Raw genomic sequence first — 72,089 nt, forward strand, 5'->3', positions numbered from 1 at the left:
GATCAGACCCTGATCCACCACGAGGCCTGGTCTCAGACCGAACCGCGGGGGCGTTGACCCCGAAATCCTCTCCAGGTATGCATCCTGCGTGACGTATTAACAAGAACAACTATCCAGTCCAATGGGAATGTGAAACAAACAAAGTTAATTAACACTTGCTTTAAACTTAGAAAAATATCATACATCAAGCGGCAATACCAATGGAAATAAGTCATTTTATCTGACTTTTTGGGGGTTATCCTTAATTTACGCATTTGATGCTATGCATGATAATTTGTGTAAATATATTTATGTGTACCTGTATCTAAATAAATTTAACTTACTGACAAGAGCATATCACAATTTCTCCCTCATGGAAATATGAACATTTACGGATGACAGACAATGGTTTGCAATTAGTCACCTACTGATCCCAAGTGCACAGCATGCTGGTAGCTTTCATTTGTGCTTAATAATATTTTATTACATGTCAACTACATTTAAGGTGTCCCGTAACTCGATTGCTAGCGCGCTCAGCTCACACATTGGTCCGTGGTTCGATCCCCGGTACGGGTAGCAACATTAGGACGTGTTTCCTTAAGAGTTAAGAAACCTGTTGTCCTTGTTCACTTTGCAGTACAATAGGTACCTGGGTGTTAGTCGACTGGTGTGGGTCGCATCCTGGGAACAAGATTGACCTAATTTGCCCGAAATGCTCTGAATACCCTCCCCCCCACACACACAGGCTCATATTAGTGTATACAGCACCAGTTTGGAACCCACACCTGGTCAAGCACGTCAACAAATCAGAAAGTGCAAAGGGTCGCAACATCTGGGAAATCTGCCTGACGACACTAGAGGATAGGAAGATTAGGGGAGATATGATAATGACATACAAAATACTGCGAGGAATTGACAAGATAGACAGAGACAGGATGTTCCAGAGAGGGGACACAGAAACAAGGGGTCACAATTGGAAGCTGAAGACTCAGATGAGTCAAAAGATGTTAGGAAGTATTTCTTTAGTCACAGAGTTGTCAGAAAGTGGAATAGTCTGGCAAGTGACGTAGTGGAGGCAGGAACCATACATAGTTTTAAGAGGTATGTTAAAGCTCATGGAGCAGGGAGAGAGAGGACCTAGTAGCGATTAATGAAGAGGCGGGGCCAGGAGCTATGAATCGACCTCTGCAGCTACAAATAGGTGAGTACGCACACATACACACACCCTACACCCCTATCTGCTACTGCCCCTGTTCATCTAGCAGTAAGTTGGTACCTTGGTGTTAAGTCGACTGTTATGGGTTGCATTAGGTTGTACGTAATATATTAGGTTAGTCTGCCCGAAATGTCTCGGCATGATAGAGGCTTTCTTTGTACCAATCAAATTATGAAATGTAAACACACATTGTAACCTTTGCGAAGAAATAAACTTTTGTTTTGTTTTGTTTTATTTTTGGTATAACCAGGAGCTTTCTATATAGGAGTATGGTAACGGTGGCCCGTTGTTCGATCGCTAGCGCGCTCACCTCACACACTGAGGTCCGGAGTTCGAATGTCCTCTGGTACGGCTGGTAAACATTAGGGATGTGTTTCCACAAGCCACCTACTGTCCCTGTTCACCCATCAGTAAAATGGGTACCTGGGAGTTAGTCGACTGGTGTGGGTCGCATCCTGGGACAAAACTGACCTAAGTTGCCCGAAATGCTCTGCATAACAAGTGGCTTTCTATATAGTAGTATGTCATTGATGTCAGCTATGGTCTGTATATCTTGTACATATACTTGTAGTAAATAAAGATATTATTATTATTATTATTATTATTATTATTATTATTATTATTATTATTATTATTATTATTATTATTATTATTATTATTATCATCATTATTATTAATGCTACTGATGTAAGCTAGGCCTGTATATGTTGTACATGTAAAAATAAAGATTTATTATTATTACATTTTGTATACTGTACAAAGAAAGTTTGTTGGAAGACTACACGCCTTCCTGACATCCTTACACGCCTCCCTGACACCCTTACAAGCCTCCCTGACACCCTTACACGCCTTCCTGACACCCTTACACGCCTCCCTGACACCCTTACACGCCTTCCTGACATCCTTACACGCCTCCCTGACACCCTTACACGCCTCCCTGACACCCTTACACGCCTCCCTGACACCCTTACACGCCTTCCTGACACCCTTACAACGAAAGTCACACCATTGTGACGCCGTCACACCACTGGTGGGCTCAGTGTTGAGTCAGCCAGGCAGGGGAGCGGGTGTACTTTCTGCTTTTCTTTGTGCAAAGACACCGGTAAGAAACAATTGTGCTGGTAATTTCTTGATTTTTGTCTTTCTTAAAACTCTAACCCCAATGGAAATAAATAACTTTGACTTTGTTTTTGTGGGGGTTACACTATGTATGATAATTGTACTTATGCGTACCTGTACCTAAATAAACTTGAAAAAATGGCTCGAAAAGTGGTATGGTAATACCAACAAGATGTGGGAAAAAACACTTATGTACAGCTCAGGACATATATTAGAAGAAACGTTTCGCCACTCGTGGCTTCTTAAGAAACCACGAGTGGCGAAACGTTTCCTCAAATAAATGTCCTGAACTGTACATGTCTTTCCACTAAATAAACTTGCCAACCTTCGTCTTCCTCTTCCAGTATTATCCTTGAATAATAGGAAAAATAATACCTGTCATTTTATTATTTTTATTATCATTATTATTATTATTATTATTATTATTATTATTATTATTATTATTATTATTATTATTATTAAAAAGCACTAAACCTACTAGGGTCATACAGCACTGCAGGGCAGGAACTTATGCAGGATCAAAGGATAAGCAAGGTTTGAGATATTAATTTAGCTGCACTTGTTTTCCCTTTAGGAAAAAAAAATAAGCCGACTACTTTATTCGGATTAGCTGTATGGCCCATACGGGTTAAGTACTTTTTTAAGGTTATTCAGTGTCCCGTAGCTCGGTTGGCAGAGCACTCAGCTCACACTGAATGTCGGGCGTTCGATCCCCGATACGGGTGCAAATGTGAGGCATCTTTACGTAAACCTGTTGTTCCTGTTCACCTAGCATTAAGTAGGTACCTGGGTGTTAGTTGACTGGTGTGGGTGGCATCCTGGGGTGGCGGTTTGGGGCTGGGGCTTCCCAGTGAGCTGAGGTGGGATGACTACTCTCAGCCTGTACAACGATTCTTGCAAAAAAATAAGGCATGAACACTGGTGTGTTAATAACCCAGTATGTCCCAGGCAGTTAGTTTAACAACTTTGTTAAACCAGGAAAAATATCTGCTAACACCTATTTACTGCTAGTTGACCAAGGGCACTAAGTTTATTTAGGTACAGGTGGACATAAGTACAGTCATCATAGAATGAATCCAGAGACTATTTCACATGGAATAATGGCTCTGAATTGAAAGATGTCTGTAGTTAGTAAGTTTATTCATGTATAGACAAATACAGTTACATGGATTATCATACATTATCATATCATATCAGCATATGTGTAAAGAACCTATGATTACCCAAAAAAGAGCCTTGATATGTTTCACCCACTTTAAGCACTTTGACTAAACCCCATTGGGTGAAATATTGTATCACATAAATAAAGTAGGGGGTTCTTTGTGTATATACTGTACAGTTCCATTCAGTTTGCTGTATGCCTTTCTAATAACAGAATATTGTAACTAAAAACAGTATACTTACAGACTATTGTTATTACACAAGTATCTAAAGTTCTCTTAACATTTACAGTATTATGGTACTGTTACAATATTAGATTCTGTAGATTCTATAATAAAAAGAATTACTTATTTCTTTGGTCTTCTCATAGAAGTGCTGTTTACCAACAGAGCTCAGAAAATGGATGTGTGGATATGGGCTGTGCTGGTGGTGATGTTAGTGACTGGGACCCAGGCAGATACTCCTGCTAACTGTACTTTTGATGATATCCGAGGAGACTGGACAATCTACGAGACTGAACGCACTGGGGATGATAATATCGTCTGCGATGAGATGGGTAAGTAAACCTTGCTTCAAATTCAGATTCTTTATTTCAGCATGATAGTGTTTGTGCAGAGATGGGTGACATTTTGGTGCACATTCAGAAAGCCTTTAGCATGCAGAGCATTTTGGGCAAACTTAAGCCTATCTTAAGACTAAAAAGGAAATAATTGTAGTTGATTCATGTGTACTCGCCTATTTGTGGTTGCAGGGGTCGAGTCTTAGCTCCTGTATGTATATGGTCTCGAGTGGTTTTAACAATAAACACTTTTACTGAGTTTAATTGTTTTAAGGATTACAGGTTGGCATATGATTACAGATAATGATGATTCTTGCATATTAGTACTAGATTTAGGAATTACAATGAAAACTTTTATTGAGTTTAAATGTTTCAAGGATGACAGTTTGACTTTAGATTATAGGTAATGAGGTAATATAATGTGTTTTGAGAACATTCAATATATTTAATGGTTGTGAGGATTAGTCGCATTATGTTAAAAGATTTTGGCAAAAAAAATTGTTCAGGGAGGTACTAACGTAAGCTTGTTTTAACATTTCTCACTTTTAATAAGATTATTTTTCCTTTCCAACTCACAAACATTAAAGATAACAGGCAAATCATACTTAACGCTTTTACTTTGTGGGTTTTTAATTGGTTTCTATAATCTACAATTTGTCTGAACATTTCTGTGGGGAAAGTATATTAGAAGCATATCCTTGATGCAATGCTTGATTTATGACACTTTTTTAAGATGTTTCATCCCCTTGGGACTATCTGTTCTCATGAAACTCTGGTTGACAAAACAGCTCAGTAAATTGCCATAAATCACATATTGTCTTATTAATTAACATACCAGTTGGTATATTCTAACAGTGATATATATGACTTTCCTGGTAGTATTCCAAGGCATACCACCAAGGGTGATGAAAGAAAGACAGGTGCAGAGCAAGATTCTTTTGTAGGAATGTTTAGCTCTATGTAGAGCCAAAATAAATGCTTGCTCTGCACCTATCTCTTTTCTTAACCACCACCCTCTGGAGCCATGTGTGTTGTGGCCATTGAATGAAAACTGAAATTGAAGCACACATCAACACTTGGGTTGTCACTATTCAACCTGAGCAGTTTGTTATACTCCTTGTACTCAAATGCATCCATGTATCAACATATGACCCAAATTGCAAGCCATTGTCTGTCATTCATAAATACTTTTAACTCCATGAGGGAGAAATTGTGGCTAGCTTTTATAATAATAATAATAATAATAATAATAATAATAATAATACCTTTATTTGCTACAAGTACATGTACATGGTATACAGGCCAAGCTGACATCAATGACATACTACTATATAGAAAGCCCCTTGTTATGCTGAGCATTTCGGGCAATTTAGGTCAGTTTTGTCCCAAGATGCGACCCACACCAGTCGACTAGCACCCGGGTACCCATTTTAAACTGATGGGTGAACAGGGACAGCAGGTGTCTTATGGAAACATGTCCCTAATGTTTTCTAGCCATACTGGAGGAGATTCGAACTCCGGACCTCGGTGTGTGTTTTGTCAGAAGCCAGACACATGTATGGTAGAAATGTAGATAATGGAATCAGTTTGCCTTTTGTGGATTCCCTTTCACTTTGGTCTTCATATGCATGATAGACTGGAGAGGAGAGAGTAGATTATCATCCATCTTTGGGCCATCCATAAGCAGTTTGAGAGCTCTGGTGGCCTGGTGGCTAACGCTCTCGCTTCACACGGCGGGGGCCTGGGTTCGATTCCCAGCCAGAGTAGAAACATTGGGCGTGTTTCTTTCCACCTGTTGTCTGTTCCACATCAGTAAAATGGGTACCTGGGTGTCAGGTGACTGGTGTGGGTCGCATCCTGGGACACTGACCTAATTTGCCCGACATGCTGAGCATAACAAGGGGTTTTCTATATACAGTAGTAGTATGTCATTGTTGTCAGCTAGGCCTGTATACCATGTACATGTACTTGTAGTAAATAAAGATATTATTTATATTATTATTATTATTATTATTATTATTAATATAATAGTACAAAACAAACAGTGGCTTGAAACAGTGGTAGATTGACACCTGTTCATCTGTCACCATCCTGTCATGCAAGAAAGAGCACATTCAACAATGCTTGAACATAACTGCTGTCTGGCTTCAGCTAGGCTACAGGTGCTGTACCTCTGGGAGTTTGCACCACCAGCTGATTTTTTTTTTTTAATACCATTGAACTTATAGGTAAAGAACTGTTATCTTGCCTCAACTAATTTAAAGTCCCTAACACGCTCCTGGGATCTAACTAATAGTAGTCGACCAACATCCATTTACCTACTTATTGCCAGTGTTTTCACTTAACCCCACTTTGAACATGAGCCTTTCAGTTGAGTTAGAGGCACTACCTGAGCCACATTAGTTTCCCAGTTCCATAAATTTTTCACCATTCCATGGCTAAGTATTTTACATTTTATTTGTTTCTCATTAGTGTTTGATCTGTATTTAAATATCTTTAATTTCAATATTTAACATAGGTAAATCACAGATAATAAAAAGATTGCAAATACAGTGGACCCCCGGTATTCGATGGCATCGGTATCCGATAAATCCGATATTCGATGCATTTTAACGCAAAAATTTTGCCTCGGTATCCGATCGAAAACCCGGTATTCAATGAGATTCGTATGAGACATGTCCACATGTGGCCTGAACTGCCCCGTGTGTGCCAGTGTTTACAAGCCAGGCAGTGTGCGCGCATCTAAGGATACATTCGGTACATTCTATATTATCACTGTTTTTGGCGCTTATTTCTGAAAAATAAGTCACCATGGGCCCCAAGAAAGCTTCTAGTGCCAACCCTGTGGTAAAAAGGGTGAGAATTAGTATGGAAATTAAGAAAGATTTTGAAGGGTTTGTGGCTAACCCTGAGAAGCCTATGCCAGTTGTGGAATCCATTGTGCCTACTTCAAAAATTAAGGAAATGTGTGCAAAGTGGGTTGAACTGCAAACCTTTATGGATGAAAATCACCCTAACACAGCTATTGCAAGCCATGCTGGTGACTATTACAATGACAATGTTGTGGCCCATTTTAGACAATTCTTAAAGGAACGGGAGGTACAAAGCTCTTTGGACAGATTCGTTGTGCGACAGAGGTCCAGTGACTCTCAAGCTGGTCCTAGTGGCATTAAAAGAAGGGAAGTAACCCCGGAAAAGGACTTGCTACCTCAAGTCCTAATGGAAGGGGATTCCCCTTCTAAACAAGTCCTAATGGAAGGGGATTCCCCTTCTAAACAGTAACAACTTCGACACTCTCCCCTCCTCCCATCCCATCAATCATCACCAGATCTTCATTAAAGGTAAGTGTCAGTTATTCTATTGTTATTATTCTATTGTTATTTTTGTTATTGTTATTATTCTATTGCATTAAACTTAATATTTCACGTGCTAAAAAAATTTTTTTCATACTTTTGGGTGTCTTGCACGGATTAATTTGATTTCCATTATTTCTTATGGGGAAAATTGATTCGCTTTTCGATATTTTCGGCATTCGATGAGCTCTCAGGAATGAATTAATATCGAATACCAGGGGTCCACTGTAGTAGTTATAAAGTCATTTTGATCTAAATAGGTACAGGCATTTTGTTTCCAAAGTATAGTAATAATAGTTAAGGTCTTTGCACATATTTTTAACCAAAATTAAATACTGTACAACTGTTGTGGCTATTCTGAACTACTGTATATGTCTTGCAAGATTGGATGCCTACTGCATCCTTCAAGTGGAATCTTTTTGCCTTCCAAGTGTTTCTAAATTAATCAATATCTGTGTACTACAGTATATATATCCTGTTCCACCTATTGTACCACCATTCTTGTATCCATATCTTGCAGGTCCCATAGTACATAAGAAGACAATCAGCCTCATGTACCCCAATGTAGCAGTGGATGAGTTTGGTAATGAAGGCACCTGGACCATGGTCTACAACCAGGGCTTTGAGATCAAAGTCTCTGGCAGGTCATACTATGCCTTCTCCTTGTATGAAAAGGTTAGATGGAAATTATAATATGCAGTATTGTAAAGTAGGGTACCTAAGTACATATTGCAAATAAAACAGGCCACAATATTTCCTCACTTATTTAATATTCTGTCCCTCTTTATTTCCCACTTTCTTACTCTACCTCTTTGGCCATCTTCCATACAACCTCCCTCTCCATTCCTTCCTTTTATTCCTCCTTACCTTTTCTTTGCCTTGCTTTCCCCTTTCTTCTCTCCCTTTTTCTTCCTCCTTCCATCTTTCCCTTTCCTTTTCTTCATACACAAACAGTTGTTTAAACATTCAACATTGTTTCAGAGCGGGAAAACAGTGATATCTCTCTGCGACAAGACAATGGTTGGCTGGTCCAGAGACATCACAGTCAGAAATTGGGCCTGTTATCGGGCACAGAAAAAGACCCTAGTTACCCCGAAAAACCACACACTCAGCTACATGCTTCAGGTTAGTGCTCTCATGAAGTGAATTGACATTATTAATAGGTATACTAGCAGCTCCATCAGTTCCATCATGAGAAGGTTCTGGCAGAAAAAAGTACTAGTAGTTCGCACTATTATTCTAAATCTTCCTATATAAAGCAGATAATTTTTTTTTAAATAATTATTATGGTTATGGGGACCACACAAGAGGAATAGGGTATGCCATCGACCACTATTGGGCTAGTGCCTCCTAAGCTGCCACCATAGATGAGCTGCATTACTGTATTTTAAAAGGCTTGCTCATACTGAATTATCCAGACTGATATTAAGCTGTGAATGCTTGTTTGATTATTATGCATAGAGGAATACACTACCACAAAGAGCTTCTACTTGGTCATAATGTAGTGGTTAGCTTTTCACAAAACTTAAAGTAATTGTTGTTTATCCTTCACAAATGATTAGTCGTGAGGTCACGATTGCTTTGTAGATGCGTTAAGAGCACTACTATTAATATTAAAAATGGTTAAATGTTAGTTAGCATTTCATCAAACATTTGAACCTTATTTTGAAGTTTGTACAATGTATAGTATATAATAAGTCTCATTGGACGTGTCAGCAGATGGGTCTATGAAAGATGAGGTGAATCATAGAATTGATGAGGGGAAAAGGGTGAGTGGTGCACTTAGGTCTGTGGAGACAAAGAACTTTGTCATTGGAGGCAAAGAGGGGAATGTATGAGAGTATAGTTTTACCAACGCTCTTATATGGGTGTGAAGCATGGGTGATGAATGTTGCAGCGAGAAGGCTGGAGGCAGTGGAGATGTCATGTCTGAGGGCAATGTGTGGTGTGAATATAATGCAGAGAATTCATAGTTTGGAAGTTAGGAGGAGGTGCGGGATTACCAAAACTGTTGTCCAGAGGGCTGAGGAAGGGTTGTTGAGGTGGTTCGGACATGTAGAGAGAATGGAGCGAAACAGAGTGACTTCAAGAGTGTATCAGTCTGTAGTGGAAGGAAGGCGGGGTAGGGGTCGGCCTAGGAAAGGTTGGAGGGAGGGGGTAAAGGAGGTTTTGTGTGCGAGGGGCTTGGACTTCCAGCAGGCATGCATGAGTGTGTTTGATAGGAGTGAATGGAGACAAATGGTTTTTAATACTTGACATGCTGTTGGAGTGTGAGCAAAGTAACATTTATGAAGGGATTCAGGGAAACCAGCAGTCCGGACTTGATTCCTGGAGATGGGAAGTACAGTGCCTGCACTCTGAAGGAGGGGTGTTAATGTTGCAGTTTAAAAACTGTAGTGTAAAGCACCCTTCTGGCAAGACAGTGATGGAGTGAATGATGGTGAAAGTTTTTCTTTTTCGGGCCACCCTGCCTTGGTGGGAATCGGCCAGTGTGATAATAAATAATAAAAAAAAATAAGTCTCATTGTTGCATTTGTGATTGTTAATAACCAGTTTATACAGAAGTCACCTTAGATTTTTTTTTAGCAATATATATATATGTATATATGTATATATATGTATATATATGTATATATATGTATATATATATATATATAATATATACACATTATATATATATATATACATATATATACATATATACATATATACATATATATACATATATATACATATATATACATATATATACATATATATACATATATATACATATATATATATACATATACATATATATACATATATATATATACATATACATATATATACATATATATATATACATATATATATATATATATATATATATACATATATATATATATATATATATATACATATACATATACATATATATATATATATATATATATATATATATATATATATATATATATATATATATATATATATATATATATATATATATATATATATCACAGTATTCGTCAAAAGCCTTCTTTGGGGCAAAATAATCAGCGTGGTAAAAAGAAAACAATCTCATTGCTCAATCTAAATTTTTCTGCAAGATTTTAGTATTTTCTTTATTCTTCTTTGCAAAGGGTTTCTTGTATCCAAAAACTATATTGTAATTTCTTCTCTCAATGAAAGGGCTCTAGATCAAAGGAATTGGGCCTATTCTCTCCCTCCTTGGATTGAACGCAATTACCTCCCATTCCCTCAGGCACTATATGATGCCTAAGGCTTTAGCACTTTTCCTCTCCCTTGAATAATAATTCATGATAAGTCTGTTTATTTTTTTTTTTTTTTTTTTTTTTTTTTTTTTTAAAAAAACCGGCTGTATCCCACCAAGGCAGGGTGGCCCAAAAAGAAAAACGAAAGTTTCTCTTTTTAAATTTAGTAATTTATACGGGAGAAGGGGTTACTAGCCCCTTGCTCCTGGCATTTTAGTCGCCTCTTACAACACGCATGGCTTACGGAGGAAGAATTCTGTTCCACTTCCCCATGGAGATAAGAGGAAATAAACAACAACAAGAACTAGAAAGAAAATAGAAGAAAACCCAGAGGGATGTGTATATATACATACATATATATGCTTGTACATGTATGTGTAGTGTGACCTAAGTTTAAGTAGAAGTAGCAAGACATACCTGAAATCTTGCATGTTTATGAGACAGAAAAAAAGGACACCAGCAATCCTACCATCATGTAAAACAATTACAGGCTTTCGTTTTACACTCACTTGGCAGGACGGTAGTACCTCCCTGGGCGGTTGCTGTCTACCAACCTACTACCTAGAAGTCTGTTTATATAATTGAAAAATATTTTGGGGAGTATGCACAATTAACCAAAGAGAGAAAAGAGCTTTCTTTTACATGAGTGACAAGCAGTTGTAATGGTCTAGGAAAGGTGGTGGTGGGGCAAACCTTTATATAATAGTAGTGTAAATTTAGTTCCTTTGTATATTAGTGTACATTTAGTTAAGTCCAATAGTTAGTGATGCATCATACCAGTTGGTTGCTCGGAAATAGCCAGGACCCAGGCACTGGAAATCAGTCTCTAGAAAATTAAATACACTCTTCATTTTGTTTTTGGCAGGAGGATGGATTGTATAAGTACAATAAAGCCTTTATCCAGAGTATTAATGCCAAGCAAAGTAAATGGTGGGCTGGTGTTTATCCAGAATACGAGCTGATGACTATGATGGATCTCCTGAGGAGAGCTGGTGGCAGAGCGTATGTATAGTTTTCCAGTGTTCAGTTATTTTTAGTTCTGTGTAGGACAACAGGATTGATGTGGACACTCAAATAGATAAGAGTAAGCTAAAGTAAAATATGTTTTCTTAAGTGCATAAGTTAAATAACAACATTAGACATAAGAACAAAAGATGCATATCATTACCCTAGTAGGCACAGTGACCTGAAGGAAATATTTCCTCAGTAGTAGTCTAGAAGGGCACAGATTTTGTAGCTCATCGTTGACTCTTCTAACTACAACCTTCCCATTGCACATTGAGAGTATATGCACTTTACTGTCCAAGTTTTCAAAATGCTGTCCAGCTTGTTTTCCAGACTTCATACCTATTACCTTGTTTACACTCCAGTAGTATGTTAAATTCTATAGATGATCCATCTTTCTTATGATCTAACACATGTACTCACATTTGTGTTAAAAGTCCAAACCTTTACCAGTCTTCACATCATCTTTCATGCCTTCCAGCTCTTCCTCGTATGTGATCTACACTTTCCACCTCTTCCTCGGATGCTGCTTACAACTCCCATCCACCCAAAATATTTTCCTCATAGGGACTCTTAAGGGAGAGTTTGAGCAAGCATTTGTGAGCACGTTAAATCAAAGTGAGTAGGGACAAGTGTGAGTAGTGTAACAAATGAAGGAATCTGGAGTAACAGGTTAGTGAGACCCTAGTTATGGAAGTGGGAATGTGAGCAGGGTAGCATCAGTGGAGTTTACCTGGAGAGGGTTTTGGGGGTCAATGCCCCTGTGGCCCAGTCTGAGACCAGGGCTCATGGTAGATCAGGGTCTGATCAACCACGCTGTTACTGTTGGCCGCACTCAAGCTGATGTACGAACCACGGGCCGGTTGGTCAGGTACTGACTTTAGGTGCCTGTCCAGTGCCTTCTTGAAGACAGCCAGGGGTCTATTGGTAATACCCACTATGTATGTTGGGAGGCAATTGAACAATCTTGGGCCCCGGACACTTGTTGTGTTGTCTCGGTGTACTCGTGGCGCCTCTGCTTTTCATCAGGGGAATGTTGCATCTCCTGCTGAGTCTTTTGCTTTCATAGGGAGTGATTTTTGTGTGCAGGTTTGGTATCAATCTCTCCAGGACCTTCCAAGTGTATATTATCATGTATCTCTCTCACCTGCGTTCGAGGGAATACAATTAAGGACCTTCAACTGTTCCCAGTAGTTTAGGTGCCTTATCGTACTTGTGTGTGCCGTGAGAGTTCTTTGTACACTCTCCAGGTCTGCAATGTCACCAGCCTTGAAGGGGGGCCATTATTGCACAGCCGTATTCCAGCCTAGAGAGCACAAGCGATTTGAAGAGAATCATCATGGGCTTGGCGTCCCTAGTTTTGAGGGTCCTCATTATCCATCCTATTATTTTCCTAGCTGATGAGGTAGATACATTGTTGTGGTCTTTGAAGGTGAGATCCTCTGACATTATCACTCCCAGGTCCTTCACATTACTTTTCTGCTCTATTGTATGGTTAGAATTTGTCGTATACCCTGACACATTTTTAATTTCTTCAAGTTTCCCATATCTGAGTAGTTGAAATTTCTCCTCGTTGAACTTCATATTGTTTTGAGTGGCACATTCGAAAATTTGGTTGATATCTGCTTGGAGTCTCTCAGTGTCTTCGATGGAGGTCACTGCCATGGTAATCCGGGTGTCATCTGCAGAGGAAGACACGGAGCTATGGCTTACATCTCTCTGTCAGGAATGAGGATGAGGACTAGAATGGGAGCAAGTACTGTGCCTTGTGGAACAGAGCTTTTTACCGTGGCTGCCTGGGACTTTACTTTGTTTACTATTACTCTTTGTGTTCTGTTTGTCAGGAAGTTGTAGATCCATCTACCAACTTTTCCCATTATTCCTTTATTATGCATTTTGTGCACTATTACACCATGGTCACACTTATCAGAAGCTTTTGCAAAGTCTGTGTATACTACATCTGTATTTTGTTTATCCTCTACATCATCCAGGACCTTGTCATAGTGGTTCAGTAGCTGGGACAGGCAGGAGTGACCTGCTTTAAACCTGTGTTGCCCTGGGTTGTGGAATTGATGAGTATCTAGGTGGTTGGCTATCTTGCTTCTTAGAACCCTCTCAAAGATTTTTATGATATGGGATGTTAGTGCTATCGGTCTGTAGTTCTTTGCAATTGCTTTACTGCCACCTTTGTGGAGTGGGGCTATGTCTGTTGTTTTTAGTGTGTGTGGGATGACCCCTGTGTCCATGCTCCCTCTCTATAAAATGCTGAAGGCACGTGATAAGGGCTACTTGCAATTCTTCACGAACATGGAGTTCCACGAGTCTGGGCCTGGGGTAGAGTGCATGGGCATGTCATTAATTGCCTCTTCAAAGTCTTGTGGAGTCAGAATAATATCCGAGATTTTAAGGATGACCAAATTTTGGGTTTCGTTCATAAAGAATTCATTTGGATTGTCGACCCTTAGTCTGGGCAGTGGCTTGCTGAACACTGCATCATATTGGGACTTTAGTATCTCACTCATTTCTTGGCTATCATCTGTGTATGTCCCATCCCGCCTAAGCAGGGGCCCAATACTGGATGTTGTTTTTTCCTTAGATTTGGCATAAGAGAAGAAGTATTTTGGGTTTTTTCAATTTCCTTTATGGCTTAGTTCTTCCTGTGATTCTGGTCTCCTATAAGATTCCTTCAGCTTAAGTTCGATATTTGCAATTTCATTGGCTAGTGCCTCCCTTCGTATTTCAGATATATTGGCCCCACTCAGCAGCTCTGTGACTCTCTTTCAAGTTTATATCTTCTCTTTCTTTTTCTTAATGGAATGTGTCTTGAGCAGATCTCAAAAACCACAGAATTCATTTTTTCAAGGCAAATGTCCAGATCCGTGTTTAGGATATCTTCCCAGCTTGTTTCATTTAGGACATGGTTTACTTGGTCCCGTTGTATGTTTTTGTTATTGAAATTGAGTTTTGTGAAGAGACATTCATGACTGCTCACATTTTGCTGGTTCGGAGCCCTGTGCATACATGTCTGTACCTCTTATTATGTTGTGATCTGAGTGTATTATCTTTGATACAGTTATATTACGTATCAGATCGTCATTGTTAGTGAAGATGAGGTCCAGTGTATTTTGTAGTCTTGTAGGCTCTACTATTTGCTGGTTTAAGGTGAATTTAGCGAGATTTAATAGTTCATGTATGTGTGAATTTTCATCAGAGCTGCCTCCTGGGATGATCTCTGCTAAAATATTGTTTGCTATACTCCTTCGAGACCTGAGTTATGGAGGTGGGAATTATGGTGCCTGCACTCTGGAGGACATGTGTAAATGATGTGGTTCATTGGGTTATTTGAATTGTGATGCACCTCATAAAACACAACTTGGGAATGAGTGATGGTGAATGTACTTCCCTTTTAGGGAGACCCTACCTTGGTGAAAAACAGTTTAGAAAAAATAATGGAATAGGCTTTAATACTTTATATTTTTTCACTTAATTTAGTTTTTACACACTTCAATAAAGGATTTGGTGTTACCTTGATCCTGTCCATTATTCTATTCTCATAGCTTTTTTTTTATTTCCTTAACTTAATATAGTACATTATTATTATTAAAATCATGGGGGAGTTTACCTGGAGAGGGTTTCGGGGGTCAGCGCCCCCACGGCTCAGTCTGAGACCAGGCCTTGTGGTAGATCAGGGTCTGATCAACCAGGCTGTTACTGCTGGCCACACGCAAATTGACGTATGAACCACAGCCCAGTTGGTTAGGTACCGACTTTAGGTGCCTGCCCAGTGCCTTCTTGAAGACACTCAGGGGTCTATTGGTAATCCCTCTTATGTATGCTGGGAGGCAGTTGAACAGTCTTGGGCCCCAGACACTTAGCTTTATATACAGTGTTCATTTCTGGCATGTTTGAATCTAGCAAGTTTCTGGGTTATCTCATTTCTTATGTTGGTTCAAAGTACAGCTTTTTCTGTCTTTACATGGCTGTCCAACTTGTTAAATAATTCTTTAGTTTTAGGCCTTTTTTTTAGGGGGGGGGCGGAGTTGAATGGTTTAATACCATGTTACAGTGCAGAAATCTTCATACATCTTGCTTTTATCTCTCTTAATATTTTTATTATATGCTCCTCTAAATTACTGCTTTAGATTATCATGCTTTCCTTTTTCATAATTTAATTGTTCTTTTTGTGTGCTTTTCTTTTTATTTCACAAGTCATATTTAGCAGCGTGTGATAATAGTCATCAAATACCTCTTAGGTTTTGCCTGGCTGGAGAGTAAAAAATTATTTAAAATTCTTACCGTTGAAGACAGACTCCAGTAGCAATGTGGTCCAGTGAAGCAACTTTTTTGGGGCAAATGCAGTGAGGGGCATAGAGGGGTATAGATGGATTTCATGAGTCATTTATTAGGAATACTCCAGAATGAGGCAAATCAGACTTGGTTGCTACCCTATGAATTTAGATGTTTTTTTTTTTTTATTATCACACCGGCCGATTCCCACCAAGGCAGGGTGGCCCGAAAAAGAAAAACTTTCACCATCATTCACTCCATCACTGTCTTGCCAGAAGGGTGCTTTACACTACAGTTTTTAAACTGCAACATTAACACCCCTCCTTCAGAGTGCAGGCACTGTACTTCCCATCTCCAGGACTCAAGTCCGGCCTGCCGGTTTCCCTGAATCCCTTCATAAATGTTACTTTGCTCACACTCCAACAGCACGTCAAGTATTAAAAACCATTTGTCTCCATTCACTCCTATCAAACACGCTCACGCATGCCTGCTGGAAGTCCAAGCCCCTCGCACACAAAACCTCCTTTACCCCCTCCCTCCAACCCTTCCTAGGCCGACCCCTACCCCGCCTTCCTTCCACTACAGACTGATACACTCTTGAAGTCATTCTGTTTCGCTCCATTCTCTCTACATGTCCGAACCACCTCAACAACCCTTCCTCAGCCCTCTGGACAACAGTTTTGGTAATCCCGCACCTCCTCCTAACTTCCAAACTACGAATTCTCTGCATTATATTCACACCACACATTGCCCTCAGACATGACATCTCCACTGCCTCCAGCCTTCTCCTCGCTGCAACATTCATCACCCACGCTTCACACCCATATAAGAGCGTTGGTAAAACTATACTCTCATACATTCCCCTCTTTGCCTCCAAGGACAAAGTTCTTTGTCTCCACAGACTCCTAAGTGCACCACTCACTCTTTTTCCCTCATCAATTCTATGATTCACCTCATCTTTCATAGACCCATCCGCTGACACGTCCACTCCCAAATATCTGAATACGTTCACCTCCTCCATACTCTCTCCCTCCAATCTGATATTCAATCTTTCATCACCTAATCTTTTTGTTATCCTCATAACCTTACTCTTTCCTGTATTCACCTTTAATTTTCTTCTTTTGCACACCCTACCAAATTCATCCACCAATCTCTGCAACTTCTCTTCAGAATCTCCCAAGAGCACAGTGTCATCAGCAAAGAGCAGCTGTGACAACTCCCACTTTGTGTGTGATTCTTTATCTTTTAACTCCACGCCTCTTGCCAAGACCCTCGCATTTACTTCTCTTACAACCCCATCTATAAATATATTAAACAACCACGGTGACATCACACATCCTTGTCTAAGGCCTACTTTTACTGGGAAAAAATTTCCCTCTTTCCTACATACTCTAACTTGAGCCTCACTATCCTCGTAAAAACTCTTCACTGCTTTCAGTAACCTACCTCCTACACCATACACTTGCAACATCTGCCACATTGCCCCCCTATCCACCCTGTCATACGCCTTTTCCAAATCCATAAATGCCACAAAGACCTCTTTAGCCTTATCTAAATACTGTTCACTTATATGTTTCACTGTAAACACCTGGTCCACACACCCCCTACCTTTCCTAAAGCCTCCTTGTTCATCTGCTATCCTATTCTCCGTCTTACTCTTAATTCTTTCAATTATAACTCTACCATACACTTTACCAGGTACACTCAACAGACTTATCCCCCTATAATTTTTGCACTCTCTTTTATCCCCTTTGCCTTTATACAAAGGAACTATGCATGCTCTCTGCCAATCCCTAGGGACCTTACCCTCTTCCATACATTTATTAAATAATTGCACCAACCACTCCAAAACTATATCCCCACCTGCTTTTAACATTTCTATCTTTATCCCATCAATCCCGGCTGCCTTACCCCCTTTCATTTTACCTACTGCCTCACGAACTTCCCCCACACTCACAACTGGCTCTTCCTCACTCCTACAAGATGTTATTCCTCCTTGCCCTATACACGAAATCACAGCTTCCCTATCTTCATCAACATTTAACAATTCCTCAAAATATTCCTTCCATCTTCCCAATACCTCTAACTCTCCATTTAATAACTCTCCTCTCCTATTTTTAACTGACAAATCCATTTGTTCTCTAGGCTTTCTTAACTTGTTAATCTCACTCCAAAACTTTTTCTTATTTTCAACAAAATTTGTTGATAACATCTCACCCACTCTCTCATTTGCTCTCTTTTTACATTGCTTCACCACTCTCTTAACTTCTCTCTTTTTCTCCATATACTCTTCCCTCCTTGCATCACTTCTACTTTGTAAAAACTTCTCATATGCTAACTTTTTCTCCCTTACTACTCTCTTTACATCATCATTCCACCAATCGCTCCTCTTCCCTCCTGCACCCACTTTCCTGTAACCACAAACTTCTGCTGAACACTCTAACACTACATTTTTAAACCTACCCCATACCTCTTCGACCCCATTGCCTATGCTCTCATTAGCCCATCTATCCTCCAATAGCTGTTTATATCTTACCCTAACTGCCTCCTCTTTTAGTTTATAAACCTTCACCTCTCTCTTCCCTGATGCTTCTATTCTCCTTGTATCCCATCTACCTTTTACTCTCAGTGTAGCTACAACTAGAAAGTGATCTGATATATCTGTGGCCCCTCTATAAACATGTACATCCTGAAGTCTACTCAACAGTCTTTTATCTACCAATACATAATCCAACAAACTACTGTCATTTCGCCCTACATCATATCGTGTATACTTATTTATCCTCTTTTTCTTAAAATATGTATTACCTATAACTAAACCCCTTTCTATACAAAGTTCAATCAAAGGGCTCCCATTATCATTTACACCTGGCACCCCAAACTTACCTACCACACCCTCTCTAAAAGTTTCTCCTACTTTAGCATTCAAGTCCCCTACCACAATTACTCTCTCACTTGGTTCAAAGGCTCCTATACATTCACTTAACATCTCCCAAAATCTCTCTCTCTCCTCTGCATTCCTCTCTTCTCCAGGTGCATACACGCTTATTATGACCCACTTCTCGCATCCAACCTTTACTTTAATCCACATAATTCTTGAATTTACACATTCATATTCTCTTTTCTCCTTCCATAACTGATCATTTAACATTACTGCTACCCCTTCCTTTGCTCTAACTCTCTCAGATACTCCAGATTTAATCCCATTTATTTCCCCCCACTGAAACTCTCCTACCCCCTTCAGCTTTGTTTCGCTTAGGGCCAGGACATCCAACTTCTTTTCATTCATAACATCAGCAATCATCTGTTTCTTGTCATCCGCACTACATCCACGCACATTTAAGCAACCCAGTTTTATAAAGTTTTTCTTCTTCTCTTTTTTAGTAATTGTATACAGGAGAAGGGGTTTCTAGCCCATTGCTCCCGGCATTTTAGTCGCCTCATACGACACGCATGGCTTACGGAGGAAAGATTCTTTTCCACTTCCCCATGGACAATAGAAGAAATAAAAAAGAACAAGAGCTATTTAGAAAAAGGAGAAAAACCTAGATGTATGTATATATATATATGCATGTGCGTGTCTGTGAAGTGTGACCAAAGTGTAAGTAGGAGTAGCAAGATATCCCTGTTATCTTAGCGTGTTTATGAGACAGAAAAATTTAGATGTATTGAAAATAATTGAACTCTGGCACTGAGGGAGACTACCACCACTGCAGTTGTGGGCAGGATACTTTCTGCCCTAGAGGCTATCTAGAGCAAAGAGAACCAGGTAGCCCTGTGGTTAAAATGTTTGTCTATGCCCATGTGAAGACCCCCTTCCCCAACATTCCTCACCCGAGACACCCAGCCATCTAGCACAACAGTGCCTCAATGACCTTTAGTGAGTGGAGTCAACAATCCACACAGAGGTCCTACATTGGTGGCAGCTTTTGATCTCTGCTGCCAGTGTTAGAAGGCAGTCCTGTTTGCTTCTTTTCTAAGGGCATTCATGGTTACTGCCTCAAGGGGACTGTATGGTGTATGTGAAGAAAACCTTCAGTATACGCTCCTCCTCTTTCTCTTTTACACAGGGTTTGACAGGGTTGGGATAAGGATCCCTAACTTTATTGACAAGCTAAGAGCTGTTACCTACATTAGCTCATTTGAAGGCATTTTTATTGTTATGAAACATACAAGTAGGGAACAAGATGAAATTGGAGCCATCTGTGGGCCAGCATTTTCATTTGATCAGCTGACTTTCTCGTTGATATCATTATGTTGTACGAACATGTTCCAGACTCTAGTCATCCTGGGGATAAATGATCTCAGATGAAGTGATGTTCTGGAAAAGGTTACACTCTGCTGCTTTCTACCCATTTTGTGGTATAGAAGCTTGTTTCTTGTTGTCCTTGAAGTGGAGCCAAGTGTGGTATTTGACAGTGTTGGCCTTGTACATAACAGTAAGGCCATCCACATCCCTCCTGTGTTGAAGGCTCTGCTGAAATGACAGCTCTGTCCAGATCTATTTCTCTCTCCTCTCTTTATTCCTCTCTCCTCTCTTTCCTCTCTTTCTCTCTTTTTCATTCTTCTCTTTTTCTTTACTCAATTCTCCACCAAGACAAGATGACACTCACATCAGAGCTATTTTTTCAGGACATAGATATCATAATTGAGTTTTCCTCAAAATCATGTTGCTACCACAGCTTTATAGCCCCAAATATATCCAGGCCCTTCATATATAACACATAATTGTAAATTTCTTGTGACCATGCAGGTCGTCAATGACGAGTAGAGCTCGTACAGCCCCAGCTACCTTCTATACCCGCCTGCGTGATGCTGGAATGCCAGCTGCTTGGAACTGGCGTAATGTGTCTGGCATCAACTATGTTTCTCCAATTAGGTATCCCAGTGTTGCTTTATTGCACTCATCCTAAGATAACTCTTATTAAATATAATATTCAGTATCTGTATGATTGTGATAGTATGCATGTATTTGTGAACTTTGGAACAGTTGTCTGGAAACATGGATGTGCACATTTGCTTGTACTGTATACTATAGTAATTGCACCAGTTTTGAATTGCAAGAAAATTTTTTTTTTTTTTTTTTTTTTAATTTAGTTATTTATAAGATTTAACACTTAAGTACCTATATAGAGCATAATTTTTGTTGATATTATAAGAAATCTAGGCACTAAAACAATTTTATTATATGCAATTAAAATATCCTTTAACCCTTTCAGGGTCACCAGGCCCTCTCCCAGACTTGTTCTCAGGGTTGCCAAAATTAAAAAAAAAAAAATTTCTTATGAAAAGACAAAGAATCTTTTCCTGGTCACAATGACACAAAAAGTATGAAATTTGATGGAAAACTTACGGAATTATGCTCTCGCGAAGTTAGCGGTCTCGAAGATGTTTATGCATCGGAGATTTTGCCCACTTTGAGCCCTATTTTTGGCCAATTCCAGTGTACTAGTCGACAGAAATCATAACTTTCGCTAGAACTACATTTTTTTCTATTGAATGAGTACAAGAAACCACCCATTTACCGATTTCAACTATTCAATAAAGTGGTCAGACTTTAGCAATTTTGTCAATTTCACACAAATTTCAAAAGATGCCAATTTCCAAATAGGGTCCAGAATAAACAAGAAAAACATTCCTTGCACTAAAATAACATTTCCTCTGTTCATTAATCACATCCCCAGGCCCCTCTTACATTTCTTTTGCTTTCCACTTTGAATTTTTGTTCTCACAAAAAATAGAAGATTTACTGTTATGGTATAAATAATATCAGTGCACTTGTGAAAGAATATCAGATTCACCAGTTGATGTGTATTGGACGCGTGGCATGATTTGTTTACTTTTAAACTTTGGCAAAAATCAAACGTTTCTGCTACTTTGAGCTCAATTTCTAGGTACTTTTCATTGTGAAACCAATCAAAATCATCTCAATTTCTGTAATGTGTCTTCCATTCTATAAAATAAGACCAGGAAAACTAGAATACAACCATAAATACCATACGAAAATAGTGCAAAGTCGCCGTTTTAAACCAAAAACACGGTCAAAGTTTTTTTTCTCATTATGCACTGTGTGCTGCAGGATTTTTTTTATACTGCGCACACTGGCCACATAGACCCATTCTTTCATATGTAGGCCTACCAGGGCACTATAATTTATGCGTACTAGTACGTCAAAAACCCTGGCGTGTAAGCCGTACTAGTACATCGGATACCCTGAAAGGGTTAAGGGACATTATTAAGGCAACTAACTGTGATGAGTTATAGCATAAACCATACCTAATTGTTTTTTCAGTATCCCTTATACTATATATACAGTAGGGCCCCACTTATACAGCAGGTTAGGTTCTGGGCTACCGCCACAAAGCAGACATCGCTGGAAAGCAGAATGCCATTTTCCACTTTTAAATGTATATAAATGCCATATAACAAGTTTATACTAACATAAAATAAGTTAGCAATAGAACTAGGCATTAAAAAACAATAAAAAGTAAAATACACACACTACACTCCTTATTTACCTCAAAATATTTGTAGTGTTAATGTAGGGCAAATGGTGAGTAGCATTTATTGTAAGAAGTCAGGTGTAGTAGGTATGGTATCCCTCCTGGCCACCCCACCCACACATAATATACTATGATGCTTAAATTGCCCTAGAGTGATAAAATATATATTCAGTACACTCATTACTTACCTTAAAATATTTGTAGTCTTAATGTAGGATGAGAGGTGAATAAGTGAGATAAAAACAAACGAGAGAGAGAGAGAACCAGTAAGAGGACAGAGCCGCAGACTACTGTGTAAACAAACGCGTCTGGTTATGGTTGATACACGTTCATACAAGTTGTCTCCACAGTGGTACAGTAGAATAAATGAAGACCAACACTTACATTCCCATGTAACAATTTTTAGAAGGAACGATGCTCTGGCAACATTCCCATTCTCATACAACACACCATTTTTAGTGAATATTATGATTATTATTATCATCATATTAAAAAAGAAGCACTAAACCCACAAGGGGTGTGAATAGTGAATTAGTGTGCACTACCTAGCAGAGTTTACTGCCAGAGGGGAATCATAGGCCTGTGTGCCGTGTGCAAAATAATAATAATAGAACTTTTCTTTGTCAGAGGAAAGAAAGTCTCCCTGATAACATTGTGTATACACAGTGTATAGTGTATACTACAGTGGCTCCCTAGTATATAGATGATAAAGGCTAAAGTGTCATTTGAAAACAGGTGAATTTGTAAATGAAGTGATAAGCCTATAGAGGCAGGTGCCAGAAGTCGCCAGAAACTTACCACACTGGTCAGCTGTTTTAATCATCTTCCTGGCCTGCTAGTGTACTCGCATATAATCTAGGGATACCAGTGAATAGCAGAATACAGTGTTGTAGTAGCAACTAACCAGTATTATAAAGGTACTTAGTGGAGTGGAGTGACTTTCATTAGTTTCTTTTTTCTTGAAATACCAGACGTATACTATGAATTTCATATAACCTGTAGTTACCAGCGGTCGCAATATACACAACGAGAAGCAATTATTACTACAGAAAAAGCGTCTTTCCTCCAAAAATACCACCAGTCAACTATAGTCATAATATAGCATTTGTTGTGGTGGAGACGGGAAAAAAAAAACAGAAAAGCTAGATACAGTGATCTATAAACAAGGGTTGAGGCTCGAGCGTTCGTCATTGTAGGAGCTGCCAGCAATCACCGGGTCTTCAACACGCAAGTTATACTTTTGTATCAATCTTATCACATATTACTTGGTTAGAAAATTTCCAGTAGATCCTTCATGTATTAGCCCACATCACCGACCAGTATGTTTTAAATAAGTGACCCACTGATCAGATCAGACTGGTCCGAACCCTTGACTGGTCCGAACCCTTGACCGGTTTCAAATGGTTTCGTTGGACAATAAAGCAGACTGTAAACGGATGGGGTTGTAGGCGCTTTTATCAAACACAAACAATAAATATAAATCAGGAACGTACACCGGTAAGCTGTCCTAATATAAAAGTACAGTTAGAAATAGAAATACAAATAGCTAGAGCTTCATTTAAGGAGGTTATTAATAGAGTATTCAAGAGGTTGCTAGTAGAATTACAGTAAATCAACCATTCAAATCATTATGAAGCTCTGTGTAGTCTGCAGTCAATCAAACAAACGGGCTTCCACATGGATAAATTGTCATTTTTGTGGAAATTGGTGTCACGCCCCTTGTGCAGATAGCCAAGAACTAGCTACAAGCAGTATTAAAACAGGGAAGTGTTTTTGGGTATGTCCAAATGAGATAAATCTGTGGACTAAAATCACAAGGGTATTAAAAGAGGATAACATCAAAGCTGCTTTCATAGACAACCTGGAAGCTTTCTACAACAGATGGGAACATAAAAAGTCTGGGCTGAATGGTACTGCCCTTGATACTGGCCATGTAGTCAGAAACTGTAAGGCTGGAGGTGATGTTCTGGTAGTCAGTAAAAAGTGCTGTGGGAGACTGATGGAGTGCTGTCCTGGGAGACAGTAATGGTGAAGCTGGAGGTGCTGTCCTGGGAGACAGTAATGGTGAAGCTGGAGGTGCTGTCCTGGGAGACAGTAATGGTGAAGCTGGAGGTGCTGTCCTGGGAGACAGTAATGGTGAAGCTGGAGATTTTGTCCAGGTAGTCGGGAATTATACGCAGGAAGGAATACATATAAATGACCTCATAGGGGACAGGAGCCATAGTGGGGAAACAAGTGTAGTCAAAGATAAGATAAAACCAATATTGCAAACTAGAAATACCACAGGAAATAGCAAACAAGAGGACTCCACTAGCAATAGTGAGGATATATTACCAAAAACAACTGGTGGGAGCTCCATTGCTGGTGCTAGGGAGGATAGGAATAAGACAGGGAAACATGCACCAACAGGGAATACAGTCACAGAAACCCAAGGCAAACAGAAACCAAGCCTGTGCACATACTATGCACTTGGTATCTGCAGACATGGGAAATCTGGAAAAACAGACGGGACGTGCAACTATGACCACCCTAGAAAATGCCATGCCCATATGACAACAGGAAAATGCAAACTCCCTTCCTGTAAGCTTTTTCACCCTGAAATGTGTACCTCTTCAGTACAGGAAAGACTGTGCTATAACTTAAATTGCCAGGCACACCATCTAAAGGGGACAAAAAGATACAAAACATCCAGGCCATGGGAAAACCTGGGTAGCCACAGCCACTCAAGAGGGAGAGGTTTTTAGTGCCAGAAATGAAAAAAAACTGGCAGGAAATGGCAGAAATCGTACACCAAATCCAGTCATTCCTGGAGTGGAACCACAGTCGATGGCCTCCACTCCAAACCAACAGATACAGATACTAATGCCGGAAAAAAAATCCCCCCCCCCCAGTACCAACAATACCACCAGTCCGATGACATTCTTCTTTGCAAATATACAGGGTCTAAAGCCAGTAACAAACAACAAAATACCTTTCATCCGTGGACTGCTTGCAGAGGCAAAGGCAATGTTCGCGGCTTTCACTGAGACCCACATAAAGGATCACTTGGACAACGAAATATGGATCCCAGGTTACAACCTATACAGATGTGACAGAGTGAACAGGCAAAAGGGGGGGTTGGCCTGTACATTGCAGAGTCACTTGTTTGCACAGAACTGCTTAATGCCTCAAATGATGTAGTGGAAGTTTTTGCAGTAAAGGTTGAGAACCAAAACCTAGTCATTGTGGTAGTCTACAAGCCTCTGGATGCAACATCCCAGCAATTCCAGGAACAGCTATTAAAAATTGACCACTGTCTGAAAAATCTTCCAGCTCCTGCACCCAACATCTTGCTCCTGGGGAATTTCAACTTAAGGCACCTAAAATGGAGGAATATAGCAAATAATATTGTTGCAGTTATAACATCAGGAGGCAGCTCTGATGAAAACTCACACTCACACGAGCTTTTAAATCTCTGCACAAAATTCAATTTAAACCAGCAAATAATAGAGCCTACTAGACTGGAGAATACACTAGACCTCATCTTCACTAACAGTGATGATCTGATAAGAAATGTCACCCCATATCAAAAACAATATACTCAGATCACAACATAATTGAGGTTCAGACATGTAATGCGCAGAGCCCCAGACCGACATAATGAGATTAGTCACGAGGGAGCATTCACCAAATTCAACTTCAATAACAAAAACATAAAGTGGGACCAAGTAAACCAAGTCCTAACCGATATAAGCTGGGAAGATATACTAAGCAACACAGACCCCAACTTATGCCTAGAACAGATTAACTTGGTGGCACTCGATGTATGCACAAGGCTTATTCCTCTAAGAAAAAGGAGGAGTAGATGTAAAACAGAAAGAGACAGGCGCTCCCTTTACAGGCGACGGAAAAGAATAACAGAGCGGCTAAAAGAGGTCAATACAGTGGACCCTCGCATAACGATTACCTCCGAATGTGACCAATTGTGTAAGTGTGTTTATGTAAGTGCGTTTGTACGTGTATGTTTGGGGGTCTGAAATGGACTAATCTACTTCACAATATTTCTTATGGGAACAAATTCGGTCAGTACTGGCACCTGAACATACTTCTGGAGTGAAAAAATATCGTTAACCGGGGGTCCACTGTATATCTGAAATGCGTAGGGAGACACTGGTCAGAGAAATAGCAAGCATCGAACTTAAGCTAGAGGAATCTTATAGGAGTCAGGAATCGCGGGAAGAACTAAAAGCCATAAATGAAATCGAAAGAAACCCAAAGTATTTCTTCTCCTATGCCAAATCAAAGTCGAGAACAACGTCCAGTATTGGGCCCCTACTTAAACAAGATGGGTCCTACACAGATGACAGCAAGGAAATCAGTGAGCTACTCAAGTCCCAGTATGACTCAGTTTTTAGCAAGCCGCTAACCAGACTGAGAGTCGAAGATCAAAATTTGGTTAACACAAGGCTATCCGATGTTATCCTGATGCCAAATGACTTCGAACAGGCAATAAATGACATGCCCATGCACTCTGCCCCAGGGCCAGACTCATGGAACTCCGTGTTCATCAAGAACTGCAAGAAGCCCCTATCACGAGCCTTTACCATCCTATGGAGAGGGAGCATGGACACGGGGGTCATCCCACAGTTACTAAAAAAACAGACATAGCCCCACTCCACAAAGGGGGCAGTAAAGCAACAGCAAAGAACTACAGACTGATGGCACTAACATCCCATATTATAAAAATCTTTGAAAGGGTCCTAAGAAGCAAGATCACCACCCATCTAGAAACCCATCAGTTACACAACCCAGGGCAACATGGGTTTAGAACAGGTCGCTTCTGTCTGTCTCAACTATTGGATCACTACGACAAGGTCCTAGATGCACTAGAAGACAAAAAGAATGCAGATGTAATATATACAGACTTTGCAAAAGCCTTCGACAAGTGTGACCATGGCGTAATAGCTCACAAAATGCATGCTAAAGGAATAACAGGAAAAGTCGGTCGATGGATCTATAATTTCCTCACTAACAGAACACAGAGAGTAGTAGTCAACAGAGTAAAGTCCGAGGCAGCTACGGTGAAAAGCTCTGTTCCACAAGGGACAGTACTTGCTCCCATCTTGTTTCTCATCCTCATATCTGACATAGACAAGGATGTCAGCCACAGCACTGTGTCTTCCTTTGCAGATGACACCCGAATCTGCATGACAGTGTCTTCCATTGCAGACACTGCAAGGCTCCAGGCGGACATAAACCAAATCTTTCAGTGGGCTGCAGAAAACAATATGAAGTTCAACGATGAGAAATTTCAATTAGTCAGATATGGTAAACACGAGGAAATTAAATCTTCATCAGAGTACAAAACAAATTCTGGCCACAAAATAGAGCGAAACACCAACGTCAAAGACCTGGGAGTGATCATGTTGGAGGATCTCACCTTCAAGGACCATAACATCGTATCAATCGCATCTGCTAGAAAAATGACAGGATGGATAATGAGAACCTTCAAAACTAGGGATGCCAAGCCCATGATGACACTCTTCAGGTCACTTGTTCTATCTAGGCTGGAATATTGCTGCACACTAACAGCACCTTTCAAGGCAGGGGAAATTGCTGACCTAGAAAATGTACAGAGAACCTTCACGGCGCGCATAACGGAGATAAAACACCTCAATTACTGGGAGCGCTTGAGGTTCCTGAACCTGTATTCCCTGGAATGCAGGTGGGAGAGATACATGATTATATACACCTGGAAAATCCTAGAGGTACTAGTACCGAACTTGCATAGGAAAATCACTCACTACGAAAGCAAAAGACTTGGCAGACGATGCAACATCCCCCCCAATGAAAAGCAGGGGTGTCACTAGCACGTTAAGAGACCATACAATAAGTGTCGGGGGCCCGAGACTGTTCAACTGCCTCCCAGCATACATAAGGGGGATTACCAACAGACCCCAGGCAGTCTTCAAGCTGGCACTGGACAAGCACCTAAAGTCGGTTCCTGATCAGCCGGGCTGTGGCTCGTACGTTGGTTTGCGTGTAGCCAGCAGTAATAGCCTGGCTGAATAGGCTCTGATCCACCAGGAGGCCTGGTCACAGACCGGGCCGCGAGGGCATTGACCCCCGGAACTCTCTCCAGGTAAACTCCAGGTAATAGCTATAGAGTGAAGGCATACGAAAGAAATATTTTTCTACAGTTATCCTTAAGTAACTGGTGTTTGACTAGAGAAAACATAATTCTTCCAACACTCCTACAAACCGCTTAGTAAACAAATCTCATATTTGTCAATTTTTATACTGTGGGTGTATGTATCATGTGTATATGTTATGTAGTGTGTTTATTATATAATTTTGAAAAAAATTTCATAGACGGAATAATGGAAATGTCTGTACGTATTAATGTAATATACGACGTTTAATGCACCCAAGAGATTATTATATGGCATCAAGAGTAGAGACACAGTGTGTAAGTATATTTAGGTACAGGTACACATAAGTATATTTATCAGAGTACATATAAAATATGCAGTAACTTTAAAACACTTGAAATTTTGGAAAATTTCCAGACATAATAGAGATGTACTCAGGGAGAATGTAAACAAACTGGGTGAGGCACGCCATATTAGGAATACCGGGAGCCGTATAGCAAGTTTTGGTCATAATTTGAAATCACTGTATTAGCGGAACGCCGTAAGGCAAAACACCATAAAGCGGGGCCCTACTGTGCATGTAACTACCAGGTAATGTCACTTAATAAAATTTAGCAACTAAAGAGAAATAATCTATGTAGTATTGTAAAAATTAGTTAACATTTATACAAATTTGAGTATTTTCTCATTAATCAAAATGGTAACCAAATAATTATTAACTACAGGAACCAAGGAAATTGTGGATCATGTTATGCCTTTGCATCGATGGCTGGGCTCGAATCCCGTATCAGAATTCTCGCCAACAACACTCAGCAGCCAGTTTTCTCTCCCCAGGATATTGTGGGATGCTCACATCTCTCTCAAGGATGTGAGGGAGGGTTTCCCTTCCTCATTGCTGGCAGGTAAAAATGCACATGAAATCAAAATATTTATTATTCTTTGACAGGTATTTGCCAGTGAGAGTTCTCTTGGGAGATTCTGAAAAGCTGCTGCAAAGGTTGGTGTATGAACTTGGGAGGGTATGTAACAGAAGGAAATTAAAAATGGACATTGAAAAGACCAATGTTCAATGAAAGATTGGATATCAGATTGCAAGGAGTATGAAGGAAGTGAATGTATTTGGCAGAGAAGGTGGCATTGCCACCTTATTCATAAACTCGCCTGAGAATTGAGTTGTTGATGCCTCCCACTTTTTTTGCCTTGTACTTCTTAAAATGCATTCATAGCTTTTATTATACAATTCTCACAAGTGCAACTAATGTCACATTTTATTGTGGCAACGTTTCGCTCTCCAGGAGCTTCATCAAGCCATTACAAACAATACATGGACACGGAGGGTATGTAAAGGCTCAGAGTGAGGTGCAATACTAGTGAGGTACTATTTCGATGTTCACTAGTGGTAGTAGTAGTAGTGACAAAAGTTGTAGTAGTAATACAATATGGTAGAGCAATTAATTCGTACATGAGTAAAAGGATATAAAAGCTATTACTTGGGTAACTTAAAAATAGGTTGGACAAATATAGACTGGAAAGAGGCAGCTTGTCTCAGTGTTCACTTTCTGTAATGTGCTTTGTGTAGTATAACAGGAGAGACTATGTGATGGCAGGGTTTACTGTTTTCAGGAGGATTCTTGCTAAGACTTCAGAGATGGTGAAGCTGCCGTTGTTTCAAATACAATTAAATAAAACAACGGCAGCTTCACCATCTCTGAAGTCTTTGCAAGAATCCTTCTGAAAATAGTAAACCCTGCCATCACATAGTCTCTCCTGTTATACTACACAAAGCACATTACAGAGAGTGAACACTGAGACAAGCTACCTCTTTCCAGTCTATATTTGTCCAACCTATTTTTAAGTTACCCAAGTAATAGCTTTTATATCCTTTTACTCATGTACGAATTAATTGCTCTACCATATTGTATTTACTAAACTTTTGTCACTACTACTTCTACTACTACTACTACTACTACTACTACTACCACTAGTGAACATCGAAATGGTACCTCACTAGTATTGCACCTCACTCTGAGCCTTTATATACCCTCTGTGTCCATGTATTGTTTGTAATGGCCTGATGAAGCTCCTGGAGAGTGAAACATTGCCACAATAAAATGTCACATTAGTTGCACTTGTGTCCTTTTACGTTACATATTGTCGGTAATTCTACCAACTTTATTATACAATTCTGTTACAACATTTTATGGTTTACAGCAGTAATAGTTTTTTTTTTTTTTTTTTTATCACACTGGCCGATTCCCACCAAGGCAGGGTGGCCCGAAAAAGAAAAACTTTCACCATCATTCACTCCATCACTATCTTGCCAGAAAGGTGCTTTACACTACAGTTTTTAAACTGCAACATTAACACCCCTCCTTCAGAGTGCAGGCACTGTACTTCCCATCTCCAGGACTCAAGTCCGGCCTGCTGGTTTCCCTGAACCCCTTCATAAATGTTACTTTGCTCACACTCCAACAGCACGTCAAGTATTAAAAACCATTTGTCTCCATTCACTCCTATCAAACACGCTCACGCATGCCTGCTGGAAGTCCAAGCCCCTCGCACACAAAATCTCCTTTACCCCCTCCCTCCAACCTTTCCTAGGCCGACCCCTACCCCACCTTCCTTCCACTACAGACTGATACACCCTTGAAGTTATTCTGTTTCGCTCCATTCTCTCCACATGTCCGAACCACCTCAACAACCCTTCCTCAGCCCTCTGGACAACAGTTTTGGTAATCCCGCACCTCCTCCTAACTTCCAAACTACGGATTCTCTGCATTATATTCACACCACACATTGCTCTCAGACATGACATCTCCACTGCCTCCAGCCTTCTCCTCGCTGCAACATTCATCACCCATGCTTCACACCCATATAAGAGCGTTGGTAAAACTATACTCTCATACATTCCCCTCTTTGCCTCCAAGGACAAAGTTCTTTGTCTCCACAGACTCCTAAGTGCATCACTCACCCTTTTCCCCTCATCAATTCTATGATTCACCTCATCTTTCATAGACCCATCCGCTGACACGTCCACTCCCAAATATCTGAATACATTCACCTCCTCCATACTCTCTCCCTCCAATCTGATATCCAATCTTTCATCACCTAATCTTTTTGTTATCCTCATAACCTTACTCTTTCCTGTATTCACTTTCAATTTTCTTCTTTTGCACACCCTACCAAATTCATCCACCAATCTCTGCAACTTCTCTTCAGAATCTCCCAAGAGCACAGTGTCATCAGCAAAGAGCAACTGTGTCAACTCCCACTTTGTGTGATTCTTTATCTTAACTCCACGCCTCCTGCCAAGACCCTCGCATTTACTTCTCTTACAACCCCATCTATAAATATATTAAACAACCACGGTGACATCACACATCCTTGTCTAAGGCCTACTTTTACTGGGAAATAATTTCCCTCTTTCCTACATACTCTAACTTGAGCCTCACTATCCTCGTAAAAACTCTTCACTGCTTTCAGTAACCTACCTCCTACACCATACACCTGCAACATCTGCCACATTGCCCCCCTTTCCACCCTGTCATACGCCTTTTCCAAATCCATAAATGCCACAAAGACCTCTTTAGCCTTATCTAAATACTGTTCACTTATATGTTTCACTGTAAACACCTGATCCACACACACCCCCTACCTTTCCTAAAGCCTCCTTGTTCATCTGCTATCCTATTCTCCGTCTTACTCTTAATTCTTTCAATAATAACTCTACCATACACTTTGCCAGGTATACTCAACAGACTTATGCCCCTATAATTTTTGCACTCTCTTTTATCCCCTTTGCCTTTATACAAAGGAACTATACATGCTCTTTGCCAATCCGTAGGTACCTTACCCTCTTCCATACATTTATTAAATAATTGCACCAACCACTCCAAAACTATATCCCCACCTGCTTTTAACATTTCTATCTTTATCCCATCAATCCCGGCTGCCTTACCCCCTTTCATTTTACCTACTGCCTCAGTATTTGAGTTATTTGAGCTAATTCAACTAATAATGTTCTTAGAAATTTGCCATTGTAATGTATAACTGCATAGACGATTCAGTAAGTCTGAAAGGAAATACGTAATCTTGTTTCTATAATGTACAGTTACCATTACACAAATAACCCACACATAAAAGAGAGAAGCTTACGACGACGTTTCGGTCCGACTTGGACCATTGACAAAGTCACACTGGTCCAAGTCGGACCGAAACGTCGTCGTAAGCTTCTCTCTTTTATGTGCGGGTTATTTGTGTATCGTTCCAGTCACGGTATTGTGCCTTTTCGTTATTTATTTACAGTTACCATTCTTTGTTAATACTGTACAGGTCTGTTTTATTTATTTTTTATGAAAAAAGTTGAAATTTAAGCCTTTATATTTCTGTAACACTGATCCAATGTTATTCACACATTTGACATTTGTGGTAATCTCTTAAAAAATCCCTTTTGAATACCAAAAGCATACTCTACAATATTGCACTTCATTTTTTTACCACTGGCCATTTCTCACCAAAGTAGGATGACTATTATTAATTTTCTAAACTTATTTTATAGATCACTTGGTCTGTCATCCATGGCAATACAGAACCTACATGTTGCCTATCACTATTATGTGCTTGCTAAGGGAGTCCTTCTCTCCACATATTCTTGCTTCTTGGTGTATGTGGCAATTTCTTCACTCACTTCAGCAAGCACTTTGTTCTCCTTCAAATGCATAACACTTAAAGGAAATATAAATTGTGGTGGAAATCCTACCTGAGGACCACCCTCTTACTGACCTAAATGCAGGGTACAGTATTCCACAGTTTGTATGGCATTTGTTTTACTTGGTATTCTTAAACATATTGTTTGGTTCTTCAATGATTTTTCTATAAATATATAATGCATAGTAAATAGGTGTCCTCATTTATGTAAATAACAAAGTAACTATCTTCACATATTTATAGGTATGCTCAGGATGTTGGCGTAGTGTTGGAGGAGTGTTCCCCATATGAAGGAAAGGATGATGCATGTCAAACCAATAAAAGCTGTGCCCGTCATTATACTTCCTATTACCGATATGTTGGAGGTAAGACAGTAAAATATCACCTTGTATACAATATTGTTTCTGCATTTAAGAGCACACATTTCCCTGACTTGTGTAATCTAATTAAAAAAATGGCACCATTGTTTCTCCACATGATTTTTTTTTTTTATACTACACCAAGAGTTAAAAATGCCTACCTGGGTAATTGTTAGCTCTAAGCTGAGTTTGTTGAAATTTAGAAATGTAATGGATTTTTGTTTTTCATCATGCTAACTTGCCTTACAAAAAGTCTGTAGACATGTTTAAGTTTTTTTATACACACTCCAGTAAAAGTGGCCTTTCTCTTTTATTACATCGGCTGTTTTCCACTTAAGCAGGGTGATCCAAAAAAAGAGTAAATGTATTTTGCATTGATTCAATAGTAGTCTTGCCAGATTTCACAATTAAGATGACTCTCTGAACATCAACATCCCCACTCCTCTGGAGTGGAGTGCAGATGCTGTATTTCCCACCTCTGACTAGTCTGGGCTAACAAGTTTTTCCTGAATCCCTTCATAAATGTTACTTTGTTCACACACCAACAGCACAGTAAACCCTAAAAACTCACTCTCATATATGCCTACTAAATGCTCAAGACCACTACTTATGACCCTTCTTCATTCTAACTTCGCTTCCTTCCAACCCTTCCTTGCATGACTCCTACACCTTTACTCTACCTTGGATGAAGTATATACCATCTTTGCCATCTTATTCTAATCCATCTTTTCTAAAGTTAGACCACCTTAATTTCCTCTGCCCTTTGAACTACATTATACAGTTTGTAGCCCCACAGTCTTTTAATTCTGTGCTCCTAGTTCCTACGCATAACATACAGATCAGCATTGCTTTCAAAATGACATCTCCACTTTGCTACATTATTATAATAATAATATCTTTATTTACTACATGTGCATGGGTTACAGGCCTAGCTGACATCAGTGACATACTACTGTATAGAAAGCCTCTTGTTATGCTGAGCATTTCGGGCACATTAGATCAGTTTTGTCCCAGGATGCGACCCACACCAGTCGACTGACACCCAGGTATCCATTTTAAACTGATGGGTGAACAGGGACAGGGACAGCAGGTGTCTTCTGGATACATATCCCTAATGTTTTCCAGCCATACTGGAGGAGATTCGAACCCCAGACCTCAGTGTGTGAGCTGAGTGAGCTAGCGATTGAGCTACCATGCCTCACACCCATATAAGTGTTCATACCACTACACATTGTATTAATCAAATAGTGCTGAAAACCAATAAGGGTAATGACTACTCATTGTAAATACACGAGCAGTGTCAGTATCCCTGTGCAGTATGGATGAAAGTGTCTGCTTGGAGGATGAGTAGCTGTTATAGTTCTGGAAAATATCTGTGCACTCAATATTTGCTTGCTGAAGAACAACTGAACTAAGGCTGACTGTTGCCTAACATGTATTTAAGTGTGTGTCTGTAAACAGTAACAAGCTTGTGTGTGATATGCAGTTTTGCTAGTTTATCTTAAGTAGCATCAAACCACATTACATGTGCCACATCATGCTGGGTATGGAAAAGCACCCTAAGGCTAGCTGCTGTCAAGATTACTTGGCTGACTACACAGGAAATTTAAATTTTCACTGGGCTGAAGCATAAATTTTTTTGACCAGATTTGTGGGTCATGCACCTTATATAGAGGTAATGGAACTTGATGTAGAAAATTCTTATGATTATAGCAAGGAGCAGATAAAGTAGTACAGTATCAGGTATAGAATCTGAAATAGTTATCTTAATATATAGAGTAAGAAGGCTCCTCTCGTAGACTTGTAAATCACCTACGAATTCAAAGCTGAAGGCACTGTTGGGGATGGTGTACTGGAACCATTAACAATGTTTGTAAAAGCACTAACTTCAGTTTTCTGTTGTCCAAACTAGGGGAGCTTATTAAAACAAATGACCCAAGAGCTATTGAAGATATATACTTTTTTTTTTTTTTTTTTTTTTCTCTCTCTCAACAAGTCGGTTGTCTCCCACCAAGGCAGGGTGACCCAAAAAAGAAAGAAAATCCCCAAAAAGAAAATACTTTCATCATCATTCAACACTTTCACCACACTCACACATTATCACTGCTTTTGCAGAGGTGCCCAGAATACAACAGTTTAGAAGCATATACGTATAAAGATACACAACATATCCCTCCAAACTGCCAATATCCCAAACCACTCCTTTAAAGTGCAGGCATTGTACTTCCCATTTCCAGGACTCAAGTCCAACTATATGAAAATAACCGGTTTCCCTGAATCCCTTCACTAAATATTACCCTGCTCACACTCCAACAGATCGTCAGGTCCCAAGTATCATTCGTCTCCATTCACTCCTATCTAACACGCTCATGCACGCTTGCTGGAAGTCCAAGCCCCTCGCCCACAAAACCTCCTTTACCCCCTCTTTCCAACCCTTTCGAGGACGACCCCTACCCCTCTTTCCTTCCCCTATAGATTTATATGCTTTCCATGTCATTCTACTTTGATCCATTCTCTCTAAATGACCAAACCACCTCAACAACCCCTATTCTGCCCTCTGACTAATGCTTTTATTAACTCCACACCTTCTCCTAATTTCCACACTCCGAATTTTCTGCATAATATTTACACCACACATTGCCCTTAGACAGGACATCTCCACTGCCTCCAACCGTCTTCTCGCTGCTGCATTTATCACCCAAGCTTCACATCCATATAAGAGTGTTGGTACTACTATACTTTCATACATTCCCTTCTTTGCCTCCATAGATAACGTTTTTTGACTCCACATATACCTCAACGCACCACTCACCTTTTTTCCCTCATCAATTCTATGATTAACCTCATCCTTCATAAATCCATCCGCCGACACGTCAACTCCCAAGTATCTGAAAACATTCACTTCTTCCGTACTCCTCCTCCCCAATTTGATATCCAATTTTTCTTTATCTAAATCATTTGATACCCTCATCACCTTACTCTTTTCTATGTTCACTTTCAACTTTCTACCTTTACACAAATTCTCAAACTCATCCACTAACCTTTGCAATTTTTCTTTAGAATCTCCCATAAGCACAGTATCATCAGCAAAAAGTAAATCTGTCAATTCCCATTTTGAATTTGATTCCCCATAATTTAATCCTACCCCTCTCCCGAACACCCTAGCATTTACTTCTTTTACAACCCCATCTATAAATATATTAAACAACCATGGTGACATTACACATCCCTGTCTAAGACCTACTTTTACCAGGAAGTATTCTCCCTCTCTTCTACACACCCTAACCTGAGCCTCACTATCCTCATAAAAGCTCTTTACAGCATTTAGTAACTTACCACCTATTCCATAAACTTGCAACATCTGCCACATTGCTCCTCTATCCACTCTATCATATGCCTTTTCTAAATCCATAAATGCAATAAAAACTTCCCTACCTTTATCTAAATACTGTTCACATATATGCTTCAATGTAAACACTTGATCTACACATACCCTACCCACTCTGAAGCCTCCTTGCTCATCCGCAATTCTACATTCTGTCTTGCCTCTAATTCTTTCAATTATAACCCTACCGTATACTTTTCCTGGTATACTCAGTAAACTTATTCCTCTATAATTTTTACAATCTCTTTTGTCCCCTTTCCCTTTATATAAAGGGACTATACATGCTCTCTGCAAATCCCTAGGTACCTTCCCCTCTTTCATACACTTATTAAACAAAAGTACCAACCACTCCAACACTATATCCCCCCCTGCTTTTAACATTTCTGTCATGATCCCATCAGTTCCAGCTGCTTTACCCCCTTTCATTCTACGTAATGCCTCACGTACCTCCACCACACTTACATTCTGCTCTTCTTCACTCCTAAAAGATGGTATACCTTCCTGGCCAGTGCATGAAATTACCACCTCCCTTTCTTCCTCAACATTTAAAAGTTCCTCAAAATATTCTCGCCATCTACCTAATACCTCCCTCTCCCCATCTACTAACTCCCCTACTCTGTTTTTAACGGACAAATCCATACTTTCCCTAGGCTTTCTTAACTTGTTTAACTCACTCCAAAATTTTTTCTTATTTTCATTAAAATTTCTTGACAGTGCCTCTCCCACTCTTTCATCTGCTCTCCTTTTGCACTCTCTCACCATTCTCTTCACCTTTCTTTTACTCTCCATATACTCCATTAGTAATAAATAGACATACTACCATCAAGGGCTGTAGGGGTCATACAGCACCTGGGGATTGGGAGGCAATCAGATCTGGTCAGAGAATGGGTACATACCCTTGAGCCTCTCACCAGTGTCAGAGCACCCTCCCTAAAGGATAATAGCTTTAAAAATACTAGTAATATGTATTATAGGTTCAAGTGGTATCAGTGGACTTTGGAAATCCAGTAGTAAACAGTTACAAAATGTTTTTATCATATTGAATTTCCAATGAGCAATCAAGACATACCATTCTACTAGATTTTTTTTTTTATTGACCTTAAATTCCCACAGGTTACTTTGGTGGTTGTAATGAAGAGGAGATGAAGATAGCTCTGGTGAAGGGTGGTCCTCTTCTGGTTGGATTTGAAGTATACGATGATTTTCTTCATTACAAGGGTGGTATTTACCACCACACTGGACTCTATGACAAGTTTAATCCACTAGAGGTAAGTTTATATTAGGAGTTTGAGGTACAGAATACCAATTAGGGTAATTTTTCCCATCCTTCTAATGCAGTGCTTTGGAAGCAAAACTTTCAAATGCATTGGTAGCATGAACCTAAGTAGTTCTTGCATGTGTGTGTATATGCAATACAGTTGCAAACAGACAGTCTCAATTTTCCATCCTTACCCATCTTACCAAAGCTCTGGTCATAAGAAGAAGAAGAGTCTCAATAATGGAAAGCAAGCTATGTGATGTTGCAAAACCTGCAACTGATAAGTTGAGGGGAAAGTTCTGAGGCAAAGTAGTGTGTGTTAACATTAGCTCATTCCATCCCTCTAGTGGCTTGTGTGTATTTCATTCGCTAAAGGGTAAGCAGGATAGAGAAATGAACATAATGGTAAATCCTACAAATTAGACTGCTGACTTTTATACTTTATATTTAACTAAAAAAATGAAATTTCATATTTGTTATTTGTGGATTTTTTACTGTGTTAACATATATAACAATCAGCTAAACTCTCAATGTTAGAATATTTTTTTAAGAAACCAGTGAGTGTTTTTCTTTTCATTGTACCATTCCATCTTTTCCATTCTTATCCTACTGTATTATATATTTTCTTAAGGTAGTCCTAATTCTTTTTATACACGTTTTGTAGTGCAGGCAACTAACAAATGCTTCACTTGTTACAACAGTCAAACCAACATGTAAATTTCTTTGAGAAATGTATGAGGTAATTAAAGAGTTTGCCCAATCTAGATATTTTTTTTTTAATCATCAGTCTTCATAAATGCCATTCTAACCACTACTGCCATCTTTTGTCAAAGCAGGGTGACCTAAAGAAAACACATCATTCATTCAGTTTATCTTTGCAGAAGTGTGCTGAAATCACAGTTCAGATTATCCTCCAGCTGAAACTTGATTGCCTTCCACCCTTTAGTGCTTCCCATGAATATATCTAGTTGTAGGTACAGTTAGAGTAAGAGGTAGATGGGACAAAAGAAAAATGGCAACAGCAAGTAAGAGAGAGGTGAAAGTGTATAAACTAAGGGAGGAGGAAGTTAGGGTGAGATATAAGCAACTATTGGCAGAAAGGTGGGCTAGTGCAAGTATGAGTAGTGAGGGGGGGGGGAGTTGAAGAGGGTTGGAATAGTTTTAAAAAATGCAGTATTAGAATGTGGGTGCAGAAGTTTGTGGCTATAGGAGGGTGGGTGCAGGAGGAAAGAGGAGTGATTGGTAGAATGATGAAGTAGAGAGTATGATAAAAGAAAAGGGTAGCTAATGAGAGGTTTTTACAAACAAGTGTTATAAGAAGAACAGAGTATATGGAGAGTAAAAGAAAGATGAAGAGAGTGGTGAGAGGGAGCAAAAGGAGAGCAGATGATAGTGGGTGGAAGCACTGTCAAGAAATTTTGATGAAAATAAGAAAAAATTTTGGAGTGACATAAAAAAGTTAAGAAAGCCTAGGGAACAAATTGATTTGTCAGTTAAAAACAGAGTAGGGAAGTTAGTAGATGGGTTGCTGGAGGTAATGGGTAGATGGCAGGAATATTTTAGGGAACTTTTGAGTGTCGATGGAGAAAGGGAAGCGGTAATTTCATGCACTGGCTAGGGAGGTATAACATCTTTTAGGAGTGAAAGAAGAGCAGGATGTGTGTGGGGGGGAGGTGTATGAGGCATTACATAGAATGAAAGGGGGTAAAGCAGCTGGAACTGACGGGACCATGACAGAAATGTTAAGAGCAAGGGGGGTATAGTGTTGGAGTGGCTGGTATTTTTTAATAAATGTATGAAACACTTGATCTACACATCCCCTGCCCACTCAAAAGCCTCCTTACTCATCTGCAATCCTACTCTCTGTCTTGTCTCTAATTCTTTCAATAATAACCCTACCGTACATTTTTCCTGGTATACTCGGTAAACTTATTTCCCTATAATTTTGTCCCCTTTTCCTTTATATAAAGGAACTATACATGCTCTCTTCCAATCCCTAGGTACCTTCCCCTCTTTCATACATTTATTAACAAAAATACCAACCACTCCAACACTATATCCCCCCCTGCTTTTAACATTTCTGTCATGATCCTGTCACTGGACTTTAAAGGAGGGGTTTGGGATATTGGCAGTTTGGAGGGGTATATCTTTATATATGCTTCTAAACTGTTGTATCTGGGTGCCTCTGCAAAGACAGTGATTATGTGCAAGTGTGGTGATAGTGTTGAATGATGAAAGTATTTTCTTTTTGGGGATTTTCTTTCTTTTTGGGTCATCCTGCCTCGGTGGGAGACGGCCAACTTATTGAAAAAAAAAAATGTATGAAAGAGGGGAAGGTACCTAGGGATTGGCAGAGAGCATGTATAGTTCCTTTATATAATGGGAAGGAGGACAAAAGAGATTGTAAAAATTATAGGGGAATAAGTTTACTGAGTATACCAGGAAAAGTGGACGGTAGGGTTATAATTGAAAGAATTAGAGGTAAAACAGAATGTAGGATTGCTGATGAGCAAGGTTTTAAAGTAGGTAGGGGATGTGTAGATCATATATGTGAACAGTATTTAGATAAAGGTAGGGAAGTTTTCATTGCATTTATGGATTTAGAAAAGGCATATGATGGTGGATAGGGGAGGGGAGCAATGTGGCAGGTACAGTGGTTCCTTAAGTTTTAAACTGCTCCCAACTTGAACAATTATGTAAGTGCATTTGTATGTGTATTTTTGGGGGGTCTGAAGCAGACTAATCTAATTTACATTATTCCTTATGGGAACAAATTCATTCGGTATTGGCATTCGAACAGCATTCTGGAATGAAAAAAGTTTGAAAGTCGGGGTACCACTGTATATGGAATAGGTAGTAAGTTACTGAATGCTGTGAAGTTTTTTTTATGAGGATAGTGGGGCTCAGGTTAGGGTGTGTAGGAGAGAGGGACATTACTTCCTGGAAAAGTAGGTCTTAGACAGGGATGTGTAATGTCACCATGGTTGTTTAACATCTTTTACAACCCCATCTATAAGTAAATGCAAGGGGGGTGGGGATTAAATTATGGGGAATCAGATACAAAATGGGAGTTGACAGTTACTTTTTGCTGATGATACTGTGCTTATGGGAGATTCTAAAGAAAAGTTGCAAAGGTTAGTGGGCGAGTCTGGGAGGGTGTGTAAAGGTAGAAAGTTGAAAAGGAACATAGATAAGAGTAAGGTGATGAGGGTATCAAATGATTTAGATAAAGAAAAATTTGATATCACATTGGAGAGGGAGTATGGAAGAAGTGAATGTTTTCAGATATTTGGGAGTTGACTTGTCAGCGGATGGGTTTATGAAGGATGAGGTTAACCATAGAATTGATGAAGGAAAAAAGGCGAGTGGTGCGTTGAGGTATCTGTGGAGAAAAAAAAAATTATCTACGGAGGCAACGAAGGGAATGTATGAAAGTGTAGAGGTACCAACACTTATGTGGGTGTGAAGCTTGGGTTGCAAATACTGCAGCGAGGAGGTGGTTGAAGGCATTGGAGATGTCCTGTCTAAGGGCAGTGTGTGGTGTAAATATTATGCAGAGGAATTCGGAGTGTGGAAATTAGGTGGTGGTTTGGTCATTTAGAGAGTGTAAAATCTGTAGGGAAGGAAGGCAGGGTAGGGGTCATCCTCGAAAACATTGGAGGGAGGGGGTAAAGGAGATTTTGTGGATGAGGGGGCTTGGACTTCCAGCAAGCATGTGTTAGGAGTAAATGGAGACGAATGGTTTTTGGTACTTGACGAGCTTTTGGATTGTGAGCGGGGTAATATTTTGTGAAGGGATTCAGGGAAACCAGTTAGCTGGGCTTGAGTCCTGGAAATGGGAAGTATAATGTCTGCACTTTAAAGGAGGGGTTTGGGTTATTGGCAGTTTGGAGGGACTTATGAACTGTCATACGAGTGCCTCTGCAAAGAGTTATGAATTAGTGAGGTGAAATTGTTGAATGATGATGAAAATGTTTTCTTTTTGGGTCACCCTGCCTTGATGGGAGATAACTGAAGTTAAAAAAAAAAATGAGCTGGATTATATGAAATTCTAGATGGATGACTTAAAAAAAAATAAATATAATAAATATATAAATTATTTATATATATATATATATATATATATATATATATATATATATATATATATATATATATATATATATAATGTAAAAGTGGTCAATTAGCAACAACTCATTTAAAATTAAATCCTTTCTAAAATTTTCTCTTATATGTTTAAAGATACATTTTTTTCATTAATGTTAATGTAAAAACTTTTAATTTTGCTCCAGACGAATCTTAGGAAACTTAACTAACCTTATTATAACAAGAACAATTTATTTTATCCTAATCCAATTAAATATATTTTAGATTTGTTTACAGTAATTTAATACTGAACGAACACAGTGAAATATATTTTTTTCGTTAGGTTCAGAATGATTTTGGCGAAATTATTGCATACACAAATTTTCACTTGTCTTATATGGCAAGATGAGCGTTGCTATTTAAGCCAAGATCGCAAGTTCTGCCTATTTGGCACGACATATATATATATATATAAATACAGTGGACCCCCGCATAGCGAACGCCTTGCATAGCGAACAATCCGCATAGCGAACAATCCGCATAGCGAACGCTTTGTTCGCTAAAATTTTGCCCCGCATAGTGGACAAAAACCCGCTCAGCGACCTTCGTCCGAGACGCGTCCAATGTGCGCCCTCAGCCAGCCTCACATGTGCCACCCGTCCCATTGTTTACCAGCTAGCCTCCGCGGTAACATTCAAGCATACACTCGGAATATTTCGTATTATTACAGTGTTTTCGGTGCTGTTTGTGGAAAATAAGTGACCATGGGCCCCAAGAAAGCTTCTAGTGCCAACCCTACACCTCAAAGGGTAAGAATACCCATTGAAATGAAGAAAGAGATCATTGATAAGTATGAAAGTGGAGTACGTATCACCGACCTGGTCAGGTTGTACAAGAAACCAAAATCAACCATCGCTTCTATTGTGGGCAAGAAAACGGCAATCAAGGAAGCTGTTGTTGCCAAAGGTTTAACTGTGTTTTCGAAACAAAGATCGCAAGTGATGGAAGATGTTGAGAGACTCTTATTGGTGTGGATAAATGAAAAACAGCTAGCAGGAGATAGCGTCTCTCAAGCGATCATATGTGAAAAGGCTAGGAAGTTGCATGACGATTTAATTAAAAAAATGCCTGCAACTAGTGATGATGTGAGTGAATTTAAGGCCAGCAAAGGTTGGTTTGAGAGATTTAAGAAGCGTAGTGGCATCCATAGTGTGATACGGCATGGTGAGGCTGCCAGTTCGGACCACAAAGCGGCTGAAAAATATGTGCATGAATTCAAGGAGTACATAGAAACTGAAGGACTGGAACCTGAACAAGTGTTTAATTGTGATGAAACAGGCCTGTTCTGGAAGAAAATGCCAAGCAGGACCTACATTACTCAGGAGGAAAAGGCACTCCCAGGACATAAGCCTATGAAAGACAGGCTTACTTTGTTGATGTGTGCCAATGCTAGTGGTGATTGCAAAGTTAAGCCTTTATTAGTGTATCACTCTGAAACTCCCAGAGCGTTCAGGCAAAAGAATGTCCTCAAGGATAATTTGTGTGTGCTGTGGAGGGCAAACAGTAAGGCATGGGTCACTAGGGAATTTTTCTATAACTGGTTACACCATGCATTTGCCCCCAATGTGAAAGATTACCTAACTGAAAAGAAATTAGACCTTAAGTGCCTCCTGGTGTTAGACAATGCCCCTGGTCATCCTACAGACGTGGCAGAGCGACTTTATGGGGACATGAGCTTCATTAAGGTGAAGTTTTTGCCTCCTAATACCACTCCTCTCCTGCAGCCCATGGACCAGCAGGTCATTTCCAACTTCAAGAAACTGTACACAAAAGCTCTGTTTCAAAAGTGCTTTGAAGTGACCACAGACACTGGATTGACTCTAAAAGAGTTTTGGAAGGATCACTTTAATATCCTCAGTTGTGTAAACCTTATAGGTAAGGCTTGGGAGGGAGTGACTAAGAGAACCTTGAACTCTGCTTGGAAGAAACTGTGGCCAGAATGTGTAGACAAAAGGGATTTTGAAGGGTTTGAGGCTAACCCTGAGAGGAGTAGTATACCAGTTGAGGAATCAATTGGGGAAGTCCTTGGGGTTGGAGGTTAGTGGGGAGGATGTGGAAGAGTTGGTGGAGGAGGACAATGAAGAACTAACCACTGATGAGCTGATAGATCAACTTCAAGAGCAAGAGGCCAGACCTGGGGAAACTGGTTCAAAGGAGGGGAGAGAGAAATTGAAGGAATTGCCTACTTCAAAGATTAAGGAAATGTGTGCAAAATGGCTTGAAGTGCAAACCTTTTTTGATGAAAATCACCCTCACACAGCTATTGCAAGCCGTGCTGGTGACTGTTACAATGACACTGTTGTGAACCACTTTAGACAAATCATAAAGGAACGAGAGGTACAGGCCACTATGGACAGATATGTTGTGCGAAAGAAGTCCAGTGACTCTGAAGCTGGTCCTAGTGGCATTAAAAGAAGAAGGGAAGTAACCCCAGAAAAGGACTTGCTACCTCAAGTCCTAATGGAAGGGGATTCCCCTTCTAAACACTAACACTCTCTCTCCCCTCCTCCCATCCCATCAATCATCACCAGATCTTCAATAAAAGTAAGTGTCATGTAATTGTGCATGCCTTTTTCAGTTTGTGTGTACTAAAATTAACATTTTTTTGTGGTAAAAAAAATTTTTTTTCATACTTTTGGGTGTCTTGCACGGATTAATTTTATTTCCATTATTTCTTATGGGGAAAATTAATTCGCATAGCGAACATTTCGCATAACGACCAGCCCTCTTGCACGGATTAAGTTCGCTATGCGGGGGTCCACTGTATATATAAAAAAGCCTGAGCTATTGTGCTTACCACAGAGCCCTAAGTGTGTTTTGTTTTTTTTTTTTATTCATGTTAAGCACTAAACACATTTGGGTCATTCAGCACAATCCTTGAAAATATGTGCAATAAATCAAAGTGCAGTGCCCCACTGTACCTTTGCCTCAAACTAATCCTGCTAACTGATTTCTCTGAATCCTTTCATAAATATTGCCATGCTCACACTTCAGTAGAACATCAAATTCCAGAATCCACTTTGCTTCACTTGTTTACTGAATTCTGCAGAACCCTGCCTTTTAAGACTCTCCTCACATTCTCAATGCATCCTTTTTTCAGGCATCCTGTACATTGCCTTCCTTCCACCAAATATTTATGTACAATCCTTACCAAGCTCTTGCTCTATTCTCTATAAATATCAGACCCATATATGCAACATCACTACTTCCACACCATCTATCTAACTACTAAAATTATTTTGGGCACATTATTACCTCCCCACAATGTAATATTCATAGCCCATTTCTCGCATTCATACAAAATTGGCATCACTGTACTCTAGCACATTTATAGACCTATCTGCTGACAGTCACTTCTGAATATGTAGGTACATTTATGTCCTCCAGTCACCCTTCTCCCAATCTGACATACAGGAATGTTAATGTACTTCAAATAATGTAGAATGCATAAAAAGAAAAAAGTAAAAAAAATTTAGGTATTTATAAACCAGTGCATTTACAGTTTTTTTTTTTTTTCTAGCTAACAAACCATGCAGTTTTGTTAGTGGGATATGGAGCAGATGAAACTGGAGAAAAGTTCTGGATTGTAAAGAATTCATGGGGTGAAGCCTGGGGTGAAGATGGTTACTTCAGGATTCAGCGAGGTGTTGATGAATGTGGTATAGAGTCCATGGCTGTTGAAGTGGTTCCAATTCCTTAACTCTGAGATAACAATATAACTAGAAATAAGATACTAATGATCAACAGGAACAGTTAAATGCTATACTAGTTAAAATGCTTACCATTCAAAAATAAAAGGGAGGAAAGCATACCAATATCAAGGCAAATATGCAATGAAAAATGATGCATATGCAAAAAAGTGGAAAAGAGAAGAATAGTTATTACAAGATCAAAGTGGTACTTAGTTTTGGAATGGTAAAATTCTGTCTTTAGTATTATTACGGAATGGATAGAAAATATAAGGATGGAAGGTAAAAATTAGGACATACAGTGGAACCTCGGGTTACGAGTTTAATCCATTCTGTGACCTTGCTCATATCCTGATCTGCTCGTATGCAGAGTCAATTTTCCTCATTTTAGTTAATTGAAATGCCATTAATCCGTTCCAGCGGAATTCCTGCTCACTTTGTGCACATAAAATGAGGTAAACGAGTGTGTGATTGACTTGACTGCCTGAATTGATTGAATGACTTAACTGACTGAATGTCTTAGACTTTTTCACTGAAGAGGACCCTGAAACGATGTCTAGAGCATCCGATGCCGTACCGTCAGTTGTATAATGTACTGCAGGGTAAAATAAAACAGAAATCCATTACAGAATTTATGCTTACTCCAGTACAACTATCGACTTCAGCACCAGAACCTCTACCATCCACCTCAGCCCAGTAGGGCCACAGCATAACTCTCCACTCTCTTCACAATCATCGACAAACACCAGCACCCACAATTTAAGGTAAGAAAGTCTATTATTTCTGTTGCAGTTAGTCTTAAGCATTAAAAACAGCATTATACATCATGACAATGAACTACAATTATATATTTACTTTTATTTTTGTAAGATCTGGAGGTCCAAAAAAAAAAAAAGTTGTTTGAGGGGGAAGCTCGCATCCTGAACTTTTGCTCTTATCCAGAGATGAAAAATCGATAGAGCTACTGCTCGTATCCTGAGAAAACTCATAGTGGTGCACTCGTAAGTTGAGATTCCACTGTATTAAAAAGGGACCAGTCATTGATAAAGCAGAGATAATAGGAGTAATAAATGAAATGCTAAAAAAAAATTTAAAGCCACTTACTATTTATATTTGAAGCTTCATTTAATTTTTAAGCACCATTGTTGACCATGCCAACAAATTTTTGTGCACATTTTCACTGGTCAATATTTTAAGGAAAGTTTCACTTGAAAGACTAATTTTTTAAGTGATAGTGTACTGTACTATCCTTGTTAAATACCTGAATAATCCAAATATCATTTCTGTATGACTTTTTTTTTTTTTTATAACATTGACAGTAGCCACCCTTCTTAATGGCACAAATCTTGTTTTATGATCACTCCTTAACTATTCACGGTACAATTCTGTACAAGGAAGTATTAAGAAAGATATGAGAAGTCTAATTACAGGGTGGTGAAGATGTCTCAAATAGTTAATAAAACTAAGTTGTTGTATTTGATACAGATGGATACCAGGAGTTATTTTATTTTTGACCATAAGACTGATGTGAGTTTAACATTGTGGATATACTGCATTTTAATTTTTCTCTGTACTGTAGATTAGTACATTTTTCTAGAGCAAGTACATTTGCAGAGCTTACCTTTATAAACTATTGTTTAGTATATGTTACAATAAAGTATTATATGGCTTCTGCTCTTTTTCCATTACCTAATTAGATGGAAATAACAGGAAACAGTTTTTTTTATTAATCCTTATCTGTATACTTTTATATAAAAGTTACTTTAGAAATTAATTCATCCATTTCTTTTAATCACTACCCTACTTCTCACTTTCACTATTCACTGAATGTAGAGGTACCTACCAGGAAAGTATACAAGTACACTATATGAAAAACAGAATTTAAATGATTTGGTGGATAAAGGATGCCTTAAATTTTTCACTTATCGTAACACCTTAAATGACAGTAAAAGATACAAGAAAATCCAATTATTATTTTTTATTATTATTATTATCACACTGGCCGATTCCCACCAAGGCAGGGTGGCCCGAAAAAGAAAAACTTTCACCATCATTCACTCCATCACTGTCTTGCCAGAAGGGTGCTTTACACTAGTTTTTAAACTGCAACATTAACACCCCTCCTTCAGAGTGCAGGCACTGTACTTCCCATCTCCAGGACTCAAGTCCGGCCTGCCGGTTTCCCTGAACCCCTTCATAAATGTTACTTTGCTCACACTCCAACAGCACGTCAAGTATTAAAAACCATTTGTCTCCATTCACTCCTATCAAACACACTCATGCATACCTGCTGGAAGTCCAAGCCCCTCGCACACAAAACCTCCTTTACCCCCTCTCTCCAACCTTTCCTAGGCCGACCCCTACCCCGCCTTCCTTCCACTACAGACTGATACACTCTTGAAGTCATTCTGTTTCGCTCCATTCTCTCTACATGTCCGAACCACCTCAACAACCCTTCCTCAGCCCTCTGGACAACAGTTTTGGTAATCCCGCACCTCCTCCTAACTTCCAAACTACGAATTCTCTGCATTATATTCACACCACACATTGCTCTCAGACATGACATCTCCACTGCCTCCAGCCTTCTCCTCGCTGCAACATTCATCACCCATGCTTCACACCCATATAAGAGCGTTGGTAAAACTATACTCTCATACATTCCCCTCTTTGCCTCCAAGGACAAAGTTCTTTGTCTCCACAGACTCCTAAGTGCACCACTCACTCTTTTTCCCTCATCAATTCTATGATTCACCTCATCTTTCATAGACCCATCCGCTGACACGTCCACTCCCAAATATCTGAATACATTCACCTCCTCCATACTCTCTCCCTCCAATCTGATATTCAATCTTATTATTATAATCAAAAAGAAGCGCTAAGCCACAAGGACTATACAGCAAGAAAATCCAAACTACTGTGCCTAGTGATGAGTTGGGGATTCTTAACACCGCAGTCTTTGGCCAGGCCTCCTAGTTGACAGTTTGATTATTCAAGCTGTTAGGACTTTCTGCATTCTCGTGCCTGTTGCTTCTCAACACAGGTACTTCATAATTATTACATCTGTGGACCTGCTTGGGTTATTCAGTGCTGTACAGAAAGAATAAAGGAAAAGAGAAGTTTGGAAGGAATAAAGGTATACAAGGCATAGCTGGTGTATAAATCTGGGTCAGTGAAGAAACAAAATGTTCCACCAAAGTTGAGAGAAGAATATTCACTAAGATACTGGACATTCTTAAGGGTTATTAGCAGTAAAATCAAGAGCCATCATCCCACAGCTATGTATTTAATCACATTATTTAAGGGAATGAACAGAAGCAACACAGTGACACGGAATAAGGTGCCTCCCATCAAATTACGCTGATGAATACAGCCTCTCCTCAATGACGGAGTTCCATTCCTAAGACTGCGTTGTTAAATGAATTCGTCGCTAAGTGAGGAGCATACTATAATGGTAGCGAGTTTGTGTCAGCCATCTTTGATATTGTTTTAATGTCACCTTTTCACCATTTATATAATTTCTGGTATATTTTTAAATGTTTATTCACTAGTGTACTGTACATTGAAATAAACAAAATAGAGGAAATACCGGTCAAAGAGCCTGTTGCAAGTCAGAGGCATCGGTAAATAAGTACGTTGTTAAGCGAGGCGAGGCTGTATATTCACACAGAAAATATTGGGAGTGGAAACGAACGTTAGTTACATAAGAGAAGATGGGAAGAGTTTAATGGGTGGTACAAGAAATGCTGCTGAATTCAGGCTACTACGTTGTGCTGACCAAATTGCAATTAACCCGTAAACGGTCCAAACGTATATATACGTTTTTTCAACATTTGAAAGTATGTAAAAAAAGTAGTAGTACTTTTTGTTTTTCTACATTTGAAAATGTGTAAAAAAAACTTTGATCTACTTTTGTAGCTATACACGTGTGAATGTAGATCTGCTTGGACTGTTCACGGGTTAAAGGTTAGGGTGGACACTATTTTTTATCTTACAAAGGTTTTTTTTTTTTTTTTTTCAACAAGTCGGCCGTCTCCCACCGAGGCAGGGTGACCCAAAAAGAAAGAAAATCCCCAAAAAGAAAATACTTTCATCATCATTCAACACTTTCACCTCACTAACACATAATCACTGTTTTTGCAGAGGTGCTCAGAACACAACAGTTTAGAAGCATATACGTATAAAGATACACAACATATCCCTCCGAACTGCTAATATCCCAAACCCCTCCTTTAGAGTGCAGGCATTGTACTTCCCATTAACAGGACTCAAGTCCGGCTATATAAAAATAACTGGTTTCCCTGAATCCCTTCACTAAATATTACCCTGCTCACACCCCAACAGATCATCAGGTCCCAAATACCATATGTCTCCATTCACTCCTTTCGAACACGCTCATGCACAACTGCTGGAAGTCCAAGCCCCTCGCCCACAAAACCTCCCTTACCCCTTCCTTCCAACCTTTTCGAGGACGACCCCTACCCCGCCTTCCTTCTCCTACAGATTTAAATGCTCTCCATGTCATTCTACTTTGATCCATTCTCTCTAAATGACCAAACCACCTCAACAACCCCTCTTCAGCCCTCTGACTAATACTTTTATTAACTCCACACCTCCTAATTTCCACACTCCGAATTTTCTGCATAATATTTACACCACATATTGCCCTTAAACAGGACATCTCCACTGCCTCCAACCGCCTCCTCGCTGCTGCATTCACAATCCAAGCTTCACACCCATATAAGTGTGTTGGTACTACTATACTTTCATACATTCACTTCTTTGCCTCCATAGATAATGTTTTTTGACTCCACATATACCTCAACGCACCACTCACCATTTTTCCCTCATCAGTTCTATGATTAACCTCATCCTTCATAAATCCATCCGCCGACACGTCAACTCCCAAGTATCTGAAAACATTCACTTCTTCCATACTCCTCCCCAATTTGATATCAAATTTTTCTTTATCTAAATCATTTGATACCCTCATCACCTCTCTCTTTTCTACGTTCACTTTCAACCTTTACACACACTCCCAAACTCATCCACTAACCTTTGCAATTTTTCTTTAGAATCTCTCATAAGCACAGTATCATCAGCAAAAAGTAACTGTCAATATTCCCATTTTGTATTTGATTCCCCATAATTTAATTCCACCCCTCTACCAAACACCCTAGCATTTACTTCTTTTACAACCCCATCTATAAATGTATTAAACAACCATGGTGACATTACACATCCCTGTCTAAGACCTACTTTTACCGGGAAGTAGTCTCCCTCTCTTCTACACACCCTAACCTGAGCCTATCCTCATAAAAACTCTTTACAGCATTTAGTAACTTACCACCTATTCCATATACGCTAAAAGGTTCCTCTGTGCTGGTGAGGACAGTGCTGTATTGACACTTTTGGGGTTTAGCACATATTTATGATTATAATATGCTGCTGAGGAGCTCTTCATCCAAAGAAGTGGACCTGTTTTCCCCCTGGATCAAATTTGGTTGTTTCCTATTTCCCCCCCCCCCAGGTGCTGTTATACCTTTGATATACCTCTGAAGGCTTTCAAGATTTTTCTTCTCACAGCCTGATTCTGGGCCAGGTTTGTCCGGCATGACATTGACAGGTTTAGTATTTCCCTGTTAATGTAAAAATAATAAAAGGGAAAAAAATAATTATAATGATAGGATAAGTAAAAGCAATGGAGTAGCCAAGAAAAACAAAAGGATACAAGAGTATGAAAATAAATTGAAAGTAATATCTAAATGAGGAAGAGAGGTCATATTTAAATTCACAAAGGAAAAGTACAATATAATGAGAATAGAAGGTAGCATTGTAAAAAGTAAAAAACTGACAGCAGCTGATTTTTGCACAAGACGCAAAGATGGTGAATAATGAGATGACCGCAATTTTCTTCTTTTAATTGTGCAGACCCATTTCTAAAGTAACCCTGATAAAGCTGATCATGGTCATTTTGGAGGACCTAGAATTTATGCATTAATATGCTAATGGATGGCAGTTTCCCAGTTGGCATAAGTATATGTGATCAGCAGTTTAAGGGTTAAAGCTGCTGCTGAACTAGGTAGTGATATTGAAGCCAAGGATTTCAAACATTTATATATAATTCAACAAATGAAACTGCACAAAATTAGTGATAACAATCGCAGTACAATTTTTTCTGGTGGCTTGGCTGTTATAATATTTTGGGTATTGATAAGCGACATCATTCTTTTGAAAATATATTGTAATTATTATGCCACTTCACAAGTCAATACTTAAGGGGTTTTGTTATTTAGCATGAAAAGAAACAATGAATATCCAAAAGACCTGTCTAATTTGTTAAAAACTAAATAATAAACAAGATTTAGGCAAAATAGAAAAATGTTCTATTATGAAGTCCCAATTATTTTGATGGATTTTGCAGGTTGCTCCCACCTGAAAGAAAGAACATCTGCATTAACTGTATGTTTTATTACACCACTAAAATAATTATGGTCCACACACAGGTACCAACAGAAAATCAACATGAAATTGCAAGTAATATATATATATATATATATATATATATATATATATATATATATATATATATAAAACAGAGTAGGGGAGTTAGTAGATGGGGAGATGGAGGTATTGGGTAGATGGCGAGAATATTTTGAGGAACTTTTAAATGTTAAGGAAGAAACAGAGGCAGTAATTTCATGCACTGGTCAGGGAGGTATACCATCTTTTAGGAGTGAAGAAGAGCAGAATGTAAGTGTGGGGGAGGTACGTGAGGCATTACGTAAAATGAAAGGGGGTAAAGCAGCTGGAACTGATGGGATCATGACAGAAATGTTAAAAGCAGGGGGGGATATAGTGTTGGAGTGGTTGGTACTTTTGTTTAATAAATGTATGAAAGAGGGGAAGGTACCTAGGGATTGGCAGAGAGCATGTATAGTCCCTTTATATAAAGGGAAAGGGGACAAAAGAGACTGTAAAAATTATAGAGGAATAAGCTTACTGAGTATACCAGGAAAAGTGTACGGTAGGGTTATAATTGAAAGAATTAGAGGTAAGACAGAATGTAGGATTGCGGATGAGCAAGGAGGTTTTAGAGTGGGTAGGGGATGTGTAGATCAGGTGTTTACATTGAAGCATATATGTGAACAGTATTTAGATAAAGATAGGGAAGTTTTTATTGCATTTATGGATTTAGAAAAGGCATATGATAGAGTGGATAGAGGAGCAATGTGGCAGATGTTGCAAGTATATGGAATAGGTGGTAAGTTATTAAATGCTGTAAAGAGTTTTTATGAGGATAGTGAGGCTCAGGTTAGGGTGTGTAGAAGAGAGGGAGACTACTTCCCGGTAAAAGTAGGTCTTAGACAGGGATGTGTAATGTCACCATGGTTGTTTAATATATTTATAGATGGGGTTGTAAAGGAAGTAAATGCTAGGGTGTTTGGGAGAGGGGTGGGATTAAATTATGGGGAATCAAATTCAAAATGGGAATTGACACAGTTACTTTTTGCTGATGATACTGTGCTTATGGGAGATTCTAAAGAAAAATTGCAAAGGTTAGTGGATGAGTTTGGGAATGTGTGTAAAGGTAGAAAGTTGAAAGTGAACATAGAAAAGAGTAAGGTGATGAGGGTGTCAAATGATTTAGATAAAGAAAAATTGGATATCAAATTGGGGAGGAGGAGTATGGAAGAAGTGAATGTTTTCAGATACTTGGGAGTTGACGTGTCGGCGGATGGATTTATGAAGGATGAGGTTAATCATAGAATTGATGAGGGAAAAAAGGTGAGTGGTGCGTTGAGGTATATGTGGAGTCAAAAAACGTTATCTATGGAGGCAAAGAAGGGAATGTATGAAAGTATAGTAGTACCAACACTCTTATATGGGTGTGAAGCTTGGGTGGTAAATGCAGCAGCGAGGAGACGGTTGGAGGCAGCGGAGATGTCCTGTTTAAGGGCAATGTGTGGTGTAAATATTATGCAGAAAATTCGGAGTGTGGAAATTAGGAGAAGGTGTGGAGTTAATAAAAGTATTAGTCAGAGGGCAGAAGAGGGGTTGTTGAGGTGGTTTGGTCATTTAGAGAGAATGGATCACAGTAGAATGACATGGAAAGCATATAAATCTATAGGGGAAGGAAGGCGGGGTAGGGGTCGTCCTCGAAAGGGTTGGAGAGAGGGGGTAAAGGAGGTTTTGTGGGTAAGGGGCTTGGACTTCCAGCAAGCGTGCGTGAGCGTGTTAGATAGGAGTGAATGGAGACGAATGGTACTTGGGACCTGACGATCTGTTGGAGTGTGAGCAGGGTAATATTTAGTGAAGGGATTCAGGGAAACCGGTTATTTTCATATAGTCGGACTTGAGTCCTGGAAATGGGAAGTACAATGCCTGCACTTTAAAGGAGGGGTTTGGGATATTGGCAGTTTGGAGGGATATGTTGTGTATCTTTATATGTTTATGCTTCTAGACTGTTGTATTCTGAGCACCTCTGCAAAAACAGTGATAATGTGCGAGTGTGGTGAAAGTGTTGAATGATGATGAAAGTATTTTCTTTTTGGGGATTTTCTTTCTTTTTTGGGTCACCCTGCCTCGGTGGGAGACGGCCGACTTGTTGAAAAAAAAAAAAAAAAAAAAAAAATATATATATATATATATATATATATATTTTCAACAAGTCGGCCGTCTCCCACCGAGGCAGGGTGACCCAAAAAGAAAGAAAATCCCCAAAAAGAAAATACTTTCATCATCATTCAACACTTTCACCTCACTCACACATAATCACTGTTTTCGCAGAGGTGCTCAGAACACAACAGTTTAGAAGCATATACGTATAAAGATACACAACATATCCCTCTAAACTGCTAATATCCCAAACCCCTCCTTTAGAGTGCAGGCATTGTACTTCCCATTTCCAGGACTCAAGTCCGGCTATATAAAAATAACCGTGCATGAGCATGTTCGATAGGAGTGAATGGAGACGAATGGTATTTGGGACCTGACGATCTGTTGGAGTGTGAGCAGGGTAATATTTAGTGAAGTAATATATGTAAGTTACTAAATGCTGTAAAGAGCTTTTATGAGGATAGTGAGGCTCAGGTTAGGGTGTGTAGAAGAGAGGGAGAATACTTCCCGGTAAAAGTAGGTCTTAGACAGGGATGTGTAATGTCACCATGGTGGTTTAATATATTTATAGATGGGGTTGTAAAAGAAGTAAATGCTAGGGTGTTCGGGAGAGGGGTGGGATTAAATTATGGGGAATCAAATTCAAAATGGGAATTGACACAGTTACTTTTTGCTGATGATACTGTGCTTATGGGAGATTCTAAAGAAAAATTGCAAAGGTTAGTGGATGAGTTTGAGAATGTGTGTAAAGGTAGAAAGTTGAAAGTGAACATAGAAAAGAGTAAGGTGATGAGGGTATCAAATGATTTAGATAAAGAAAAATTGGATATCAAATTGGGGAGGAGGAGTATGGAAGAAGTGAATGTTTTCAGATACTTGGGAGTTGACGTGTCGGCGGATGGATTTATGAAGGATGAGGTTAATCATAGAACTGATGAGGGAAAAAAGGTGAGTGGTGCGTTGAGGTATATGTGGAGTCAAAAAACGTTATCTATGGAGGCAAAGAAGGGAATGTATGAAAGTATAGTAGTACCAACACTCTTATATGGATGTGAAGCTTGGGTGGTAAATGCAGCAGCGAGGAGACGGTTGGAGGCAGTGGAGATGTCCTGTCTAAGGGCAATGTGTGGTGTAAATATTATGCAGAAAATTCGGTGTGTGGAAATTAGGAGAAGGTGTGGAGTTAATAAAAGCATTAGTCAGAGGGCAGAAGAGGGGTTGTTGAGGTGGTTTGGTCATTTAGAGAGAATGGATCAAAGTAGAATGACATGGAAAGCATATAAATCTATAGGGGAAGGAAAGAGGGGTAGGGGTCGTCCTCGAAAGGGTTGGAAAGAGGGGGTAAAGGAGGTTTTGTGGGTGAGGGGCTTGGACTTCCAGCAATCGTGCATGAGCGTGTTAGATAGGAGTGAATGGAGACGAATGATACTTGGGACCTGACGATCTGTTGGAGTGTGAGCAGGGTAATATTTAGTGAAGGGATTCAGGGAAACCGGTTATTTTCATATAGTCGGACTTGAGTCCTGGAAATGGGAAGTACAATGCCTGCACTTTAAAGGAGGGGTTTGGGATATTGGCAGTTTGGAGGGATATGTTGTGTATCTCTATACGTATATGCTTCTAAACTGTTATATTCTGAGCACCTCTGCAAAAGCAGTGATAATGTGTGAGTGTGGTGAAAGTGTTGAATGATGATGAAAGTATTTTCTTTTTGGGGATTTTCTTTCTTTTTTTTGGGTCACCCTGCCTCGGTGTGAGACGACCGACTTGTTGAAGAAAAAAAAAAAAAAATATATATGTAGTTAAAAAATATAGATTGTGTGACAAAATTTTGAGAGTATAATAAAGTGATCTAGGAGTTAAAAAAGTATTACTAAAAAAAATTATCACTAGACCATATAAATGAACTTGTAAGAAATGCATAACCTATAATGGCTAATGACTAATACCTTTTATAGAGAAATGTAGAAAAATCTATTTAAAACAATTATTATGCCCATACTAGGCAGGTTCTAGTGAAATCCAACCTTTCTCACTCATAAATTTGTCGAGCCTTGTTTTACAGCTACCCAACATTTTAGCTTCAATGATCAAAAGAAGGCAGGGAAGCATGCTTCTGGCAAGACTGATTGTGAATGCTTTTTTTTTTTTTTTTTTTTTCATGCTACCTTAGTGGTAGATGGCAGTGTGTGTCAATAAATAGATGAAGTAATAGGAAATATCTGTTAAAGGTGTAGGAAGTAAATACTGGAAGCTAGATTTTGAAACAAAGCAATACCATCAAACTTTACCTAATCTAATAGTATCAGTGAAAAACTCTTATGAATGTCAAAATCAAAATACATTTATACAGCCTATCATGACAAAAGGTAAGAATTTGTTAACAGCATACCAATCAGTTATGAGGTTATTGACTACAGTAAGGTTTTTTGATCCTGTTGAAAGCATCTGCTCAAGGGTTTCTGTCAGATGGGTCACTTCTTCATGCAGAGTTTTGTCATTTTCTTCTACATGCATACTCAGCTCTGAAACATTACAAATTAAATGTTATTTCACATTTAAACAAAGACTCACATAGCAGCAAATCCTCAAAATTTTAAATACAGTGGACCCCCGCATAACGATCACCTCCGAATGCGACCAATTATGTAAGTGTATTTATGTAAGTGCGTTTGTACGTGTATGTTTGGGGGTCTAAAATGGACTAATCTACTTCACAATATTCCTTATGGAAACAAATTCGGTCAGTACTGGCACCTCAACATACTTCTGGAGTGAAAAAGTATCGTTAACCGGGGGTCCACTGTACAGTAGGGCCCTGCTTTACGGCATTTCACCTTACGGCATTCTGCTAATACGATTTCAAATTATGACCAAAATTTGCTATACGGCAAGCGGTCTTTCAAATACGGCGTGCCCCACCCAGTTTGTTTACATTCTCGGTGAGCACATCTATTATGTCTGGAAACTTTCCAAAATTTCAAGTGTTTTAAAGTTATTGCAAATTTTGTATGTACTCTGATAATTATGCTTGTGTGTACCTGTACCTAAATATACTTACACAATGTGCTGGCATGCAGGTACACATTAAAATCACTAAGTCTCTCTACTCATGATGCCATAGTAATATGTACTATGTGATAATAATCTCTCTTGGGCACATTAAGTGTCTTATTTTACGTTAATATAGACATTTTCATTAATCCATCTATGACATTTTCTTCAAAATTATACAAGAAACACGTTACATAGCATATAAACATTATACATACACCCACAGAATAAAAATTGACACAAATACGAGATTTGTTTACAAAGCGGCTTTGTAGGAGTGTCGGAAGAATTACGTTTTCTCTAGTCGAACACTGGGGGAATAACAGTAGATAAATACATATTCCTTTCATATGCCTTCACTCTATATGTAGGAATTCATGACCCTTGTGGGTTTAGTGCTTATTATAATTTGTAATAATACGTAATAATAATTTGTCAGAGCATCATTCCTTCTTAAAATTACATGAGAATGGAAGTGTTGGTCTTTATTTATTGTACTGTACCACTGTGGAGACAACTTGTACACAATGTATGAATGTTTATGAACCATAACCAGATGTATTGTCTGTTTGTTTACATAGTGGGTGGGGTGGCCAGGCTGGCTTCTCTACACTACCCTGGAAATAAATGGTGTAAAATACCGACACAATGGAAATATAAACACATATGCAGTATAATGTGATCCTTTATTGACTACGTTTTGCCCACACAGTGGGCTTTTTCAAGTCACAAACAGATCTGTGTGGGCAAAACGTAGTCAATAACGGATCACATTATACTGCATGTGTGTTTATATTTCTACACTACCCTACCTATCACATGACTTTCTACAAATAAATATTTTTCACATTTCACCCTACATTAACCCTTAAGCGGTCCAAACAGATCGACGTTCAAATTCGAAGTGCTACAAAAGTAGATCTACTTTTTTTTTACATATTTTCAAATATAACAAAAAAAAATGTAGATAAAAGTTTTTTTACATGTTTTCAAATGTAAAACAAAAAAGAAGATCTACATTTTTTTACATACTTTCAGATGTTGAAAAAACGTATATATACGTTTGGACCATTTAAGGATTAAGGCTACAAATATTTTAAGATAAGTAATGAGTGTACTGTATATGCATTTTATCACTATGGGGCTTTAAGCATTGTTGTAGTATATTATATGTGGGTGGGGTGGCTAGGAGGGCTACCATACCTAACTTCTTAGAGTAAATACTAATCACCTTTTGCCCTACATTAAGACTATGAATATTTTGAGGTAAATAATGAGTGTACTGTGTGTGTATTTTACTTTTTTATTGTTTTAATGCCTAATTCTATTGCTAACTTAATATATGTTTGTGTAAACTTGCTATCTGGTATTTATATGCATTTATTAATGGAAAAAATGGCGTTCTGCTTTCCAGCGATGTCTGCTTTCCGGCAGTAGCCTGGAACCTAACCTGCTGTATAAGTGAGGCCCTACTTTATTCAAAATGAGATTTTTCTGAAGGTCACATCCACCTATCAATATGTAGATTGTCTTTTTTATGCTGGACACCTTATAAATTTCATATTAGATATACATACGTATACATACACACATATACAGTGGACCCCTCGTTTCGTCAGCTGCAACTTTCGTGAAATCCAACTTTCGGCAAGTTTTTTCGCCAAAATTTACCTTCATCGTTCATGATTGGACTCATGATTTGGCGACCATCCGGTACGCATCCGCCCATCAGCATGCACACAAAGCCAGTCTCCTGTACCATTCACACTCAGTGCACCATTGTTTACCAGTGCATAACCATCACCCCACGGGTTCATACAATACTTTTCATAATAATCCATTGTTTTTTGTGCTTGCAACTGCTAAATAAGTCACCATGGGCCCAAGGAAAGCTAGTGCCAGCCCTTTGGTAAAGAAAGTGAGGAACATGATCGAATTCAAGAAAGAAATCATTGAAAATATATGAGAGTGGAGTGCGTCTTACAGAGCTTGCCAGGATGTATGGCAAACCCCTATTCAACCATCACTTCGATCATGGTGAAGGAAAAGGAAATAGTGTGCTGTTGTTGCAAAAGGGGTAGATATGTTGACAGAGAGATTGCAAATCCTCGAAGAAGTGGAAAGGTTATTGTTGGTGTGGATTACCCAGAAAGTTAGTATTATGCAGTCGATAATACGTGAAAAGGCAAGGCAGTTGCATGACAATTTGGTAAAGAAAATGCCTGTAATAAGTGGTGATGTTTGTGATTTTAAGGCCAGCAAAGGTTGGTTTGAGAGATTTAAGAAGCATAGTGGCATACACTGGTGAGGCTGCCAGTTCTGACAAACTCCTGTTTGTACAGGAGTTTAAGGGGTAAGTAGTCACTGATGAATGCCAACCCCCAACAAGTGTTCAATTGTGTCGAAACAGGCCTCTTTTGGAAGAAAATGCCAAAGAGGACCTACATCACGCAGGAGGAAACGGCACTCCCAGGACATAAGCCTATGAAAGACAGGCTAACTCTTATGTTTTGTAGTAATGTTAGTGGGGATTGCAAAGTGAAGCCTTTACTGGTGTATCACTCTGAAAATCCCAAAGTGTTCAAGAAAAACAGTGTTGCCAAAAGTAATTTGTGTGTGATGTGGAAGGCTAACAGTAAGGCATGGGTCACAAGGGAAATTTTCCTTGATTGGTTCAATGAAGTGTTTGGCCACAGTGTGAAGAAATACCTCCTGGAAAATAAATTGCCATTCAAGTGCCTCCTGGTAATGGACAATGCTCCTGCTCATCCTCCAGACTTGGAAGAGCAAATGGTGGAGGAGTTTAATTTCATCACAGTAAAGTTCTTGCCCCCTAATACAACTCCTCTCCTCCAGCCCATGGACCAGCAGGTAATTTCAAACTTCAAAAAACTGTACACCAAAGCAGTGTTTCAAAAGTGCTTTGAAGTGACCTCAGACACTGAACTGACCCTAAGAGAGTTCTGGAAATATCACTTCAATATCCTCACTTGCATAAACCTTATAGGTAAGGCTTGGGAGGGAGTGGCTTGCAGAACTTTGAACTCTGCTTTGAGAAAATTGTGGCCACAATGTGTACAAAAGAGGGATTTTGAAGGGTTTGGGGCTGACCCTAAGGATCCTATGCCAGTTGTGGAAAGTATTGTGTCACTGGGGAATGCCATGGGGTTGGATGTGAGTTTCGAGGATGTGGAAGAGTTGGTGGAGGACCACGATGAAGAGCTAACCACTGGAGAGCTGCAAGAGCTTCATCTGCAACAGCAAGAGACCGCAATGCAGGAAACTGCTGCAGAGGAGGAGGAAGAGAGATGGAAGAAGGTGCTTTCTTCAAAGATTAAGGACTTCCCATTTCCAGTACTCAAGTCCGGCTAGATAAAAATAACCGGTTTCCCTGAATCCCTTCACTAAATATTACCCTGCTCACACTCCAACAGCTTGTCAGGTCCCAAAAATCATTCGTCTTCATTCACTCCTATCTAACGCACTCATGCACACTTTCTGGAAGTCCAAGCCCCTTGCACACAAAACCTTCTTTACCCCCTCCCTCCAACCTCTTCAAGGACGACCCCTACCCCGCCTTCCTTACCCTACAGATTTATACGCTCTCCATGTCATTCTACTTTGATCCATTCTCTCTAAATGACCAAACCACCTCAACAACCCTTCTTCAGCCCTCTAATACTTTTATTAACTCCACACCTTCTCCTAATTTCCACACTCCAAATTCTCTGCAGAATATTTACACCACACATTGCCCTTAGACAGGACATCACTGCCTCCTCGCTGCAGCATTTAGAACCCAAGCTTCACACCCATATAAGTGTTGGTACCATTACACTTTCATACATTCCCTTCTTTGCCTCCATAGGTAGTGTGTTTTGTCTCCACATATACCTCAATGCACCACTCACCTTTTTTCCTTCATCAATTCTATGGTTAACCTCGTCCTTCATAAACCCATCCACTGACACGTCAACTCCCAAATATCTGAAAACATTCACTTCTTCCATACACCCTCTCTCCAATGTGTGATCCAATTTTTCTTTATCTAAATTGTTTGACGCCCTCATCACCTTACTCTTATCTATGTTCACTTTCAACTTTCTACCTTTACACACCCTCCCAAGCTCGTCCACTAACCTTGACAAGTTTTCTTTAGAATCTCCCATAAGCATAGTATCATCAGCAAAATGTAACAGTGTCAATTCCCATTCTGTACTTGATTCCCCATAATTTAATCCCACCCCTATCCCCAACACCCTAGCATTTACCTCCTTCACAGCCCTATCTATAAATATATTAAACAACCATAGTGACATTACACATCCCTGTCTAAGACATACTTTTACTGGGAAGTAATCTCGCTCTCTCCTACACACCCTACCCTGAGCCTCACTATCCTCATAAAAACTTAAATCCATAAATGCAATGAAAACTTCCCTAACTTTATCTAAATACTGTTCATGTATGAAAGTATAGTAGTACCAACACTCTTATATGGGTGTGAAGCTTGGGTTGTGAATGCAGCAGTGAGGAAGCAGTTGGAGGCAGTGGAGATGTCCTGTCTAAGGCCAATGTGTGGTGTAAATATTATGCAGGAAATTCAGAGTGTGGAAATTAGGAGAAGGTGTGGAGTTAATAAAAGTATTAGTCAGAGGGCTGAAGAGGGGTTGTTGAGGTGGTTTGGTCATTTAGAAAGAATGGATCAAAGTAGAATGACATGGAGAGCATTTAAATCTGTAGGAGAAGGAAGGCGTGGTAGGGGTCATCCTCAAAAAGGATGGAAGGAAGGAGTAAGGGAGGTTTTGTGGGCGAGGGGCTTGGACTTCCAGCAGGCGTGCATGAGCATGTTCGATAGGAGTGAATGGAGACAAATGGTATTTGGGACCTGACGATCTGTTGGAGTGTGAGCAGGGTAATATTTAGTGAATTGATTCAGGGAAACCAGTTATTTTTATATAGCCGGACTTCAGTCCTGGAAATGGGAAGTACAATGCCTGCACTCTAAAGGAGGGGTTTTGGGATATTAGCAGTTTGGAGGGATATGCTGTGTATCTTTATACGTATGTGCTTCTAAACTGTTGTGTCCTGAGCACCTCTGCAAAAACAGTAATTATGTGTGAGTGAGGTGAAAGTGTTGAATGATGATGAAAGTATTTTCTTTTTGGGGATTTTCTTTCTTTTTGGGTCACCCTGCCTCGGTGGGAGACAGCCGACTTGTTAAAAAAAAAAAACAAAAAAAAAATATATATATATGCTTCAATGTAAACACTTGACCTACACATCCCCTACCCACTCTAAAGCCTCCATGCTCATGTGCAATCCTACTCTGTGTCTTACTTCTAATTCTCTCATTAATAACCCTACTGTATACTTTTCCTGGTATACTTAGTAAACTTATTCCCCTATAATTTTTACAATCTCTTTTGCTCCCCTTCCCTTTATATGAAGGAACTATACATGCTCTCTGCCAACCACTCCAACACTATATCCCACCCTGCTTTTAACATTTCTGTCATGATAGTGTCAGTTCCTGCTGCTTTACCCCCTTTCATTCTACGTAATGCCTCGCGCACCTCCCCCACACTCATATCCTGCTCTTCACTCCTTAAAGATGTTATGCCTCTCTGGCCAGTGCAGAATTACCGCCTCCCTTTCTTCATCGACATTTAAAAGTTCCTCAAGATATTCCCACCATCTACCCAATACTAACTCCCCTACCCTCTTTTTAACTGACAAATCCATTCATTTCCTAGGTTTTCTTAACGAGTTTATCTCACTTCAAAATTTTTTCTTACTTTCTGCAAAATTTCTTGACAGTGCCTCTCCCACTCTATCATCTGCTCTCTTTTTCACTCTCTTCACCTTTTACTCTCATATACTTTGCTCCTCTTATAACACTTCTGCTTTGTAAAAACCTCTCATAAGCTATCTTTTTCTCTTTTATCACACCCTTTACTTCATCATTCCACCAATCACTCCTCTTTCCTCCTGTACCCACCCTCCTATAACCACAAACTTCTGCACCACATTCTAATACTGCACTTTTAAAACTATTCCAACCGTCTTGAGCCACCCCACTACTCACATCTACACTATCCCACCTTTCTGCCAATAGATGCTTATATCTCACCCTAACTTCGTCCTCCCTTAGTTTATACACTTTCACCTCTGTCTTACTTCCTGTTGCCATTTTCCTTTTGTCTCATCTACCTCTTACTCTAACTGTAGCTACGACTAAATAATGGTCCGATATATCAGTTGCACCTCTATAAACATGTACATCCTGAAGCCTACCCATCAACCTTTTATCCACCAATACATAATCTAACAAACTACTTTCATTACGTGCTATATCATACCGTGTATGTATACTTATTTATCCCGTTTTTCATAAAATATGAATTACTTACTACCAAACCTCTTTCTACACATAGCTCAATTCAAGGCTCCCCATTTTTATTTACCACTGGCACCCCAAATTTACCTACTACTCCCTCCACAACATTTTTACCCAATTTAGCATCGAGATCCCCAACCAAAAGTACTCTCTCACTAGGTTCAAAACTCCCCATGCACTCACTCAACATTTCCCAAAATGTCTCTCTCTCTCTCTCTAGTCTATGCTTCTCTCTTCTCCAGGTGCATAAATGCTTACTATAACCCACTTTTCACATTCAACCCTTACTTTACTCCACATAATCCTTGAATTTATATATTTATATTCCTTCTTATCCTGCCATAACTTATCCTTCAACATTACTGCTACTCCTTCTTTAGCTCTAACTATTTGAAACCCCTGACATAATCCCATTTCTCTCTCCCTATTGAAACTCTCCCACCCCCTTCAGCTTTGTTTCATTTAAAGCCAGGACATCCAGCTTCTTCTCATTCATAACATCCACAATCATCTCTTTCTTATCATTCGCACATTCAAACATCCTACTTTGATGGTTTTCTTCTTTTTCTTTTTAGTAGGCTATATGGGAAAAGGGGTTACTAGCCCATTGTTCCTGGCATTTTAGTTGACTTTTACAACAAGCATGGCTTACAGAGGAAAGATTCTTATTCCACTTCCCCATGGATATAAAAGGAAAAGCAATAAGAACACGAACTATTAAGACAAAATCAAAGAAAACTCAGATGAGTGTGTATACATAAATGTGTACGTGTATGTGTAGTGTGACCTAAGTGTAAGTAGAAGTAGGAAGATGTACCTGAAATCTTGCATGTTTATGAGACAGAAAAAAGACACCAGTAATCCTACCATCATGTAAAATATATACAGGCTTCCTTTTTACACTCACTTGGCAGGACGGTGTGATTGCTGTCTATCAACCTACTACCTATATCTTTATATATGCTTCTAAACTGTTGTATCTGGGTGCCTCTGCAAAGACAGTGATTATGTACGAGTGAGGTGAAAGTGTTGAATGATGATGAAAGTATTTTCTTTTTGGGGATTTTCTTTCTCTTTGGGTCACCCTGCCTTGGTGGGAGAAGGCAGACTTGCTGGAAAAAAATAATAATTAATTAATCAGTTCCAGACACCCAAAAATATTAACAAAAAATACATTTTTTAAAGATTAACTATAGTTTTACATACACAAAACAATGAGAACTAAATGAAGTGACTAATGAAATGGATAAATGAACATTTAACATCACATTTATCTTTATTGAAGATTCTTGTTGGCGTATGAAGACAGGAAGGACTGATTATTGTTTGGAAGGGATATATCCCTCCATAAGGACTTCAGGTATCAAGTCCCTATCCAGGGTTACTTCCCTTCTTTGTTTTATACTAGCACTAGGACCAGCTTGAGTCACTGCACCCCTGTCACATAAAAAATTGTCCAGGGAGGTCTGTTTCTGGTGTCTAAGATTTGCCTGAAGTGGGACAAAGTTTTGTCATTAAACATGTTGCAGATATGGCTTGTTTCAGCTTGGTCAGGGCTGGCACTAGGAACTTTCTTTGGGCCCAGGGTGGCTTATTTAACAGTCACACTCAATAAACAACCACAAAAAACAATGGCTTATAACGAAATGTTTGGATGAATGTGCAGAGTATTGCTCACTCACCGAGACACACAGCCAGACTGACTTACGCATGCGGCGTGGTGGGAGGATGTGTCCAATACAGCTGATTTCTGAGTTGCCGGCCGAAATCCACGATAGAATTTCGGCCAAAAAAGCAGTCGAAATCCAATTTGGCAGATATCCGCACCTGCCGATATCTGGGGGTCAATTGTACTTCTTTCTTTCAATGCACCGGCCATATACCACTGAGGCAGAGTGGCCCAAAAGGAAAAACAAAAGTTTCTCCTTTTACATTTAGTAATATATACAGAAGAAGGGGTTACTAGCTCCTTGCTCCTGGCATTTTAGTCGCCTCTTATGACACGCATGGCTTATGGAGGAAGAATTCTGTTCCACTTCCCCATGGAGAACACACACATACACAAACACAAAATTTTATGCTTTCTGAAACCAATAGAGCTCTCTTATTCTATTCCTGTCTTCCCTGAAATGAGCCTATATGCCTTCCATTCCCCCCCATAGGCACTGTATAATCCCTATGGGTTTAGCACTCCCCCATGATGATGATAATCTATTCCTTCCTATTTCTCTTTAATTCCTACATTAGATCTTGTTCTATTGTTTCTCTGTCTAACACAAACACGCTTCCATAGTCATTATTTACCATTACAGGTGAACCTCAGTTGCCGATTGCATTACTTGCCAAATAAATCGGTTTTTGAATGAGGTGTTCGAGGAAAATATCCTGGTTTTCATATGTTCTCTTGGTTGTCGACGGACAAGTTTTCACACGTACGGAATGGGACAAAGTGGCTTTGGTCACGTGCTCACGAATGCGCATTGGACAGTGGGTACAATGACAGTGTAATGTATAAATTTAAAACGGAGCCTGAAACAAACGTCACTGGACAGATTTTTAGTGAGAAAGAACCAATGAGCCAAAACAAGCTGTAGGTGGTAGAGAGAGGCAAAGAAAAGAAACAACAACAGAAAGACAGTTGCCTGACATATTAACAGGCGATTCTCCTTCCAAGCAGTAACATCTTCCCTCCTCTTCTCTATCTCCTGCTTCCGGTATGCCATTAGCTCTCCTCTGACAGGTAAGGGTCAGTTAAGTTTTCATTTACTGTAATGTATTTCAATTAAATTTTCATTTAGTATTCATTTTTAGTTTCCCTGTGTTGCAAAATTTTATACATTGTTTTAAGTAGTAAATAGTACATTATTAATATATTATATTGTCATTTGGGGTCTGGAAAGGATTAATTTTATTTACATTATTCTTTATGGGAAAAACTGCTTTCGATGTCAATTTTGGTTGTCAAATCAACATCTGGAATGAATTAAATTCGAAAACTATGGTTGCACTGTATAAAAGCAGGCCCTTAGCATGTTGCCACATTGTATTGGGGCTATGAATTAAGTTACACAAGGATGTGAACGTTTTTAGTCATGATTCGTGTGGATTAGGTGCTAACACCGCTGCTCTCAAAATTTCTCTACAAAATAAAAATTTATGTGGTGCTGTAAAATCTGGAAAAAAAAAAAAAAAAAAAAAGGCTATAGTAACAAATGTTCAGAGTAGATAAAATTTATATTTTCTCTTGTATTTTTAGAGAAAACACATTACATTGCAGGAGGACCCCACTTTACTGCATCTTGCTAATGCAGCAGTTTTCAATTATACCCATTCTTCATTTATTCTGACTTCCTACAATAAATATAAGCTAAGGATGAAAACATTTTCAGGTAAGTAATGCATGTATTGTATATGATTTTTTTAGGGCCTAGCTCTATTGCTCACTTAATATACGATAGTGTAAACATGTTATCAGGCTTTTATATGCATTTGAAAGTAAAAAAAAAACCCACCACCCAAGCTGATTCATATTACAGCGGCAGCCAAAAACCTAACCTGCTGTATAAGCAGGGCCCTCCTGAATTAACCTACCTCTAGCCCAATGGTAGAGCACTTGTTTGAAAACCAAAGGAGCTCCAATTTGATTCCAAACAAGGCTAAACATATGGACCACTCTTTCCCTTTCAGTAAATAGGATCGCATCTTAGGAACAGGTGGCAGTATGTACATTAGAGAGGACTAGGTCTTGAAATGAGCCAAGGTATGATAATAGCCTGTTAATTCAATAGTGTAAAAACCATTCCCTTCACAATTATAAACTAACTTCCTGAAGATTCACCTTTCATTTCTTGACTGGAGAGAATTTGTGTTTTCTTTTGTACAGAGCTCATTGCTTCCCTAACTGTGCCAAGTTGCTCCATCTGGATGTGGAAGGAGTGTGCCATATTTAATCGCTCATGAACAGTGTTATATACATCTTCCCAACAGTGCATTCCACTACACAGTTGGGAGAGAGCTTCCCAGCCAGCTTCAACAGTATCTTGGTCATACCACATAAGTGAAGTTGTAGACATCCTTGCTTTCTGTTTCATCTCACATCTGCCAATAGAAATTTTCTTAATTACATAAACTCACTACAGCAATCAAGGACTGGCCAACAACCTAACTGACACTGTCTACTGCCACATGTCTCCACAATTATATTCTCTCATTCCTTCCTCTGCAATAAACAATTAAAAACAATTAAATTTAAGCATCTTATATACTGTATAGTGCTGTGAAACTTGTTGAAATATCTCCATAATAAATCAAGCTATCCTTTCTAGTGTAATCTCAAATTAACTTTTTGTTTGCAATTTAGCTTAACACTTTGAGGGTCCATGCCATAGATCTATGGCTTTATGTTGAGGGTCCAAACCGTAGAGCTACGTCATGAGCTCAGCTCAGCTCTGATAAGCTGTGAGTGGTAAATTTGGGCCTAGATATGAGAGAATACATCTATGTGGTATGTGTCCATCACATAAAACAAACCCTGCAGCACACAGTGCATAATGAGAGAAAAAAACCGAGACCATAATTTTCGATTAAAACAGTGACTTTGCATTTTTTTTTTTTTTTGTATATTTTTTATAGTTGTATTTGCAATTTCTTGGTCTCATTTGATAGAATGGAAGATATATTACAGAAATAGAGATGATTTTGATTAGTTTTAGTATTGGAAATGGCTTGAAACTGAGCTCAAAGTAACGGAAATGTTAAATTTTTGCCGATGTTCAAGAGTAAACAAATGACCTCACACGTCTAACAAATGCCTGCTGGTGGGTCTAATATACGTTCACAAATGTGGTGATATTATTTATACAATTATTACAATATTGCATAACAGTAAATCTTCTATTTTTTGGTTTGAATAAAAATTCATTATGTGAATAAAAAATCAAAATGGAATTCATTAGTAAAGCCTGAAAATGTAACTAATGAACAGAGGAAATGTTAGTTTAGTGCCAGGAATGCCTGCATTGTTTATTCTGGACCCTATTTTGAAATTGAAGTATTTTGAACTTTGCATTAAATTGGCCAAATTACCAATTTCCGATCACTTTATTTTGTAGTTGAAACAGTTGACTTGGCGAATTCTTGTGCTCAATCGATAAAATAGAAGTAATACTAGTGAAATAGTTAAGAATTTGGTCGACTGGAATAATGTAATTGGCCTAAAATGGGAGTCAAAGTCGGCAAAATCGCCAATGCGTAAATATCGCTGACACATCAAAATTCGCAATAGCATAATTTCGTCAATTTTCCATCAAATTTCATCCTTTTTGTTTTATTACCTTCAGAAAAAGATTCTCTACCATTTCATAAGAAAAAATAACAAAATTATTTTTTGAAATTCTTGGACACTGGTGCACACTTTGAAATTTGACCTCTGGACTGTGAAAGGATTAAAGAATACTATACTAACTCCCACTGTCAACAAAAGATCCCCCTAAAATAAAAATAATCACAGATTTTATAAGACTTCTCTACTTAACTAGATTTCTATATTGCCAGTTTTACAACATGAAAATATTTATTTGTAGATTAAGACTTGATTCACTTCAATAGTATTCAAGCAATTTAAAATATACAAATGTTATTTTTATTTTTGTCATTACTAAATTACTGGTATTAATATGCTAATTATTGAACAAGTTATGAATAATATCTGAATTTATATTTTTTCCCCCCAACAAACCGGTCATATCCCATCGAGGCAGGATGACCTAAAAAGAAAAACAAGTTTTTCCTTTTAAATTTAGTAATTTATACAGAAGGGGTTACTAGCTCCTTGCTCCCAGCATTTCAGTCGCTTCTCAAGGCACACATGGCTTGTGGAGGAAGAATTAACTTATCATATATTTATTATTATTTTTATTATCACACTGGCCGATTCCCACCAAGGCAGGGTGGCCCGAAAAAGAAAAACTTTCACCATCATTCACTCCATCACTGTCTTGCCAGAAGGGTGCTTTACACTACAGTTTTTAAACTGCAACATTAACACCCCTCCTTCAGAGTGCAGGCACTGTACTTCCCATCTCCAGGACTCAAGTCCGGCCTGCCGGTTTCCCTAAATACCTTCATAAATGTTACTTTGCTCACACTCCAACAGCACGTCAAGTATTAAAAACCATTCGTCTCCATTCACTCCTATCAAACACGCTCACGCACGCCTGCTGGAAGTCCAAGCCCCTCGCACACAAAACCTCCTTTACCCCCTCCCTCCAACCCTTCCTAGGCCGACCCCTACCCCGCCTTCCTTCCACTACAGACTGATACACTCTTGAAGTCATTCTGTTTCGCTCCATTCTCTCTACATGTCCGAACCACCTCAACAACCCTTCCTCAGCCCTCTGGACAACAGTTTTGGTAATCCCGCACCTCCTCCTAACTTCCAAACTACGAATTCTCTGCATTATATTCACACCACACATTGCCCTCAGACATGACATCTCCACTGCCTCCAGCCTTCTCCTCGCTGCAACATTCATCACCCACGCTTCACACCCATATAAGAGTGTTGGTAAAACTATACTCTCATACATTCCCCTCTTTGCCTCCAAGGACAAAGTTCTTTGTCTCCACAGACTCCTAAGTGCACCACTCACCCTTTTCCCCTCATCAATTCTATGATTCACCTCATCCTTCATAGACCCATCCGCTGACACGTCCACTCCCAAATGTCTGAATACATTCACCTCCTCCATACTCTCTCCCTCCAATCTGATATCCAATCTTTCATCACCTAATATTTTTGTTATCCTCATAACCTTACTCTTTCCTGTATTCACTTTTAATTTTCTTCTTTTGCACACCCTACCAAATTCATCCACCAATCTCTGCAACTTCTCTTCAGAATCTCCCAAGAGCACAGTGTCATCAGCAAAGAGCAACTGACAACTCCCACTTTATGTGTGATTCTTTATCTTTTAACTCCACGCCTCTTGTCAAGACCCTAGCATTTACTTCTCTTACAACCCCATCTATAAATATATTAAACAACCACGGTGACATCACACATCCTTGTCTAAGGCCTACTTTTACTGGGAAATAATTTCCCTCTTTCCTATGTACTCTAACTTGAGCCTCACTATCCTCGTAAAAACTCTTCACTGCTTTCAGTAACCTACCTCCTACACCATACACCTGCAACATCTGCCACATTGCCCCCCTATCCACCCTGTCATACGCCTTTTCCAAATCCATAAATGCCACAAAGACCTCTTTAGCCTTATCTAAATACTGTTCACTTAGGGCAAGGGCAAGGAGGAATAACATCTTGTAGGAGTGAGGAAGAGCCAGTTGTGAGTGTGGGGGAAGTTCGTGAGGCAGTAGGTAAAATGAAAGGGGGTAAGGCAGCCGGGATTGATGGGATAAAGATAGAAATGTTAAAAGCAGGTGGGGATATAGTTTTGGAGTGGTTGGTGCAATTATTTAATAAATGTATGGAAGAGGGTAAGGTACCTAGGGATTGGCAGAGAGCATGCATAGTTCCTTTGTATAAAGGCAAAGGGGATAAAAGAGAGTGCAAAAATTATAGGAGGATAAGTCTGTTGAGTGTACCTGGTAAAGTGTATGGTAGAGTTATAATTGAAAGAATTAAGAGTAAGACGGAGAATAGGATAGCAGATGAACAAGGAGGCTTTAGGAAAGGTAGGGGGTGTGTGGACCAGGTGTTTACAGTGAAACATATAAGTGAACAGTATTTAGATAAGGCTAAAGAGGTCTTTGTGGCATTTATGGATTTGGAAAAGGCGTATGACAGGGTGGATAGGGGGGCAATGTGGCAGATGTTGCAAGTGTATGGTGTAGGAGGTAGGTTACTGAAAGCAGTGAAGAGTTTTTACGAGGATAGTGAGGCTC

At 39.2% G+C, this 72,089-nt stretch overlaps 2 protein-coding genes across 9 annotated transcripts in view; one reads left to right on the forward strand and one right to left on the reverse strand.

Annotated features, from left to right (window-relative positions):
- Nucleotides 1–2,138: 2,138 nt before the first annotated feature.
- Nucleotides 2,139–47,784, forward strand: LOC128696690 (dipeptidyl peptidase 1). 3 transcript variants are annotated; one of them, XM_053788041.2, is made up of 10 exons: nucleotides 2,139–2,297; nucleotides 3,865–4,031; nucleotides 7,908–8,062; nucleotides 8,369–8,512; nucleotides 11,510–11,646; nucleotides 20,690–20,815; nucleotides 29,296–29,472; nucleotides 33,521–33,642; nucleotides 38,135–38,289; nucleotides 45,946–47,784. In XM_053788041.2, the coding sequence occupies exons 2-10, from the start codon at nucleotides 3,875–3,877 to the stop codon at nucleotides 46,123–46,125; spliced, it is 1,353 nt and encodes a 450-aa protein (XP_053644016.2). In that variant the 5' UTR covers nucleotides 2,139–2,297; nucleotides 3,865–3,874; the 3' UTR covers nucleotides 46,126–47,784. The 3 variants fall into 3 exon arrangements, with proteins under 3 accessions (XP_053644016.2, XP_069950619.1, XP_069950618.1); XM_070094518.1 differs by lacking the exon at nucleotides 2,139–2,297 and adding an exon at nucleotides 2,971–3,092; XM_070094517.1 differs by lacking the exon at nucleotides 2,139–2,297 and adding an exon at nucleotides 2,995–3,044.
- A 4,552-nt stretch (nucleotides 47,785–52,336) lies between these two features.
- LOC128696691 (uncharacterized) overlaps nucleotides 52,337–72,089 on the reverse strand; it is a 58,645-nt gene continuing 38,892 nt past the window's right edge. For all 6 annotated transcript variants that reach the window (XM_070094511.1, XM_070094512.1, XM_070094514.1 and 3 more), the window contains 3 exons: nucleotides 68,023–68,282; nucleotides 57,123–57,255; nucleotides 52,337–52,546 (listed from right to left, as the gene is read on the reverse strand). In XM_070094511.1, coding sequence (XP_069950612.1) covers nucleotides 52,501–52,546; nucleotides 57,123–57,255; nucleotides 68,023–68,282 — 439 coding nt within the window. In that variant the 3' untranslated portion in view covers nucleotides 52,337–52,500. The remainder of the gene's footprint in view (nucleotides 52,547–57,122; nucleotides 57,256–68,022; nucleotides 68,283–72,089) is intronic.

Source organism: Cherax quadricarinatus, chromosome 46 (genome assembly GCF_038502225.1).
Source record: "Cherax quadricarinatus isolate ZL_2023a chromosome 46, ASM3850222v1, whole genome shotgun sequence".
Taxonomy (NCBI): domain Eukaryota; kingdom Metazoa; phylum Arthropoda; class Malacostraca; order Decapoda; family Parastacidae; genus Cherax; species Cherax quadricarinatus.

Bases quoted from the DNA above. Each gene is read 5' to 3' on its own strand.
- LOC128696690 (XM_070094517.1), top strand. From the start codon at position 3,010: ATGTCGGGCGTTCGATCCCCGATACGGGTGCAAAT. The intron at 8,063-8,368 runs GTTAGATGGAAA...ACATTGTTTCAG, and splicing joins CCTTCTCCTTGTATGAAAAG to AGCGGGAAAACAGTGATATC. The intron at 11,647-20,689 runs GTATGTATAGTT...GTGACCATGCAG, and splicing joins AGGAGAGCTGGTGGCAGAGC to GTCGTCAATGACGAGTAGAG.